The sequence below is a fragment of the Macrotis lagotis genome, chromosome X, assembly GCF_037893015.1.
Source record: "Macrotis lagotis isolate mMagLag1 chromosome X, bilby.v1.9.chrom.fasta, whole genome shotgun sequence".
Classification (NCBI taxonomy): Eukaryota; Metazoa; Chordata; class Mammalia; order Peramelemorphia; family Peramelidae; genus Macrotis; species Macrotis lagotis.
Window position 1 is genome coordinate 76,943,762 of NC_133666.1, and position 70,864 is coordinate 77,014,625.

At 48.4% G+C, this 70,864-nt stretch overlaps 1 protein-coding gene across 14 annotated transcripts; it reads right to left on the bottom strand.

The window, feature by feature from the left end:
• Positions 1-9,071: 9,071 nt before the first annotated feature.
• On the bottom strand, positions 9,072-56,227 carry KLF8 (KLF transcription factor 8). 14 transcript variants are annotated; one of them, XM_074208253.1, is made up of 9 exons: positions 56,174-56,200; positions 33,683-33,757; positions 33,455-33,584; positions 30,239-30,788; positions 27,061-27,169; positions 26,749-26,885; positions 15,931-16,108; positions 15,486-15,515; positions 13,148-15,143 (listed from the first exon to the last, which is right to left on the bottom strand). In XM_074208253.1, the coding sequence occupies exons 4-9, from the start codon at positions 30,747-30,749 to the stop codon at positions 15,011-15,013; spliced, it is 1,098 nt and encodes a 365-aa protein (XP_074064354.1). In that variant the 5' UTR covers positions 30,750-30,788; positions 33,455-33,584; positions 33,683-33,757; positions 56,174-56,200; the 3' UTR covers positions 13,148-15,010. The 14 variants fall into 14 exon arrangements, with proteins under 14 accessions (XP_074064364.1, XP_074064356.1, XP_074064358.1 ...); XM_074208256.1 differs by having other exon boundaries at positions 33,455-33,581; positions 56,174-56,199; XM_074208255.1 differs by lacking the exon at positions 33,683-33,757 and having other exon boundaries at positions 13,142-15,143; positions 33,455-33,581; positions 56,174-56,214.
• Between the last annotated feature and the right edge of the window lie 14,637 nt (positions 56,228-70,864).

Here is a 70,864-nt window from a genome sequence, read left to right on the forward strand (position 1 = left end):
AGAGAGAGAAAGAGAGACAGAAAGGGATAGAGAGAGGAGAGAATGGAAGAGAGAGAAAGGGAGAAAGAGAGAGAAGAGAATGTAAGAGAAAGAGAGGGAGAGGGAGAGAGAAGGAGAGAGAGTGAGAAAGGGAGACACAGAGAGAGAGGGAGAGACAAAGGGAGAGACAAATAGAGAGACAGCGATAGAGGGAATGAAAGAGAGAGACAAGACAGAATGAAAGGGAGAGAGAGAAAGAGAGTGAGAAAGCGAGAAAGAGACAGAGAGACACAGAGACAGAGAGAAAGGGAGAGAGAGAGGAGAGAATGAGAGTGAGAAAGGGGAGTGAAAGAGAGCAAGAGAGAGAGAGAGGAGAGAATGAGAGAGAGAGAGAGAGAGAGAGAGAGAGAGAGAGAGAGAGAGAGAATTCATGACAGAGAAGCCATGACAGAGAGAAGACAGAGAGAGTGCAAGAAAGACAGGCTGAGAGGAACATAGACATCTAGAGAGCCCGAGGCAAACACTCAAAGAGATAGAGCAGAGAGAGAGTTACATAGATAGACAGAGAGAGAGAGAGAGACCTAGAGAGAGAGAGAGAGAGAGAGAGAGAGAGAGAGAGAGAGAGAGAGAGAGAGAGAGAGAGAGTCAGGGAGAGAGAGGAGAGAACGAGAGTGGTTGAGAAAGGGGAGAGAGAGAAAAATCTAGAGAGGTCAGAGAGAGGGAGTGAGAAATGGGAGAGAGAGACAGAGCGAGAGAAATGGAGAGAGAAAAGGAGAGAAAAAGTAAGAGAGAGAAGACAGAAAGAAAGAGAGAGAGAATGATTGAGAGAGAGAAAAGTAGCGAGAGAGAAAGATAGAGAGGTCAGAGAGAGAAAGAGAGAGAAATGGGGAAAGAGAGAGAGGAGAGAATGAGAGTGAAAAGGGGGAGAGAAAGAGAGTGAGAGAGAAGAGAGAATCAGAGTGAGAAAAGGGAGAGAAAGAAAAAGAGAAAGAGAAACAAAGAGAGAGAAAGGGAGAGAGAAAGATAAGAGAAGGAAAGATAGAGAGAGAAAGAAGAGAATGAAAGAGAGAGAAAGAGAGGGAGAAAGGGAGAGAGAGAGGAGAGAATGTAAGAGGAGAGAGAGAGAGAGAAGGAGAGAAAAGGAGAGACAGAGAAAGGGAGAGAGAGGAGAGAACGAGAGAGGTTGAAAAAGGGGAGAGAGAGAGAAATGAAGAGAGTGAAAGGGAGAAAGAGAGAGGAGAGATTGTGAGAGAGAGAGAGGAGAGAATGAAAGAGAGAGAAAGGGAAAGAGATACAGGAGACAATGAGAGAGAGAGAGAGGAGAGAATGAAAGAAGGAGAAAGAGTGAGAAAGAGGGAGAGAGACAGGCAGACAGAAAGAGAGAGGAGAGAATGAGAGAGAGAGAGACACACAGAGAGAGAGAGAGAGAGAGAGAGAGAGAGAGAGAGAGAGAGAGAGAGAGAGAGAGAATTTCCAACAGAGAAGCCATGAAAGAGAAAAGACACAGAGAGTGCAAGAAAGACAGGCTGAGAGGAACATAGACATCTAGAGAGAATGAAAGGGAGAGAGAAAGAAAAGGAGAGACAGAGAGAAAGAGCGGGAGAGACAGAGAGAGAGGAGAGAATGAAAGAGATAGAAAGAGAGAGAAAGGGAGAGACAAAAAGAGAGAATGAAAGAGAGAGAGGAAGAAAGAGAAAGAGAGAGAGGAGAGAATGTAAGAGAGAGCGAAAGACAGAGAGAGAAAGGGAGAGAGAGAGAAGAGAATGAAAGAGAGGGAGAAAGGGAGAGACAGAGGGGTGAATGTAAGAGGGGGAGAGGAGAGAATGAGAGAGAGTGAGAAAGGGGAGAGAATGAGAGAGTGTGTGAGAGAGAGACAGAGAGGAGAGAATGAAAGAGGGAGAAAGAGTGAGAAAGGGAGAGAGAGACAGAGAGAGAGAAAGATAGAGGAGAGAATGAAAGAGAGAGAAAGAAAAGGAGAGACAAAGAGAAAGCGAGGGAGAGACAGAGAGAGAGGAGAGAATGAAAGAGATAGAAAGAGAGAAAGAAAGAGACAAAGAGAGAGAGAATGAAAGAGAGAGGAAGAAAAGGAGAGACAGAGAGAAAGCGAGGGAGACACAGAGAGAGGAGAGAATGAAAGAGATAGAAAGAGAGAGAGAAAGGGACATACAAAGAGAGAAAGAGGAAGAAAGAGAATGGAAGAGAGAGGAGAGAATGTAAGAGAGCGAAAGACAGAGAGAAAGGGAGCTAGAGGGAGAGAGAGAGAGAGAGAGAGAGAGAGAGAGAGAGAGAGAGAGAGAGAGAAGAGAGTGAAAGAGTAAGAGAGGGAGAAAGGGAGAGAGAGGGGTGAATGTAAGAGGGGGGAGAGACTGACAGAGAGAGAGAGAAGAGAATGAGAGCGAAAGGGAGAAAGAGAGAGGAGAGAATGAAGGGAGAAAGAAAGGGAGAGAGAGAGAGGAGAGAATGTAAGAGAAAGAGAAAGAAAGGGAGAGAGAGAGAGAGAGAGAGAGAGAGAGAGAGAGAGAGAGACATTGGGAGTGAAAGACAGAGACATAGATTGTCGGAGATGTAGACAGCTTGAGAGCAGAGAGAGAGAGACAGAGATAGAGGGCATGAGTTAGAGAGCAGTCAGAGAAAGAGTTAGAGGGACATGTGTAAATTGAGAGAGACAGAGAGCAGAGAGCCAGTGGCCGGGAGAGGCTTGTAGGTGGTGTCTGTGGATTGGGTGTGTGTGCGTGACCCTAGGTAGTGGCAGGACCTGGCGAAGGGGGTGGCAGTTGAGGTGGAGAGCTGGGAAGTCCTTTGCGACCTATACTGTTTTCCAAGGATGAGCAGCTTTTGCAGGACTTGTCCTGAGTTGGAGAGAAAAGAGACTTTTAGGAGCTTGGTGACAAGCAGACAGTTGGCTTGGCACTGAGTTTCTCCTTGACTGCTTCTGCGCCCAAGTACAGCCCTGCGCCGTTGGCTGTTTGTGCGCCCCCGGCCATGGCCCGTTCCCGTTAGCCCGTGCCCGTGCCCGCTGAGTGGCGCCCTTACCTCGGCAGCCCCCCACGTTTCGGCCCGGCTTGGTGTTGCGGCGGAGGCCCTCGCGGCCCGCTCACTTCATGTTCCCCCTCCTGGAGCGGCGCCGCGGCCTGGGACCTTGCTGGCCTGAGCCGTTTCCTGTTCCACGGGGAAGGGGAGGGGGGCGGGGCCGTGTTCTGCGCGGGTTCCGCCGTTGCCAAGGGCTTTGTGGGCACCATTCCGGGGAGGCTGGGCTTGTTGCCGGGCGACAGCGACTCTAGTGCCAGACCCCGACTGGTCGCGAACGCGAGCGGTCGGAGTCCGGAGGGAGGCGCGCTCGGCTGCTGCGACAGCGGTCCTTCCCGTTCGTTGGGGCCCTTGTCCGAGGGCACCTCCAAGGGTGTTCGCGTCGGGTAAAAGGGTCCTTTGCCCGCTCCCCGCTCCGGGTCCCCTTTGTCCCAGGGCCCCCTTTCGGGAAGGTCTCCCTCCGGAGGTGGCCCATCCCCCTCGGTCTTTTTGCGTGGGGCTCCCAGAGGGTCGCCCTCCGCTGTCTGCCCGCCCTGTCCCCGCCCCCAAGGTCTCGGTTTTCTATGTGCCCCGCAGAGGCTGGGGGGGGGGGGGGAAGCCGGGGCTCCCCAGCTGCTTCCCCGCCCCCGCCCCGCCCCCGCCCTGCCTCCGCCCTGCCTCCCCTCCGGCTCCAGCGGGCTCCCCGCCCCCCCCCCCCAAGCCCCGACCCTCCCTTGGGCCAGGCGGAGAGGGGAAGCAAAGCCCCCGGGGAGGGGAGGGGGGCAGCTCCGGGCCCCGGGCTCCGAGAGGGGCCCTAAGGGCGAGGGAAGGGGGAAAGGAGGCGCGGCAGGCACAGTGGGGGCGGGGGGCGGAGCCCTAGAGCCGGCTCCTCCGCCTGGTTCCGAGCCACAGAAGTGGGTCAACAGACACGGGGAGGGGGGAAGGAGGCTCCCCGGCTCCCCGGCCTCCTGCCGGCTGATCTGTGGTGGCCGCGGCTCCCCGCCTTGGCTGCTCCGGGGCCCCCGGGTCTGGCCCGCGGCCGCCGGCCTGGCCTGGCTGGCCTCCTCCTCCTCCCTGCGGCCTCTCTTCCCCAGGGGAAACGGAATCTAGGGGACGGGGCTGTGCAGGTTTGTCCGGCAGTGGAGGGGGGGAGGAACGATTCCGAGGAGCACCCTAGGGAAAGCGAGAGGTCAGGGCAACGCTTCTGCTGGGAGAGCCGGACCGCTGGCCCCGGCCGGCTGCTTGGCTTGGGCCGCTGCCTCATTCCCCTTTTCCTGCCCAAGTTTCCTGCTCTGTCCATCGAAAGCTAGGCTTGTCCTGGGGGGCTCTCCCAGCAGAAGCGTTGCCCTGACCTCTCGCTTTCCCTAGGGTGCCACCTTCCCCCCCCGGGAAGCCTCCTCCACGATGCCTGCCATAGGAGGAGAGAGGAGACAGCCTGCTGCGGTGGAGCTCGCCCCAGTAAGACTCCGCCCCCTGCCCCTGCCCCAGGGCAGCCCACTCCAAACCAGGAGCCACTGGAAGGGCCCCTGGGGCTTCTGGAGCCCCGAGCGGACCAGAGCTTCGAAGGAACTTAGCGGCCCCAGGATCCCTCAGCCCCCTGGCCGGCCCTTGGCCCAGAATCCCGTGGTGCAAGCCTCCCGGCTGCCTCCCTCAGCACCTGCCTCCCGCACCCAGAGGCCCTGAAGTCCAGGTCAAGGATGGCTGAAGGTCCCGGGAAATTCCCCCCGTATTGTCCAACCGTGTCCTCCCTTTCCCCCCACGCTGCTCCCCAGGGTCGGCCACACCAAAAGGCTGCCCGTTCGGACACGGTTCAAGCTGCTCCACGCGAGCACCGGGGAGACTCCCTGGGGCAGCCCTGGGTGCTGTGACTGTCTCTATGCACGTGTACATGTGTATCCATTCTTTCCTCCCATCATGCAGTTCTCGGGGATCAAGGGCTTCCTGCAGCCAGGAAGAGCCCAAGCAACAGAGAGAGCAGGCCAGAAGGGGCTCGTTGGCTGGCTCCTGACCTGGCTCCCGCGGCAGGTGGTGCTGTCCATGCTGGTGCTGCTGCTACTGTTTCTGCTCTTCCTGATGGCGATACTGTTGCTACTACTGATCATCCAAGTGGTGGTGTTGATCTTTATCTTCTTCCTGCAAATCCAGCCCTGGATCCTCCCCACCAGCTTCGGGCCGCAGGAAATGGCTCCCAACATGTGGTGCCTGACCCTTCACAAGGGCAACAACACCACTTTCTCCCCTACAACCTGTCCCATGTGGATCCAAAAAACCAGGTCACCCTTCAGCTTCCTGCCATTTGGCAAGAACAGGTAAGCAGCTCAACCCAATGCTATGGCAGGGCTACCCCTCCCCAGCATGGTGCAGGGGCATAAAAACCTGAGCTACCCCAGGCTAACTTCTTCCAAGATTGGCTGCCTGTCCACACCCTTTCTAACAAGCCCAAACACCCCCACAACTACAAAGAAAGGCTTCTTCCTCACAGCCATCTTCTAGGACAAGTCACTTCCAGGACCCAATCCCCTCTGTGACCTGCAGGGTACCATTTCCCACAAGCCCAGCCTCTCTCCTCCCTCCTTAACATCCAAAGGTTTTAACTAGAAAGTTCTTGCCAACAGGAACCATTCTTGACTGGACAATCACAATATGATACACCTGACCTATCTCTCTTCCTCTACAGGGAGCTATTAAAGATTCAACTGACAGAAGGGAACATTCTTCAAAAGGTTTTCAACTAAAATAAAAGGCCTTGGCTATCCCGGCAAACTCCCTCTTTCATTCATTGCCTTGAACACATAAGCATGGGAGATAACTTAAAGTCATTCCACAAGCATTCGCAAGCTCATCTGAACAGGGTTAAGCATTGGGGGAAATCCAGGGCTAAGTGAATTACCATCTGTGCCCTCCAGAAGCTAGCTTATGATGCAGGGACAGACAGAAGGAGGGGAAGAGAGGAGGAGAAAGGAAAAGACAAAAAGAGACAAAAAATGGGAGGAAACAGAGCAGATACAAGCAAACTTAGAGAGCACAGAAATAGGGACAGAAAGCAAAAGAGGGACAAATAAAGACAGAGGGAAGAAGGGGAGAAAAATAAGTACAAGCAGAGGAGACAGACACAGAGCAGCCATGGGCAAAGACAGAAGGGAAACCAAGACACACACAGGCAGGATAACTGCATGGAGAGCTCAAAAAAAAAGAGCTTTTGACAGTTCAAAAAAGACACACAAGGCTCTGGACACCCAAAGGAGTTCAGGGCATTTGCTCGAGACTCCCATTGCTCAGTCCTTAAAAACCAATCCAAAACAGGAGCCCTGGGAGGAAACTTCAGCCTTCATGCACAGCTGGTGACAAGCAGACCTGTTGGGAGACATCAGGCAAGTTCCACTGTCATGAAAGCAGAAGCCAAAGAAAAGGGCAAACTTCTCAAGCACAATGTGTGCCAAGGAGGTCTGGCTACACAACATGCTGTCTGAAAAAGACATTCCAAAGGTAATTAGGGCCAAGGCCATGACAATGGCAACCAGAAGTCAAATGAGATCAGTACCTGCATGGAGAGGAAAAGATGGAAAGCTAGAAGAGACCCTAGGGAACACGGAATCCAACCCTTCATTTTACAGAAAACTCAGACAAGGACAGGCTAACAAACTTGTCCCAAGAGCAAGAGAAGATTCAAACCCAAGCCTTCTTGCCTCCAAGCCCAGCACTCCTTACACATACATCATGCTGTCTTTGATCTCTACCCTGGCCAGACCCCATCAGCTCTAACTCCCACATTTTACAAAGACCTTTAAAAAACCAGGGAATTTCCTGTGGGGGTTAGGCAGGGTCAAGAAGGAGTTGGGAGAGGAAAAGCCTCAGGGTCTTCCAATATCTACAGGACAGGTCATGAGGCAGGGAGAGAAGAGAACTCTGGGGCCACTCAGTGGACAAACCTGGAATAGAGTTAACAGGCCTCTTTCCAGCCAACTTACTAGGTTGGGCCAGTGCTCATGCTAAGTCCTCCAGCAAGCGAATGGCTTTCTGTTCAGGCTAGGTGCTCTCTTGTCCTATCTGCTGTCCTTAAGGGACTACCTGTCTGACCCAGGCAGTCCTCAATGCCCACAAATGTCACCCCAAAGAGAAGGTTGCCAAGTGAGTCTGGGATTCAGTGACAAAACAACCAAAGGCCTGTAACAAGAGTTTATCAGGGGGAAGGGACCCTAAATTTTTCTCTTACCAAGTTCCAGGTAAGATGACTGATCATGCCTCGTACCTAATGGTAAAAAAATGGCCCATCCCACAGCCAACATGGTTCTAGTTATCTGCAGGAAATAGCTTGAAGGTTCCTTTCTCCTTAGACATTAGGACATAGTGACATTACTGGCTTGGGATTCTAGCTTGGGAATTTCCAACCAATAAGACTTTTCACTGTAAGGTTCCTCCCATTTCTCTAAATCAGAGCTTCTAAATAAGGTACCTTTTAGTGCTTTTTATCTGAGAACATTCCTCCATTGCCCACCATCTTGGTCAGGCTCTATGAACATCCTGCTCATCATGGAGCAGGCATATTGCTCACCATCTCCCCCCTGCAACTTCAGTTGCCTCTCCCCTTCCATTGGAGGGCTGAGAGGAAGTGATAAAGCCCTCCACAGAGGGCCCTTCAGAGAAGGCTCAGGATTGACCAGCTCTCTTCATTCCGCTGGTGATTCCCCTCAGTTTTCACTTGGTTTCTCACCTTTTCTGTATACTTTCTCCCATTCAATTGAAAGCTACTTGAGAGAGTGGCACATCAGAGGTATTCGATCATGTTTCTTGAATATTTGATCCTCACCACAGTACCTGGGAAGTGGGGTCTTTTTGGTCCATATTTTTAATTATTCCAGTCCCATTTTACAGTGTGGAAATTGAGAGAGTCGGTATCCAGGGTCACAGAGAATGAAGCCAGCCTTGAACTCAAGCTGGATTTGAACTTCAAATTCAGGTCTCACAGTCTGGGCACTGTGGTGTCCCTATTTCCACTCTCACTGCCAACACTTGGGTACTCCATTCCTGATTACAACCTAAAAAATACCAACTCCCACTTTAACGGGCACAGACCCCTGCTTACAATCTGGACCCTGCATCCAGCATCGTGGAATAGAACCACACACCAATACCCCTGCCAACACCAATCACTAATATTGGCTGCCCAGCCGTTATCCTCAGGGGAGTTTCATGGGGGCCCCCTGTGCTGAGCACCAGCAACACCAAGTGCCAACCAACTACTCCCCCTCAGGTAGCATTGGCCCAATTCTGTGTAGAACATTCTACAAGTCATTAAAAGGAAAAACTCTTTGGATGATGAGCTGGACAGTCCCACCAACTACTATCTGACAACAATGGGCAAATGTACCACAGGAATGACATTCCCCCTCTGCCACCAAAACCCAGACCTGCCTCCCCACCAACTGCTCAGATAAATATAAGAATGTCCTTTAGAAGACCAGCAGCTTTGCTTCCAAAAACCATCACTGAAGGGAGCAGGGCTTGGGGGGAGGGGAATGCACCATTCTTACCCTCACCAACACTAACTGCTGACCAGCTTCCAGTCACAGCAGGAAAGGAGTCCTGCTTCCATCTTATCCCATTAACCATCCAGCATTCCTGCCACTCATACTTGCCACTGTCCACCATCTCCAGAACTGACAACCCCCCCCCCAGACTACCACTCCTGCTTCCTTACTAGCACCAACTTACATAAAGGGGAGATTGCAGAAAAGGCCAGGCATCCCTACTATCTGCTGAGCAGCTGGCACTAGTGACAGGTACCACTTCCCAGTCCAGCCCCACATGCATTAGCAAAGTTAGTAACTGCTGGAGGGGAAGGGCAAAACCTCCTGGGACCAGGGGTTCCAGCCTAGACCACCAGTCCAGGTACTTGGAGTTCTTGTAGCCCATAGGCTCAGAATTTCTGAGAGTTTAACACCCTAGAAAAGCTCACACATGGTCATTTCATCTGTTCATTGTGGTTCTTTTGGTATCATTTTCCAATAACTATATACCCTCCCTCTCTCCCAGAACCCTAATCTTAATCTCGCCCTCTGCCACAGTCTGTCATCTCTGGTCCACCTCTCCTCAGACGCAGCTACTTTTGCCCTTAGAACTCTCCCAGGTGCTCCAACCTGTTCTGGCTTCCCTAACTTCTTTTTCTAATCCCCACCCAATGTAATAACTGGTCCAATTCTTCAATAGCCCCTACCCTTGCATTTCCTCCTTCCCATCCTCCCCTCATCTTCTCCTTGCCAAATCTCAGCCCTGGATTACTACCCCATTTGTTGTCTGCATTACAGGAAATCACCCCACCAAGCTGCACTCCTCTCACACCGGCCCCACTCTGCTGCAGACCCTTGTCACCTCCTGCCTGGACTATTGCAGTAGCTGCTGGGGTTCTGCCTGTCCTGGACCCCTTCTCTGTTACAGTCCATTTTCCATGCAGCCACCAGTCATTTTCCTAAAACCAAGGTCTGATCATATCAACCACACCCCTACTCAATAAACTCCAGTTTTAAAAGCTCCATTTGGCCTTCCTAACCTGTCATCACCTGGCCCCTTTCCTGCCTTCCACTTCCTCTTTCAATCTGTGGACACTACTCCCCCTCCTGACTGTTCCTCCAACAAGACCATCTCCCAGCTCCTCTAGGCCCCCATCTTAAACCCCACCTCCTCCAGGCAGCTTTCCCCACCCTTTCTTCATTCCAGGGTCTTCCCTCCATTTATCATTTCCTACCTAAGCTGCCTAGAGTCAGTTTTGTATGGATTTGTGTGCATTAGAGTGAAAGCTCTCTGATGACAGGGCCTGCCCCGTAGAAGGTGCTTAGCAAATGGTTATTGACTAGTTGGCATTACTCCTCCCCACACATTCCATGTGCTAGCCCCTGTCAGTGTCGCAGTTCCTCATTGGGTCACCTCTATGTTTCTCACTTCAGACTCAGGGAACTCTGACCTACCTCCTAGAAGAACCCTTTCCTGATTCTGCCTGCCCAAGTTGTTAATCATACACACACATCCCTTTCATGGATATTGAGGCATAACCTCAGACGGAGGAACCTGTTTACCAACACAACTCTACGGGAGCTATCCAAACACCATTTCATAGGTAGAAGGGAACCCCCCCCACACACACACACACACAAAACCTCACATCGAGTGAAGGTCATTATTTCCATGGACACAGACACAAACACAGGAAGATGGAATAATATAGTGTGTGGATGTATTGTAAGCATGTGTGTGGTGTGTAAGGATATATGTATGTGAGTATGTATCATGGTATGGGGGGAATGCTTCCCCTTTTAAGTCCTTATATCCCTCTCACAAGAGTCTTGCTGTTTCCCCATCTCCTCCTGTGAGTATGAAGTTCCTATCTCTTGGTAAAGCTTTGTATGGGTTTGTGGATATGGAGGGGCCATACTTACTCTTTGAGATGGGGATACTCACCCATACATCCAATCACCTTTCCAGGTGCAGTTTTCTGAAAAAAATATCTGGGAATCTGAGTAACCTGTAAGGTCAGTAAGAATCAGTGGTGGAAGGATGCCCATCCATTAGGGTAATGGCTGAACAAATTTGGGTATATGAATGTGATGACCACTATTGTTCTGTAAGAAAGCATGAGGGGCCAGATTTCAGAGTAGTCTAGAAAGACTTGCATGAACTCATGCTGAGTGAAGTGAACAGAACCAGGAAAACATTGTACATAGTAAGAGCAACACTGTGTGAAGATCAACTTTGAAGGACTTAGTTTCTCAACAGTTCAGTGACCAAGGACAATTCCAAAAGATTTGTGATGGAAAATAATCATCCACATCCAGAGAAAAAATTATGAAGACCAAAGCAGACTATTTTCATTTTTTTAACGTTTTTTGTTTTTTTTTCCTCTCATTTCTTTTCCTTTTGTTCTGTTTCTTCTTTCGCAATATGATTAATATGGAGATATGTTCTACATAGTTATAAATGTATAAGGGAGGGAGGGAAAAATGTGAAACTCAAAACCTTACCAAAAAACATGATTGTCGAAAACTATCTTTACAAAAGAGCGCATGAGCTCTTGGGCTGCCTCAGAATGGTTCAAGTTTCCAAGCACAGGGAAGTGAGAGGTAGGACACCTGTTCCAGTAGCCCCCAACATATACCTGGAATGCTGTATTCAGAAAGAAGCATCCCTCCTAGTCATCCAGGATAAAGGGATTGTGCTCCAAGGATGCTACAAAACCACTGAGGAGCTTATTAATGCCAGCTCCTCCAAAGTCCCAGAAAAAGACCCTGAACAAAACTTTGTTTCCATGGAGATCAGCACAACTGGGAGAGAAATGGAGGAATCTGTAGGAATCCATATAAGGCTGGAGCAAGGACCAGCTTAAAGGAGCCCAGTGAAAGACCAGAACTGTGGAGCTGATGACTCTGCTCTCCCCCTCCTCTTTCTATCTCTCTCCTCCTCCCTCTCCCCTTTTCCTTTTCTTATTTCTTTGCTCCTCTTCCTCCCCTCTCCTTCCATCCAAGATTATGAAATTTTATCACCATGTAAATATTATAACATTATTCTTCCTTAGATTCCCTAGTTATCACCACAAATATTCACTGAGGTTAGTGCTCAGGTTTTCAGTTTTACAAATAGGTTAATGGAAGCACAAAGAACCTGGTCAGTGAGAGATTTGCCCAAGGTGACCCAAGCAAAATACCCACAAAGACTAGGTGAGGGAGATTTCAGGAATTAGAGGAGCATTGATTTAAAGCTAGAAGGGACTAGAGAGAGTAACTTGTCCATCCAAAGGTGAACAGTTTGTAAATGAGAGGGCCCTATCGCTCTGACCCCACCCCCAGCTAGTATAACCTTCTGCTCTAGCTTAGCTGAGCTCATTGTCATATCTGCAATAAGATGAACCAGATAAGGGCAAAGGGCTTACTCACTCACAAAATCCTTCCAAGCATTTCTGGTAGTCCCCCCTTGGTAGTTTCTATCTGCTTTGCTTCGTTCCTCTAGCAATTCTGCATCCAAGACTCTGTCCAGTAGGTGGCACTGGAGCAACCTCCTGGTGGGCCCTTGTCAGGGCCCCATATCACCTCACACCGTTTCATCATGATGGAAAATGAGAAGCTACATCTTGACACCAGGGACATGGTATCCTGTGGGCATGGTGGCTTCCTATTGGTGCCTGTCTGATCTGAAAAGGCTGTCACCCGTCTCCCAAGGCCTACTGGCGTGGGACTAGTCAAGTTTTGAGGGAGAAGCCACAAGAGGCTAACGCCACTTCAGGTTTCTTCTTCCCAGAGTTCTTTCCTTCAGTGATCTCAAGTGGCATCATCTTCTTCCATCTTCTCTGTCAAAGCTGGAAGCCAGAAATAACTCAATGGGTGAGCAGTCCTTCCCAAAGGACTTCAATAGTATTAAATCCAACTCAGCAGTTTCAAAATACTGATTCCGTTTTGGGAGGGATGTGAAAAATGAGGGGCAGGAGAAAGGCAATGAAAGTGGATTTCTAGTGTCTCCAAATTTAAACAAATTGCATTTGCCCTCACCTACTCGAAGTGGAAAAGAGACAAGACAAGACAGGAGCCAGCAGGAAGCCAAGGCATCTGGAAAAGGGCAACAGATGCTCCTAGCCAAGATGGGTCCAGGTCCTCAGACCTGACAGCTTCCTCACTTGGAAGGGCTGGTGGGCACAGCTGCCTGGGTTGGCTCTATGCCAGCTGAAGGAAAAAAAGCCTCTGAGATGCTCCCCAGCTCAACTGGAAAGAGACAGAGACAGAGACAACAGGACAAAGAGATATGAGAGAAAGACAGAGACAGAGAAAAAGATGGTAAGGGGAAAATACAGAGAAGGAAAGGGAGAGGTTGGAGGCAGAGAAAGACAGTTAAAGAAAGGGGAGAGTGAAAGAGAGAGGGGAGAGGAGGGAGAGAGACAGAGAATTCAACATTGCCAAGAGCAGCTGTAGGGGAGCACCTGGGAAGACCCCCAATGTGCAGGCCCAAAGACAGAGCCCTAACTCCTCCCCCTGTGCCTTCACTAGCCCTCTAGCCTAGTCACCAGAAGGACCCCTTCCTCTGTGACCTGGAGTGTTCTGTGGTGAATGGATGGAGAGGACACTGGGAAGCTAGCTCCTCCCCCTCCCCCAGCCCTGCCTTGCCCAGAAGTGACCACACACACACCATATTTAATCAACTATTTAATCAGCTATAAACAATAGGCCTGTACACTATACAGTATAAAGTTTTCTAAAAGTCTATACAAATCAAACAGTAATCACAGAAAAAAAAACCTTAATTGTATGTCTTTCATTGAAGAGATCCCTGGGAAAAGGGTTGTGCCTGAGACCAGGAGGTGGAGAGAACTTGGGGAGAAGATCTGTGCAGAGTAGGGAGGGGGAGTGGCCGCCTCTGGAGGTAGTGAGCTCCCTGTCACTTCCAGTGTTTGAGCAGAGGCTGGAATAACCACCTTTCAGGGAAATTAAAGAGGGGCTTACCCCCCATTGGATTCCCTCCAAGAGCCTGCACCCACTTCTGAGATGCAGGAAAATTCTTCTGTCTCTGACCCCAGAAAAAAGACCTATACAGAGGATGCCCAAGGAAGCATCTGAAGGCCAGGAAGAATAAGAGCCTGCCTGGTGGGGAGCACAGGGGCAGGACTCCAATGGGCAGGGGGCACCTGGGCATCAATCATGGGCGAGTCGCTCAGTGCCTCTCAGCCGCACACACCCACCTTTCTGCAAGGCCAGGCCTAGCAAGATAAACCCTAACTCCAAGAGGCAGTGCTCAAAAGCAGCCAACATTTCCCTGTACCCATCTGCACTAACCAAGGCTCTGTAGAAACGAGTCAAAGCTGAAAACTCACAAGGAGAGTCAAAGCGACAATAGCCCGTGCCAACAACAGCCCATGAGTCCTGAGTTCAGATCATCCCCAGACATCTGAGGGGCTGGCTCTCATCCCCTACAACATCCCCCCACCCCCACCCAGCTCAATATTCACCCAGGACCCTTCTCCCAACCACCTGCCAAAATGTGCTTAGAAAATGTAAACTTGCTTTAACATCAAAACCAGAAAGGGAATGAGAGTGTTCATTCCAAATCCAAATCAGACCCTTGGCCCTTCAGGCATTCTCACGCCTCTCCAGGAATCACAAATTAAAGGGGGCTCATGAGGGAGCCTCCCCTCAAGGGGTCCCATCTGGGAACTGACATAACTAACTGGACTCCCAAGTTCCTGACCCTGAAATTTGCCAAAATTTCTGATGAAAAGTAGGGTAGGAGTTGCTCTAAGGAGGTCCAGCTTGTCTAGGAGCCATGCTAAAGAGCGGGCCCTTGATAGCCCTCAAACAGGGGCATTTCCCTGGAGGTTGGTGAGCAACTCCTATTCCTATGGAACCAAAAGCATTTGCTACAAATATAGTCCTTGTTCCCAACCCTAGGAATAGCAACCCCTTTGGGGGAAGCGGAAGACAAGGCGGGAAAATGGCAGACCTGCAAAGAGCACTGGGCGAGCCGGGGCCCAGCCAAGCCCCCAAGATTCCCATACCAACAAACACCAAGGCCAGAAGGCCCCTGGTAGGCAGGGGGTAAAGCACCCAACTAGAAAAAAGCAGGCAAAAGGTGGACAGAAAAGTGAAGTGGCCAGCAGGAACCTTCCAATGAGGATGGTTCCAGGTCAGGGCCCCTTAAGAAGGGAAAGGGGAAAGGTCAGTGGAAGAAAACAGGTCCTGCTGCTGCCCTCCTGCTTGGGAGGGCAAATGAGGCAGCACTTCCCAGTGGCAGAAAGGGCAGTGGCAGCAGCCAGGGGTCTGTGCATGAGAAGAGACAGAAGAGCCCCAGGAGTTGCTGCCACTTATCTCCTCCACCCTCCTTGGGAAGAAGACAAGGCCAGGGCATGGGGGCTGGTGCCACCCAATTTTCTCTATTTTCTTACATTTTGTAGGCTTTCCCTACTCAAATAATGTCCAAAATATGGTCTGCTGGTGTATTAGGAAACACTGTTTCTAAATGAGCCCTGCTGGCCTGCCAGGAAGGAGGCAGCAGAAGCTTATTCAGCATCCGAGTCCATTGGCAGGTAAGTGGGCAGCAGGAGGAACCCTGAAGGAGCTGCCAACTGGTCGTCTGGGTTCCACTGTTGGGGCTCAGTCTTGGAGAAAGATCCCAGGGAACTTGCCAGTTTCCTGGGAAGAAAAGTGCCTGATCACCCAGCATCCCCCAGCCCAGCTATCCCGGAACCAAGGCCCTACCTCCTGCTGGTGGCTTCTCTTGGCCAAGGGTTTCTATAGCTTCAACTAAGTCACTGTGAACAGCAACTCCCCAGGCTTAGCTTGAACCCAGCAACCTGCTACTTCTGGGCAATGGGCTTGGGACCTGGGCTAAGGAGTGGGTAAGGGGCTGGTGGGAAGGTGGGGGAAGCTCAGTCAGGAAAATGAAATCTGGGCAATGACTAAGTACTTTGCACTCATGTCCCTCAAGGGCCTACACAGAAAAAGGGAGAATCAGAAAGTTACCGGCCAACTCACTCCAAACACTGATCCGAAGCAGGGCAAGAGCTGGGTAGAAGTTGGTACAACATGAAGGAAAAGAAACAACAGGAAAGAAGAGAGAAAACAGGGTTAGCTCAGCCCAGTCATGAGCTTGCAGCTTCTGTTCACTTGTGGCTGTGTTCAAAGGCGCAGAGGTAGCCATGAGAGCTGCCCATTCTGGGCTGAATCCTCGTCTGGATGGCAACCAGACCAGGCCTGGGGCCTGAGAAGATCAACAGGAAACCACTCTGGCTCACCCTCCTCACTCTCCCCCTAGCAGAGGGTCTCATAGTAATGGTGGGGGTAGGGTAGGGGTGATTATGGCATGGGCTGGGAAGGGAGAAGAGGAAAATGGGACGGAAGAGGGAGAAGAGAGAGGAGGAGGAGGAAAAGGGTAAAAAGGAGAAGAGGGAGAAGAGGAGGTGGCGGCAGCCAGGCTCACATCATGATGTGGCGCCGCCGATGGAGAGCCAGATGGTCGGAGCGGGAGAAGCTTCGGTCACAGTCCGAGCAGTGGAAGGGTTTGATGCCCGTGTGCTTGCGGAAATGGCGGGTGAGCTCATCTGAGCGAGCAAACTTCCAGGTGCAGCCTTCCCAGGTGCACTTGTAGGGCTTCTCTCCTAGAAGGGGACACAGCAAACAAGCAGGTCTGAGCAAAGTCACATACAAATAACATGGGGAAGGGTAGCTACCCATGAAGCCTGTGCCACAGGTGATCAGTACATTGGGATTTGGACACTCAGCACTCCCAAGATCCTCTACCATCTCCTGTGTGAATCCATTTCAATAGAGTCACCTCTTTCTCTGGACTCCAAATGAGCTTACTCCCACTCAGTTGGGAAAAGGAATTCCCATCCAAAAAGGATGAGCTGAGTCAGACTGGCTAGCCCATCCTCCCTCCATAGCAGCTAGTCTGGTCCAATCACCAGGTAGCTCTCCACAGGTGACTCTGTCTGACGTCACGTTGCCAACTGTTAGGGAAAGAGTGTCTTTGCCAACTGTTAGGGAAAGAGTGTCGACAAGACCACCGACCACTCCCCAGATTCATTCTCTGTCAACAACAGTAGGGAGGTCGAGTCAAGATGACAGAGAGGATCAATAAAAAAGTGCAAAAGAAGGTGGCTTAGCCCTACCTGATCTAAAATTATATTACAAAGCAACAGTCATTAATACTGTCTGGGATTGGCTAAGAAATAGAGTCGTGGATCAGTGGAATAGACTAGGTGCAATAGCAGGAAACCATTATAGTAATCTGCTGTTTGATAAACCCAAAGAGTCCAGCTATTGGGATAAAAACTCTCTCTTTGATAAAACTGCTGGGAAAATTGGAAGTTAGTATGGGAGAAACTTAGATTAAACCAACACCTCACACCTTATACCAAGACAAGAGAAGATCCAAATGGATACAGCATTTAGACATAAAATACAATATTATAAGCAAACTAGGAGATCAAAGAGTAGTTTACCTGTCAGATGTATGGAAAGGGAAGCAGTTTATGACTAAGGAAGAGATGGAGAACATCATTAAAAACAAACTAGACAATTTTGATTACATTAACTTAAAAAGCTTTTGCACAGACAAAACCACTGTAACCAAGATCAAAAGAAATGTAGTAAATTGGGAAACAATCTTTACAACTAATGTTTCTGAGAAAGGACTCATTTCTAAAACGTACAGAGTACTGAGTCAAATTAAAAAAAAATTCATTCCCCAATTGACAAATGGTAAAAGGATATGCAAAAGCAATTTGCAGATGAGGAAATCAAAGCAATCCATAGTCATATGAAAAATTGCTCTAAATCATTACTTATTAGAGAAATACAAATTAAAGCTTTTCAGAGGTACCACCTTACACCTCTCAGACTGGCCAATATAACCAGAAAGGATAATGATCATTGTTGGAAGGATTGTGGGAAATCTGAGACACTATTACATTGTTGGTGGAGCTGTGAACTCATCCAGCCTTTCTGAAGAGCAATTTGGAACTACGCCCAAAGGGCAACAAAAATGTGCATACCCTTTGATCCATCAATACCACTACTGGGTATTACACTGAAGATATGATGAAAAAGGGTAAAAACATCACTTGTACAAAAATATTCATAGCAGCCCTGTTTATGGTGGCAAAGAATTGGAAATCAAGTAAATGTCCTTCATTTGGAGAATGGCTTAGCAAATTGTGGTCTATGTATGTCATGGAACACTATTGTTCTATTAGAAACCAGGAGGGATGGGAATTCAGGGAAGCCTGGAGGGATCTGCATGAACTGATGCTGAGTGAGATGAGCAGAACCAGAAAAACACTGTACACCCTAACAGCAATATGGGGGCGATGATCAACTCTGATGGACTTGCTCATTCCATCAGTGCAACAATCCGGGACAATTTGGGGCAGTCTGCAATGGAGAATACCATCTGTATCCAGATAAAGAGCCGTGGAGTTTGAACAAAGACCAAGGACCTTTAATTTAGATTAAAAAACTGCTATCTTATTGTCTGATCTTGCTATCTCTTATACTTTATGTTTCTTCCTTAAGGATCTGATTTCTCTCTCATCACATTCAATTTGGATCAATTTATACCATGGAAACAATGTCAAGACCAGCAAATTGCCTTCTGTGGGGGGTGAGGAGAGGGAAGTAAAATTAGGGGAAAAAACTGTAAAACTCAAAATAAATAAAATCTTTATAATTAAAAAATAAAATGAAATAACTTCAGGCAATATAAAAAATTACAGAGAGGAAGCTGTAGAATTGAGCTCCCATGAACCCTTCATGACAAGAAAAAAGGAGCACATTGAATTCACTGGTAGTTAGTAAACCATGAGATATAAAAAGAGGTACAATCCAGTCCCTACCCTTTAGGTACTCCCCATCTAATGGAGAAGAGAACAAGCAAACAAGTTCAAATAGCTTTGGACCAGAGCAGAAAAAATCATTAGAAGAGGAAAGACATTAAAATGAAGAGGGTTTTTGGAAAGGTTTCCTATAGAAGATGGGATTCTACCTGGGAAAGCCAAGCCAAAAGTAAGAGGGTGTCAAATTTCCAGCACATCCCTCCTGTAGTCTCTGAGGCCAGAGAACTAAGACTGGGCACCTGGGAAGAAAAGATCCCAGGGGATCCTTGAATTACTGCTATGTAGCAACTCTGCCTCCAGTATCCAATTCTGGACAGAGAGGACTGAGCCCTTGCTGTGGACTGAGTAGGGAGCGGATTCCAGAACCATAGCTGCAGGACCCTGAACCTGAGAGCAGAGTGGGGACTCTGTTCTAGACTTTAACCCAGCACAGAAGCCTACAATGGAGTAACCAGGGAAAGAGTCACAGACTAAATCCAAGAAAGCAGTTCAAAACAAGAATATTTTATTAATGTAAAAAAACATTTGTACAAAATGAGAATAAAAAATAAATTAAAAGTTAAAAAAAAAGAAAGCAGTTCAGTCACTCCACACCTATAGACCCCCCCCCGGGGGCTATCAGTAACTGAGTCCAGCTTCCAACCACAGAAACCGAGCCACAGATGAACCAGCAGACCCGAAGTATATCAGGAATGTGCAGAACTCTGGCCAGGAGGACAGGAAGCAGATCCCTCCCCAGATCATTCCATTTCAGAAGTACCAAAAACATGTGATGGGGGGAAGGGGCCCTCCTCCCCGACACCCCCAACACATTGAACTAGAAAAACAGCATAGAGACATAAAACAAGACAAGATCAGGCCAGATCTTTCTCCCAGAGGTGTGGCAGAGCCCAACCTTTACATCAAGTCTAAAGTTAGGACATGGTATGGAAGAATGAACAAACAAAAGAACCCAACCACGCAGAGCTTGTCCAAGGACAGGGACAGTCAAAGGAAAAAGGGGGGAAAAACTATTTAAATAGTGTTTACTATGTGCTTTTTAATTTTTCAAATTTGGTCTTATTTGATTCTTATAATAACCTTAGCAGGTAGTGTTATTATCTTCAATTTATAACTGAAGAAACTGAGATAAATAGAGGCAAAATGACCTGCTCAGGGTCACACATCTAGTAAGTGTCTGAGGCTGGATTTGAACTCCAAATTTTGTGACTCTAGAACTAGTGCTCTCTCTACTGCAGTGTCTCCTATTTCAAAACCCAGAAGAAGAGAATGACTTGAAAATATCTACAAGCAAAGCCTCAGAGAAAATATAGCTGGGACATAAAACCAACATGAATTTCCAGAAGAAAGTAAGAGTATGAGAAAGAGCAAAAAAGTTTGTTTCAAAATCAGAGTGTAGAACACAGGGAAGAATGGAAAAAGAAGTGAGAGCTGGGAAAGTTACGAAAAGAAAATTAACAGTTTGGAAAAGGAAATATGAAAACCTCAGTGAAGTAAATGACTCCTTGAAAATTAGAACTGGTAAAATGGAAGTGAAAAATTCATTTGGTCATCTAGAAATAATAAGAAGACAAATTCAAAAGATTGAAAAATAGAAGAAAATGGGAAAATTTGTCTTAAAAAATACAAATGAAGAGCAGCTAGGTGGCGCAGTAGATACAGCACCAATCCTGGAGTCAGGAGTACCTGAGTTCAAATTCTACCTCAGACACTTAATACTTACCTAATTGTGTGGACTTGCCTAAGGTCACAAAAGAAAGCAAGAAAAGAAAGCAAGAAAGAAAGCAAGAAAGAAAGCAAGAAAGAAAGCAAGAAAGAAAGCAAGAAAGAAAGCAAGAAAGAAAGAAAGAAAGCAAGAAAGAAAGAAAGAAAGAAAGAAAAGGAAAAAGAAAAGAAAAGAAAAGAAAAGAAAAGAAAAGAAAAGAAAAGAAAAGAAAAGAAAAGAAAAGAAAAGAAAAGAAAAGAAAAGAAAGACAGACAAATGACTTGGAAAATAAATCAAGGAGAGATGATTTAAGAACCATTAGTCTACATGAAAGCCATGAACAAAAATGGAGATTCTATTTTCAAACAAGACAGAAAAGAAAACTGCCCAGATATCTTAGAATCAGAGGACAAAATTTAGATTAAAAGATCTTCTTCCTGCAATAAAAATCAAAATGAAAACTCCCAAGAATGCTATAGCCAAAATCCAAAGTTTCCAGGTCAAGAAAACCAACCTTTTAAATGAAATGGATGAATATTCATAAAAATATAAATTGCACAAATAACAACAGGAAATAACTCTATCTTTAAAAATGAAAATGAAGAAGCCATAAATGAACTATCCCTCCAAAACTAAGACCAAATAGATTTACAAGTGACTTTTACCAAACAGTTAAGGAATGATTAACTCCAATACTGCAAAAATTGTTTGAAAAAAACCTTCTAAAATATGGTCTTGATATCTAAATCAAGGATAGTCAAAACAGAGAAAGAAAGGTATAAATTAATTTCCCTAATGAATATTGTTTGTTTTGTTTTTTTTTAGGTTTTTGCAAGGCAGATGGGGTTAAGTGGCTTGCCCAAGGCCACACAGCTAGGTAATTATTAAGTGTCTGAGACTGGATTTGAACCCAGGTACTCCTAACTCCAAGGCCGGTGCTTTATCCACTACGCCACCTAGCCGTCCCCCTAATGAATATTGATACAAAAATTTTAAATGAAATATCAGCAAGAAGATTACAGCAATATCTCACAAAGATCATACACAAAGACCAGGCTGGATTCCTACCAGGATGCAGGACTGGTTCAATATTAGTGCAATAAATTAATACAGTAATACAATAAAATTAATACAATAAAAAGTACAGGAATAAACAGAGCTTTCCTTCAAATGATAAGTAGTTTCTAAAACCAAGAGCCAGAATTATGGGACAAGCTAGAGGTCTTTCCAATAAGATCAGGGGTAAATCAAGGATGTTTATTATCACCATTATTATTCAATTTGGCCTTGAAATGTTAACTACAGCCATAAGACAAGAAAAATTAAAGGAATTAGCAAAAAGAAGAAACAAAACCATAACTTTTACAGATGATATGCTAAGTTACTTAGAGAAACCTAGAGAGTCAATATTGTGAGTGACACATGTCACTGGATGGCTGAGTGAGAGCAGCGCAGATGGGAATGTGACAGAGCACAAGGGCTGGAAGCAGGAAAACCTGAGTTCAAATGTAACCCTCAAACATTTACTACTTGTATGACCCTGAGTAAGTCATTTACCTCTGTAAAATGGGGATGATAATGGCATCTATTTCCCAGTATTGTTGAGAGGATCAAATGAGATACAATTTGTAAAGTACTTAGCACAGTGCTGGGCACAAAGTATGTCTTTTTTTTAGGTATTTTTGCAAGGCAGTGGGGTCAAGTGGCTTGCCCAAGGCCACACAACTAGGTAATTATTAAGTGTCTGAGGCTGGATTTGAACTCAGGTCCTCCTGACTCCAGGGCCAGTGCTCTATCCACTGTGCTACCTAGCCACCCCCCACAAAGTATGTCTTAATAAATGCTCAATCCATGGGCAGCTAGGTGGTGCAGTGCATAGACCACTGACCCTGAAATCAGGAGGACCTGAGTTCAAATCTAGCCTCAGATACTTAACACTTCTTAACTGTGTGACCCTGGGCAAGTCATTTAACCCCACTGCCTTAAAGTTTAAAAAAATAAATGCTTGAACCTTCCTTCCTTCCTGGGAGACAATAAATTCCAATCCTGCCCCGGCTATACCATGTGACTACACATAGCACATCTTCAAGAGAGAATACTACAGATATTATGATCCATGTTTGACAAACTTTTCAGACTTATCTGAAGCTCTTGTAAACCCCTGTGGAAATGTCCCACCTAATAAAAACATATCCCCAATAGTCACAACCATTTCTGCTCCCACACACACTGCCTGGGCCTTCATGTAGACACAGCAATCCTTTTACTCTTTCCTGATCCACTGTGCCATCCCATTCATTTGCCCCACAGAAGCTGTTCTGAGTCTCCTCTTCTCTTCTCAAGCCTTCTACATTATGCCTGAACCTTTCTTCAGCAGAAGATGCTGCTTTCTACTTCACCAGGAAAAGTTTATGGCTATTTCTCCCTCTCCTCCTTAATCTTACTTTTCAAACTATGCAAGTACTGTTCCCTGCCTCTTCTCCTCCCTTTCTCCAAGGTTCTGAGGATCATGTGGCCCTTTTCCTCCCCAATGGCAACCTTTCCACTTGGGCTTTTGATCCTTATCCCTTTCAATCTCCTATGGCAGCCGGTCCCATCAATCACCCCCCTTCTCTCTGTCTCTGTCTTGCTGTGTGTCTTTCTCTCTCTAACTCTGTCTCTCCCTCTGTTTCTCTGTCTCTCTCTCTGTCTCTATATCTTTCTGTCTCTGTCTCTCTTTGTCTCTCTCTCTCTCTGACATCCCTCCTCTCTCAGTCCAATTTTCATTTTCACTTGATCCAGCACCTGTCTTCATACATATCCAGATCCCACAATACACGAAATGGAAGAAAGAAAATTGTTAGAATCAACTTCAGTTTTGCTCAATGACATGCTGACCAAAATGAAACCCCAATGAAGTGGATGCACACTTCAAAAACCATAAGGTGAACAGAACAAGAAAATGAAAGCTTAAATTACCTGATCTAAGGGAAAAAACTGACCAAAACTCCCCACTCCACCTCAACAGGGTCATGACAGAATTGTACAGAACATGCAAAGGACATTGTTTGCAAAAATAAGGACAGAAAGGCCTTCTCTGAGCCAAATATGAGCCTGATATAGCAAAGAAACTACAGCAAGGAAAAGAACTGCAAGGGAGTAGAGTGAATTTTTAATTCACCAAGTCAGGCTTGATTTATTAGGAAAATGACAAATATAATAGATCATATTAATAACAAAAGCAGTAAGAACCAAACTTATAAAAAACATTGGCAAAAATACAACAGCCATTTCTGTAAAAGCATTACAAAAGGACAAACAAGGCAATGAACACCGTGATGGGGGCTACTGAGATAGCAGATCTCTTAAGTTGGGCAGTTCTGAGTTATTTCAATGGGGGACATTGCACAAAGTTAGACAGGAACATGGTGGAACCCTAAAAGCTAAGGAGGGGCAAACCAGTCTGTGCCAGTTAGAAATGGGATGATTGACTGTGAGCAGTCCCTGTACTGATAGCCTGGGCAAGCTAGGGAGACCTAGTCAATGCAAGAGAGACAGAAGCAGGGAGAGGAGAGGGAGAGGAGAGGGAGAGGAGAGGGAGAGGAGAGGGAGAGGAGAGGGAGAGGAGAGGGAGAGGAGAGGGAGAGGAGAGGGAGAGGAGAGGGAGAGGAGAGGGAGAGGAGAGGGAGAGGAGAGGGAGAGGAGAGGGAGAGGAGAGGGAGAGGAGAGGGAGAGGAGAGGGAGAGGAGAGGGAGAGGAGAGGGAGAGGAGAGGGAGAGGAGAGGGAGAGGAGAGGGAGAGGAGAGGAGAGGAGAGGAGAGGAGAGGAGAGGAGAGGAGAGGAGAGGAGAGGAGAGGAGAGGAGAGGAGAGGAGAGGAGAGGAGAGGAGAGGAGAGGAGAGGAGAGAAGGAGGGTTAGATGGATAGAAAAGCAGATGGATAGATAAACGATATAGACAGAAAGACAAATAGATAGAGACAGATACAGACAGATGGTCATATAGATGAATGGATGGATGGAGAGATGGATAGGTAGTTAGATAAACAGATAAATAGAATAAAATCTCACTAAAAAGCATAAGAATGGAGCATCCCCTTAATATGACAAACAGCAACTGTTCCAAACTCTAGATCTGACATTATCCTTATTGAAGAAATGCTGGCGACCTTTTTAATATGATCAAGGATAAGACTGTTTACTGTACATGGTCCAGCCCTGCCAATGCATACTAGTGGAACAAGAAAAGATAAACAGTTGAGAGCATCAGCCTGGGCAAAGAGGAACCACATCGTCATTCACAGATGCTAGGATGGTTTGTCTTTCGAGAACTCTGGAGATTCCAAATTAATCACTTCGTGGAGTACTCAGGACAAGGAGAGAAGAGAAAAAAGAGAAAAACACCACTAAAAGTCACGGTTTTTCTTCCTGTCCAAAGTCTAAGGACTAAGGCAAGTTCCTTTTGGCTGACTTATCCTCTTGTCTTTCCCAGCCCACCTCCTCCTCCCCTTTCCCTCTTTCTCAAAGCCTACCTGCCATTCAGAGGGAATAATGTGCTCATTGAGTCTCTGTGTCCCCCCACACACAAGGAAGTTGCTTTCTCAGAGACTCAGTTCACCCACCTGAACAAAGCTGATGGAGGAGGCAGGAAGAGCAGGTGAGATAGAAAGGATGAGCTGACTGCCATGAAATTTAAGGTTAGAGTGCCCAACAAGTTCATCTTAGGTACCTGCTAACAGGTGGCCCAGTGAAAAAAGCGCTAGGTTTGGAGTCAAGAAAACTCAGTTCCCTGGGTTCAACTCCTGGGTCAGACACTGACTAGCTGTTTGACTCTGGACAAGTCACTTCACCCTGTTTGCCTCTGTTTCCTCATCTGTAAAATGAGTTGGAGAAGAAAATGGCAAAGCGCACCAGCACCTTTGCCAAGAGAACCCTTGGGCTCAGACAGTGGAGCATGACTGAAAACACCTGAACAACAAAACCTAGTTCCCTCCTCTTTCTCAGTGGTCTCTCTTCTAGTTTTCTTCCTATCTTCTTAAATACAGCGTTCTCTTTAGACACCCAGTCTCCAATGTGACCAGGCACCAAAGTCCAGCTCCCTGAGCTCTCCCTTGTATGGACCAGTGCAGATTCGATCCTCCCCAGGCCTCCTTTCCATGATCTCAGAGATTTCTCTGAATGACTGAGTTCCATTTGATCATTTCTGAAGAGGTTGAAAATGTTACTCCTCTGGGTCTATCCCAGATAACTCCAGATTGACTTCCTAACACCTTCCCTCATTGCCCTTGAATGTTTGCTGAGTGACCAAATGAAATCATAGCCCACTCTAAAGGAAACCTCTGAGACAGACTGGATTGGAACTTGGGTCTTCTTGACTGACCTCTGTGTTCTATCTGAAGTATCCTAAAGCAGTGTAGCTGTTAGCAAGGAGACAGTGGAGGGGAGCAGTAGGCAACATTCCTACTAATGAACTAATGGACAAGTCAGAGGCACTATCCAGGGACAAGAAGGAAGCAAAGAAGGGAGGAAGAATTGGCAGTGTGAAAGGGTAAACTGCAGGTTTTTGTGGAGAGACTTTCCCTAGGTCCTCATATCTCAAGAGCCCTGGTCCTTTTTAGAACCAGTCTGTTGGCCCCGGGCCACTCCTTCCCACCTTAAAGATAGTCCTCTGCCCCAGGAGACAGCATGATGAAGTGGAAAGAGCCCCGGCTTGGAAGGAGGTCAGATGACCTCAGTTACTGGCTTAAGTCACTTTCCCCACTCCCCAGGCCTCAGTTTCATCAGTAAAATGAGTTATTGAACTAGATGAACTCTAAGCCTCTATCCATCTTCCGATCTAAGGCTCCTAGGGAGTAATTATTTCTGAAATGATGAAGTTCTTAGGGATTGGACCCAAATGGGGCCCAGGAGAACAAAAGTGGGAGAACTACAAATACTCTTTCACCTTAGGGCCCCAGTGACCTGATTTTTGAAGGAGCCACAGTTGCCACTCATGCAACAGGCCATATTTGATTTCACGTCTAGAAAGAGGAAGGGCAAGTCCAGGGAAAGCTTGGTGGGGGAAACTGCTCTCAGATGCCTCTCCCAGCCCACACTGATATTCTCTCGCGTAGGTCCTTGCCTAAGAGTAGGCAGCACCAGGTAGAGAACAGGTCTACTTTCCTGGGATATCTGCCCCCTCCCAATGCAATGGAGTCAACTTTGACAGAGGAGAAAACTGAGGCTCTTAGAGACAAGGTGAATTGCCCAAAGTCACACAGCAGTAAGTCCAAGACTGGGATTTGAATCCAAGTCTCTTGATACCAAGTGCAGCATTCTTGGCATCATGGTCATACTCTCTTCCAAGAACAACAAAGAAACTGAAGCCAAGAAGTTCATCCAGAAGTGTGGCTAGTGACTTTAGTGTTTCCTCTTTCACTTAAGTCTCACGCCACCATTCCTTCACCAGGGCCATTCTGGGGGCCTGAAGGGCATCATGACCAAGAGGCAGAGCTGGCTGGGGCCCCGGGAGGCAGAGTAAGGAAAGAGGAGAGAGGGGGAGGGAGAGAGAAAAAGGGAGGAGAAAAGAGAAATAAGGAAGTGGCCTGTCAGGAATGGCAGGTCATACTATCCTCATCCCTAGGCTTTGACCTAATGACTGGGGAGCAACTGGAGAAGGTCTTGGTCTGGTGGGGGGGGGGCGGGGAGAGGGGAAGATTGTGGGAGGGGTTGCCAGTCATACCAGTGTGTATCCGCCGATGGGCTTTCAGGTGGGAGCTCTTGGTATAGACCTTATTGCATCCTGCAAAGTCACACTGATGAATACGCCTCTTCTTCAGGTCAGGGGACTCAGTGTGATGTAACGGGGCCCCCATAGACCTAGGTGAGGGGAGAAAGAGAAAAAACAAGTTGGGAGACTCACACATGTACACACACTGGCACACATGTACAGGATCACACTTATGCATACAACTGCTTTCCCAGGAAGGCCTTAAATGGTATGGGTTCAGCAGCTCAAGTTCCTTTGGTGGCCAAGGGGCAGACAGATACTCACTCTCTCTGCAACTCCTGAAAGGCTGCAGACACAGACACAGTCTCTCCAACACTGTCTTCACTGTCACTTTGCACTTCCACTGGAGACATGGAGCTGGGGTCTAATTTCACTGAATGAAAAGGGAGAAAGAGGGTGAGAAGGAGCAAAATGCCTCTAACCACATTCCCAGCTCAACCCTTGTCAAGGGGGTGGAAAGGAGACAAGAGGCTAGAACCCATCAGTCCCAGGATGCATCTGTTACCAAGAAGCCAAGAGAACTGCATGCAGGAGGGCTTGGGTGTCTTCTGGATATCCTCAGCCCGCTCCACTGGGGAGAGTTCAAGGCAGGGGTGCTGTGATGCCTGCTTCCCAAGTTCAAAGAGTACCTGGAAATACTCTTTTGGGGCTGCCCCTGAAACTTCTGCTCATTGGCTCAAGGTTTCCATCTAGGAGGGAGAAGTCTGGTCTCTCCTCCAGGCAGCCCTGAAGCTGGGATCCCCATACATATAATCCAACCAGAATGGATCTCCATGCCAACTCTTATGTTGCAGCCCAAGCTTCCCAGTGGCTCCTGGCTCTTGGGAGCAGAGAGTTAGTGGCAGAGAGCCCCAGCCAAAGTGGGCTCTCTCCCAGGCCACCCCTCAGGAACTGGCTTTGTCCCAAATTCTCAGAGAAGCTAAGGTGAGTGGCCAATGCATCATCTGGTGATTCCTGTAGTCTATGAGCCAAGACTGACAAAGACGATGCCCAGAGCCGGGACAAGCAATGCCACCTCATCTCTGTGTGGGAAGTGAGGCTCATAAAAGGAAAGGAAACGGTGGCAGATCTCTCGCATCCAAAGACACAGTGGGGAGAAAAAGGAGGAGAGCAGGCTAAGGGTGGCCCTCAGTGCCCTACAGTTGGGCAATTACCACCTGAATTCCAAAGGAGGAGACTGAGTCCTCCCTCCCAAGCCAGGCCGGAGTCCTGGGACTCCCCTCGGACAAGAAGGGAATGGGATGTTGGAAGTTCTGGCCAAGGCAGCAGCAAGATCCAAAGAAGGGCCAGAGCTCAGGAGATGGAGATAGGGGACAAAAGAAGTAACCCTAACTGCATCAGTGACCTGCTACCTCATCCGTGAGGAGGCCCCCAAGAACCACTGACTCTGGAGTATCAAAATGCCCCAGAGATCCTCAACATCCACTGTCCCTGGAGCTAAGGCAGCCCCAGAAGCTCAGCCCTGAGGCTTAACACCAGTTCACTCAGTCAGCGTGACAGGGGCCAGCCAAGCTCTCTGTCTTCTTCATTGACTTCAGTCACTGTGAAAATCCACCCCTCGATATTCGGAGTCAACACTACCATTGGGCCTGAGCAGCCAATTGAGGATTTGCTACCCACCGTGCAGGCCGGGTTCTCAACTGGCTCTCTGCAGGTTGTCTGGATTAGAACCAGCATTGAAGACCTTGGGCCTGGATCCAGCACTCTTCATTCTCAGTGATTTGTGCAATGGGTAACCCTGGTTGTTTTCTTGGGTTGACATTCTTCAAGATTTTTAGGAAGTTGCAGTGAGTTGTCTGATCATTCACAGCCAATCACTAACTCGGGCATCTGAGGGTGTTTTCATCAAGAAGAACAAGCCAAAGGCTCCATCGTGTCTTTTGGAAGATGCTATCTGGGGCTTGCCATGGCCAGTACAGAGCAATCCCTTTGTTGATGTACAAGACTGAGATATCTGGGGAGCTGCTCAGCCTCTGGTATCTCCCAAGTCTTATTCCAGACATTTCTGCTGGGCTGGAGGCTCAGAGAGAGGCCTTCAAGGACCTTCCCAAGCACTTTGTTCTCAGCGACAGAAGCCACCATCATGAGCCCTGCGAGATGAGCTACCTCACTGGTTGCCATGAGCTGGGGTTCCTTGTGGCCCATTTCATTCTCTCCTCTCCTGGCCTCTCCAAGGCCAGCTCAGGAGCCAGTCTTCCAGGAATTTGTGGCTGTCTTCTTTCTTCGGCTTTCATTTACTGAGAACAGGTCAAGACCAAGCAACTAGCATTTCTAAAACCCCTACTAAAGGATGACAAGCAGGTGCCAGGTGCTAGGCTCCCCAGGCCAAAGAAGGAAACAGTGACTGCTCCCAGGAAACTCTTAAAGGTGAGAATGGGAGAGCCACAGCTTCAGAAAGGCTCCAAGCAGCAGGCAGTGCCTGAGTGGTCTTGAAGGAAGGCTAGAAGGTAACTCTTGCTATGAGGTGCAGCCAGAGCAAATGTCCAGATGGGGAGTGGGGGCAGGGAGGGAGGAGTGTTCAGGTAACAGATTCACAAAATAAGGGCCAAGATGGATGGGATTCAGTTCTTCCAGCAATATGTCATTGCATAAGGGTCCCTTCCAGATCCCACCAGCCAAATCCCAACACATCCCATGGGCCATTGAAGAGTTGTAGATTTGACCTGAGACTCCCCTGAGGACAACCAATGGTGAGGTCCTATTCTCTCCACAGTCTGCTCACAGCAGGACTCCATTGGCAGAGCCTATAGGAGCCCAAGATCATAAGCGGTCACTAAGCAAGGCAAATGAAACGAGAGCCAGTTCACTGCAACAGAGACTGTGACAAGAACTGGAGACACATGGACAAAGGTGGCATGGCTGGTGACCTAAAGTAGTCAGTGACCGATCAAGCTGGATCTAGACAAAGCGATGGATGGATAAACAGAAGTATGAAAGGAGAGGCGGACAGATGATAGAGCCAGATAGACAAATGGATAGATAGATGCATGGACGATAGATTGATGGAGAGAGAGAAGTGGGTGGGTAGATAGACAGATGATAAAGACAGAGAGACAGATAGATGGATATAGACAGGCAGAGAGAGAGAGAGAGAGAGAGAGAGAGAGAGAGAGAGAGAGAGAGAGAGAGAGAGAGGACAGAGAGGACATTTGCCAAGTTCTTCCAAACTGTCCTGTATGGCCTGAATGCTTAGGCTACAAATCCAAGGAAACAAGCCAGCCCCTGCCCTCATGGAGCTTCCATGTAATGGGGAAAGCAGGGGAGCCCAAATGGTGAGGATGAGCAAAGGTACCTCCCTTCAAGCTGCTGCCATTCCACGTGGCCTCCCAGACTGTTCAGGGAAGGATAGGAAGATAGGAGGAGAAAGGAGAAGCAAGAGACAGAGTGGGGCAAGTAGACCTGCGGGGTGGGGGAGGGGCTGGGGGTGGTCAGCCACACTTACCAGAACCTGCATTTTTGCCGTCTCCTCCAATTAGTGGGACCGTGATGGCTGCTGTCACACTGTCAGCCGCCATGGTGGTGTAGACCACAGGCAGAGACTGAACCACCACAGGGATGGTCTGCAGACTGCCCATCTTGCTGGGCAGATTGACTGAGGGGATGGTGTGGATCAGGTGCAGGATCTGCTGGCCACTGCTGCCCTGGGTGGAGGCCAGGATGGAGCCGGGAGACAAGACAGCCGGGATGGCAGAGGTGGAGGATGAGCCTAGGCCTGAAGAGGAGACTGACACCACAGGGGACTGGACCGAAGGAGCCACCAACATGGCCGAGGGCAAGAGGGGGGTTGGCTGTGGTGGTGAGGCTTTGGCTTTGTGCAGGGAGAGGTCCACAGGCTCGGCCTGGGGCACACTGCACTCCGGCTCCAGTAGCTCTTCAGGAGGCTCTGTCTTGATCTCACTGAGCAGTGTGGGCGTCTCTATGGAGCTGAGCTCCAGAAGGGAAGAAGACGTCATCTTCCCCCTCTCTGTCAATCCAGAGTCTGCGACTGCGGCCTGAAAAACATGAGATGAGGGGGTGGGAGGGCATTCATTAGGTGGGCAGAAGTGTAGGCCGGGCAAGACCAGGCCTGAGCCTCTGACATGAGCCTAAGGAGCCGCCCAGAGAGGGAGAGGTCAGTTGGTACCCAGTCCCACAGGGCCCACAGGAATCCCAAGGCACTTAAGATACAGGACAGGGATTGAGCACAGAGGACAGGGGCACCAATAAGTCTGCTTCTTCCCCCTTCTGGAGCTGAACACCAGAGAGTCAAGGGAAGTCCAATTATTCTGGCCCAAGAAATATATGGAGGGGGTACCCACCTGCCCCATGGGTCAGGGCTCAGAAAACAGAGGCTTCCTGGCCTAGGACCTTTGAGCAAACCTTGGGGTTCTTAGTTCCCAGAGGTCTGGCATGAACAGCTCCCAAAGGGACTGTGTGGTCACTAGTTCATTCAACAAACACCCCAGAGTGACTTTCCCTCACTGTAAAAAGAAGGGCTTGGTCTCTAAGGTCTCCAGACCCAGCTCAAACCTCCTCTGGTCAAAATGCCCCTGAATCTGTTTGCCCCCAAATCTCTCACACACTTGCCTTATTTTGGATCCTTGGGGAAAATAGGAGGGGAAGAAGAGCCAGTACTGACACTGGAATTGCAATAACCACCTTGCCTTGGAGCCCGATGCTAGTGCTTATTTTGTCTCTCTGTCTCTTATTCTGTCTGTCTCTGTCAGTCACACACACACACACACATACACACACACACATTATCTGTGTCTCTCTCTTCCCTCTCCTTCTGCCTCCCTCTTTCTTTCTATTGCTTTCTCTGTCTCTCTCCTCCCTCTCCTCTCTCCCTCCATATCCCTCTTGTCTTTTTTCCTCCCTCCCCTTCTTCTTCTCTTCCTCTCTCCCCTTATATATATATTTCTATATAATATGTTCTATAATTATAAATAAGATACAATAATCCTCCGATTCTCACCTCCCAGCTTCCCAGTTTGCAAAGAACTTGCTTTCTACTTCCACCTCCCCCCAAGACCTGACCTGGGAGAAGGGAGAGGGACAAACAGCACCTCTGACTCATAGAAAAAGAACCAAGAACTTGGAGCACCAAGGCTGTCAGGCCTGGATTCCGATCCCACCTGTCACTATCTCTGGGGCCTTGTGCAAATCTGTTAAACACTTGGCATGTTATCTCATTGGAAACCTTCCAATAAATGTGGGAAGGAGAGGCTGTTATTATCCCCATTTTACAGATAAGGAAACTGAGGCATGGAGAAATAAAGTGGTTTGCTGAGAGCTACCCAGCAAAGAAGTATCTGAGGCAAGATTTGATCTTAGATTTTCCTAACTCTAGGTCCTGAGCTCTGTCCACTGTGCCTAGCTGTCTAGGACTCTTACACTTTCAGTGTCTCAGTTTCCTCCTCTGTCAAATATGGAGAGTAGACAAAACAAACTTTCTTTCTAGCTCCAGATCAATGAATGAATGAAAAAACATTTATGAGGTGTCTGCTATGAGCAGAGCCCTGTGCTGAGGCCTTGGGACACAATTGGGAAAGTAGACATTGCCCCTTTGGGAGGGTAGGTCCCACTGATGACAGTAGAGCAGCTTCTAGAAGTAAGCCATTTGCCAGGAGTGGGGGGGGGGGGGGGCTGGCTTTTGTCTTGTCTTTTTCCTCCCACAGAGCCAAGTGCATCATGGGTGTGGAATACAGGCCTGCTGACTCAATGAATGAACAGCAATTCCTTCCTGAAAACATTTTTTATAAAAAGCTTTCCTGATGCATTTTGCTTTTGTAAGAAACATGCCCCCACCAAGTGAGCCTTTCCTTGTAATAAAGAAGCTTTCAAAGGGCACAGTTTGGCAAAAGCAGCTGCCATGTAGGCCATATCTGCCAGCAAATGGACAACTGGCCTCCCCGGGTCCCCCATAGGATTTTCCATTTTCTCCTCTGTTTTCTGAGGCCCAGCTTGGTCCAGATTAGGACCCAGGACTGTACTCTCTCCATTGCTGTTCCTTCCTGCTTCCCCTTCCCTCACTCTACATCTGACCACGCCCAGCTCCTTAGCTTTTCTGAGGCACAATCCCAGCCCATTACAGCCACAGCTACCACAGTGCCCACTTTCCTTCCAGTTCTTTGCTACCCTGGTGAGATGGATGGGTGCTGGGGGCTCTTTCCCTGTGGTTTCACTTCCTTGGAACATAAACCGAGCTAGATGGAGACTAAAATGAAGGACATGCATATTTTAGTCAACCTTTCCTGTACAGTTAGACCAATCCCCAGCCAAGATGTCTTTCTACTGTATCAGTGGATGGGGGTCCAGCAAGCCTCTACTATTATAGCTTCAGTGATGGGGAAGTCTGCCTTAGACTCTAGCTGTGTAAATCTGAGAAAGCCACTTTATTTCTCTTGGCCTTGATTTTCCCAAGTGTAAAATGGGGCCAATCACAGTCTCCTCCTCTTCCAAAGGTTGTTGTGAGGATGAACTGAGTTCAGGGCTGAGTGATTACTTGGCCATAGCATAACTCAAACCAAATTTCTTGTGATGATTCCAAGGCACCAAAGATTTGGACAATTCTGTTCAAAACCTTTGGCTTAATGGGAACCAATAGCAAGAGAAGGAGGCAAGATTGGACCAATACCCACCCAACAAAGGAAATGGAGTTAGTGTCAACTAAATGAACCTGGATGCCCTGCAATGGTCCTGGCACAGTGGGGAGAGTCAAGCTAGCAGAGCAGCAAGAGGTGGGGCAGCAGAGCTCTGGTCCACAGCTTCGCCAAACAGCTCTAGAACAGGTACCAACTTGAATCCTGCTGGGAAAGAAGTTCAGCAAAAGTCACAGGGAGCTCTTTGGGTGGCCCAGGTCTATGCCTGGGAGATAGGCCTGCAGTCATTGCAGGGGAGTACTCACCCAGGGAAAGATTGGCAGGCTATGTCAATTGGGAAAGTTGTGTCTCACAGATCCAAACGGTTCCGAGAAGGGAACCTATGACAGGAGGGAAGGTGGGGGAAGGGGGAGGTGAAAAGCTGCACTGGGATGGGAGGGAGAGGGGGACCTGGACTGGGTCTGAGAGTGAGAGGAGCAGACAGTTCTGTGGAGCTGGGACCTGGGGCCAAAAGCATCATCTGTTGCTCAGACCAAAGCTAGACCTGGAAATACACGGTTCAGCTCAGCTCAGCTCAGCTCGAGGGAAACCCATGGCTGGGATACCTGTGCCATGGCTGGAATGCTTGCGAGCTATGCTCTGAACAAGTGAATTAAAACCCTCTCCATGAGCAAAGCCTCCAAGAATTTCACAGCTCAGGCACGAACTACAACGGGATTCCTCCAAGTGATGAAATGAGCCAAAATTACTATTCAATTTTTCTAAAAATGAATTCCGAGCACTAGAGGACAATCTGGATGAGCAATCTATGGCAGAAAGAATCAGAAAGAAAATCAATCATGTGGTCCAAGAGGCCCCAGAACCCACCCAGATAATAAGTGCTCTGAAACTCTGAATGGTCCAAACAGAAGCCAAAGGCTCCAGAAGACACAAGAAATATTAAAAAAAAAAAAAAGGTCAAAAGCCTGAAAAGAAAAAAGAGAAGAAAATAGCAGTTACCTCCTTGGAAAGCCAACCAACCTGGCCAATAGGTTGAGCGGAAGTTAAAGTTGACTCACTGAACTAGCTGAAAACCCTGCCTTGAATTGAGTCTGGGCCTTGTGCTTCTCCCAGTAAACTGCAGCTACAGGAAAGGTCCCCCAGGTCAGTTTTACAGAGGCCGAGCACTCAGCACAACCTGAGCAGCTGTGGCCCCTGTCATCACACAAGGACTAAAGAGGAGAGAAGGAATACACTGAGGGAAAGGGAAGGGAGGTAAGGCCAGTTCTCGTAGACATAACCTTCATTCCTCAGTGATACTGCCTTCTTGGTGGGGCCAGAAGTGACTTTGAGCACACCCTAAAGGGCAACTTTTTCTGCAGAGCTTTCTGAACAATTCTGGGTCTTTCTGTTCCCAAGAATCCAGTGGCTCTCCCTGGGAGGTATGTAGGTCCTACTCCCACCTCAGACACACTTGCCTTAATTTCTTCATTTATCTGCTTCTTCACAAAGGCCACAGAAAAATTGAATTCAAGTATCCCCCTCCTCCCACAAGGCAGTCAACTTCTCACCAGTCACAGACCCTCATCTCATGCCCTCTACCTGCCCAGTCTGCCAGCAGTTGTTCTTGTTCTTGCTTCCCTCAAGTTTCTCCCTGAGTATCATGGGAATCTCCAACCTCCTGCTGCCATATCCCCAGTGGCATATTTTAGTTCAAGGTAAGAGTGTGGAACCTAGTCTAATGACCCTGGAGCTAAGGCTCATCTCAGCCATGTTGTGCAAGCACCCCCACAGATCACCTCTGCTGACTGCCCCAATACCATCAATGCCCCTGGCTCTCCAGGGGATTCCATATGGCCCAACCCTTGGGTTCAGCTGGGAGGAAACAAGGCCTCTTGAGTGACAGGTGCTCATTGGAGTTATATGCTCCATTTACTCACAGGAACCCCAACTCAAAACAGGCTAGGCTGACCATTTCAAGAGAACTCAGTTTGCCTCCTAAATGCCCACATCCTCTCTGTGGTCTCTGAGAGCCCAGCAACAGTCACAAGCTGCGCCCCCCACCCCTACCACTATGACACACCTGCCCCTGACTTAAGGAGACTCTCACTTCTCTTCCCAGCTCCCCACAGCCCTCAAGGCAGTTTGGATTCTCTGAGGTTACCTAGGCAGCCCATCCTCAGGGCTCTAGCTCAGCGGTTGTCTGCACCCCCAGTGCCCCACTGCCAAGACAGGAGACCAGCCATCGATAGGCGTGGGACTGGGACTTGCTCTTTGACATTTTCAGTCTGCTCCTTTCTTTGAGTCTTGGAAGCTAACTTACAAATAAATCCCCTGCATCTGGCTCTGGGTAGGGTAGGCTAGGACTCCCAGACACTCATGCAGTGGAACTCTGGGAAAGATGGAAAACACTAGACAGCAAAAGCCAAAGTCAAATGTCACCCTCCATAAGACTTGTTTGGTTGGTTGTTGTTTATACTGAAACCATTTTGGGGAGGAAAGTAGATCTTAAAGGTGCTGGGCCTAAGAGCCAGCCCCTCTCAGTCCATCAAACAAGACTGGGCCCAACCGGCTGACGACAAAGATGTTGCAAAAAGCACCAACACAACTGATAATCTGCCAAATGAACAAATACCTAAGTCAGGAACTGTGGGGAGAGGGGTGCCAAGGCCAAGCCACCCAGTCTCATGTATAGCCTCCCAGTCCTTTCTCTTTCCCCCCATCCTCCCCCAGCCCCAGCTGCCCCCCTCCACCAACCAGCTCACTTCTGGGAGTTGCTCCTGCAGGCTGAGCAATAGGCAAGTCTCTCCCCCCTTCCTCTAGGACCTAGGGATAAAAACGTCCTAGATGTGGACCTTCAAATTCTTCTTGGGACAGAGAGGAACAGCCCCCACCTGCTATAGGAAGGACCATTTCTAAAGACCTGGGGGTCAGATTTGCCTCAGGTCAGGCCTTCAAACTCTGGCCTTTGTTACAAACCTTTCTGGAGACTTCTGGGGCTCCTCACAGGGAGGAGAACAAACCAGAGGCTTGGTTAACTCCACCGTGTGTGTGTGTGTGTGTGTGTGTGTGTGTGTGTGTGTGTGTGTGGTGTGTATGTGTGTGGCCTAGCCTAGGGCTTTGGAGGGAGTCTAACAGACAAAGGCCGCACTCCCTTCTCAGCCCCAGATGAATCTGGTTCAGGGTTTAAAAATGGGCTGGAGGGACAGAATGAGAGGAAAAACCAAGAACAAAAAAAGGGGAAAAAAAAACCTCCCCCACAGCCCAGTGGGTGGAAAGGGCCCAGGGTTGCTATGGCAATGAGATAAAGCCCAGGCATCTCCCAGAGTGAGAGAAGAGTAACCTTTGCACACGGTCCTTACTCCAGAGCTGCAAAGGATGAAGGGATATGGCCCCTACCTACTCACACACACCAAATTTGTTTCCTTGGCAAGGCCTGTGTCCAATGGGCTCCTCCCAACCCCTCCCCCTGCCCTGGGACAGCGGAAGGTGGGAGGGCACCCCTCCTCCCAGTCCCCCAGACTCAGTGTCACCCTGGATGCCTCACTCTCTTTCTCTCACAGTCCCCTCCCCATCTCCAAGCTGTTGCCAAGCTCTGGGGCTTCAGTCTCCACTAGGCCCCCTCCCCTATTCTGCCATGGCCACCTCCTGCTGCTGCAGGCCTGTATTACCTCCCGCCTGTCTCAGGTCTCCCCTCGCTCCAGGCCAGCCCCCATTCAGCCACCAAAGCAAAGATCCAATCAGAGCAGCCCCCCCTGCCCCCCCACACACAGTGTGAACCCCTAGTACCCCAGAAACAAAATACTCCATCTGGCATTCAAAGTCCTGGACAATCTACTTGATAAAAGCCTAGTGAATGAATGAAAGCCCAGCAGTAGGCCATGCAGATCTCACAAGGAAAGAGGCCATCTTCTAAAGCCAGTTCCTACTGAGGCAGGGGCAGAGGCGGGAAGCCCAGGCCAAGAGCTCAGAGCCAGAAACCCCCAGCTCCTGAAGAAGCTCCCATTTCCTTCAGCGAAACAATGGTTGGCCCCAGTGGTGGAAGGCAAAGACTCATTCAAGGTGTGCACCACAGATCTGAGCCATGCCCAACCCTAAGTGCCCTTTCAAGGCCCTGCTGGGTCTCAGGTTCCAGTTTTGTCCATCACTCACTGGCCCACCAAGACCAAACACAAGCATCCCTGCCAGACTTAGTTTTCAAATGTAAAGTTATAGAAGTTCAACTGTATTTTTTTATTTTGTTAAATATTTTCCAATTCCATTTGAATCTACTTGGTCACACTGTCTGAATGAATGACAGCACATTGGACCAAATATACCCCCACCTAAGCTCAGAGCTGATAGAAAATAAGGGACTTACCAAGGGTCTGCGTGATCCTGGATGCCTCACTCCCTTTTCTCACCCTCTATACCCAAGCCGTTGTTACTTCTACCATCACATCTCTCTCCAATATGCCCCAGACTTTTGCAGTGGCTGCTGGGGTCAGGAAGTGGAGGGTCTACCTAGCTCAAGAATCTCCCCACTCCACGTCAACGTCCATTTAGACATCAGCAATTTTTCTTAAACACCAATCCCAGGTCATTAAATTCCAAAGACTTTCAGTGTGACCTCCAAGATTCTTTTTCACTTCCAAAATCAAAATACAAAATGCACTGTTTGGCATTCAAGGGCGAAGGACAGAAATAGGATTTGAACCTGCACCTTTGAACACCAAAGCCAGGACTTTTCCAGCTCCATTCCACATTTGGACACTGATTCTGTTATTCAGCTGCACCTCAAACAACTCACAACTGACCCCAGTCACCAATCCCTTCTTTCTAGAAAGGTCAGACTCTGTCACAGCAGTGCAGGATGGAGTGGAGATTGGAACCCACATCCTGAGCCTCCATCTAAGCCACACTGAGGCACAGGAAATAGAAAAATCAGCCCATTCCTTGTCTACAAATACAATTAAAGCAACAGGAAAATGAATTGGGGGGAGGGGGGACCCAGACTCAGTTCATTGTTCCAGCTCATCAGTGGTATTTCAGCCAGACCTTCCTGTCTGCTAAGGTCATGGGGAAATGCATATAGCACCAGAGATCATGCTCAGCAGAACTGAAAAAGATTTCACTTAGTCCTCATAAGTACTGATGGGAGGGAAATGAGTATGATTTGACAGATAAGAAAATCAAAGTTGAAAAAGGCTGGGGGGGGGGGGGGAGGCTAGGTGGTGCAGTGGATAAAGCACTGGCTCTGGAGTCAGGAGTACCTGAGTTCAAATCCGGTCTCAGACACTTAATAATTACCTAGCTGTGTGGCCTTGGCAAGCCACTTAACCCCATTTGCCTTGAAAAAAAAAACCTAAAAAAAGAAAGAAAGAAAGAAAGAAAGAAAGAAAGAAAGAAAGAAAGAAAGAAAGAAAAGGTGAGAGTCCACAGCTAATAAGTGCCCAAGGTCTTCCAGATTCTAAAGTTCCCTCTGCTTACCAGTTCTCATTACCTGTTCAATCAAAACTTGATAATATCTACTATTAATATAGAACCTACTACATACACTTTACGATTACTATCTCATTTGATTCTCATTTTACAGTTGAGGAAACTGAGGCAAATAGAGTGAAGTGACTTGCCCCAGGGTCATACAGCTGGAAAGTAGCTGAGTTCGGTCCCACTAGTCTTTCAGTCTTAAAACTGTTCAATTCTCCATTTTTCAGGAAAGGGAGGAAGAAAGATCAAGTGACTTTCCCCAACATCTACTAGACTAGATCATCTCTGTCACCTCAAGCCACTAGGGGATGCTACAGTACATACAGCAAGTTCAAATCAGGTCTCAGACATGGAATAGGTATGAGATCATGGGCAAACTAACATTTCTGTCAGCCTCAGTTTCCTTGACTGTAAAATGAGAACAGTGGCAGCTAGGTGGCAGAGTGGATAGAACACCAGCCCTGGAGTGAGGAGGACCTGAGTTCAAATCCTGCCTCAGACCCTTAATAATTTGCCTAGCTGTGTGACCCTGGGCAAGTCATTTAACCCCATTGCCTTGCAACTCCCCCCCCAAAAAAAGTATAACAGGGACCATTTTACATTATCTTACACCACAGGTAGTTATAAGGATCATATGAGCCTAGCATAGTACAGAGTTTAATAAAGATTATTCCCTCCCTCTCTTCAACCTCTGACATTACATGGTTTTAGGTTCTAATCATTCCTGTAGCCCCAGAAAAAAATATACTTTGGGAATTGCTAAAGGTCACTTCCCTAAGAGGCCACAGACTTGAGCAAAAAATGCAAGGTATTGCCATTCCTAAGTGCTTTCCCATCCACTGTCACAATTTGATCTTCCCTATTGTTCAATGGGGAGTTTTGTGCTTTTTCAGTTGGCATTACCTTGGCCCACAGCCACATTAGGCATTTTCATATTGTCCCTGACTATGACAGAGATTGTACAGAGTACTCTCTTCACTTTATAAACCACAGTAATGCAGCTGGAGCTCACCAGGGTCACACATCTATCTAGGATTCTATGGAGACAACTTCTTTTTTCTTATTTCCAGTGCATACCCATCACGCAAACACAAGAAAAGGTTTTCTTCTGATTTCCTGAGATTCGGACTGAAATAGACACCTGAATGAGAAGTGCCAGCAACTGCCATTATCCAACTGATCAGTCAGCTTGGGAAATGAGCCTTTGCTGCCAACTTGAAAATAGTTCTTAATGAAGTCAACCTAAAATGACCAGGCCAAATAGCCCTTCCATGTGAAACATACCCCAACACAGCCAATCAGACAATTAGCGTTGTTTGAATCACCAACCGATTTATCTGCTTCCTGTGCTGTTAAAAGAGAAAACAAGAGGTGAGATGTCCACTCCCAAAGGAATTCCCAGTAGAAATGTTTTCTGAGCTAAGTATAGCTCCAGCAGCATCTTTCAGACCCTGCAAAAGAAATGTCTGACTGAAAATCCATTTCCCTGTTCAGTTGAGGAGCTTCCACCAAAACTCTGATTGGGAACAATCACGATGCAACGCAACACTGTGCTCAAAGGCAAAGGTCAAGAGGAGAATCCTCCAAACTTCACTGAATACCTCATATCTAGCTGTGAAGAATTTGGCTCTGCTGCTGATAACTCCCTGCACAGTCCTAAGCCTGGGCATCCTGCCCAATGCCTTTCGAGGTCCTCAGTAATATAGTTAGGAGGGTGGTGAGGACCAAAAGTACCTTTGCCCAGAGTGCTACTCCATTTGACTTATTTATCCACTAATTCAAGTGCCAGTGACTGCTGGCCTCTCTCCACAGCCATGTTAATGGAGCCTTCCTTTGCTTCAAAGAAGAATGATCAAGCAAAAGAAATTGACACTTCAGTGTCCAAAGATGTTCAACCCTCTCTCCTGGGAGGCAGGAAATGTACCTCCTCAGTCCTCTTGAAACCCCTAGGTCGAATCAAAGGTGTAGCAAATGCATGCCTTCACCATGGCTCATGTCTGCTGACTACAAGAAAGCTTAGGATGCTCTAAAACAATTATCATCGAGATGCTTTAAGATTGGTTTAAAAAAGTTAGAAAAGTACAGCAGTAGCACTAGATCAGAAACAAACAGTAACAAAGGGCTTAAGAAGCCCAAAAACATAAGTTACTTGGGGAAGAACAAACTCCCCAATGGAAAAGAATGGGCAGGAAAAAAGGAAAAGCAATTGGGGGGGGGGGGGGGGAGTTAGACCAGTATCCTCTACCGTAGATCACTTTAAGTTTCAAAGGTCAGCTCATTTTTAAAAAGAAGAGGAAATGGATGTAAGAATTCTTTATAAGTCTTAATAGGGATATGTTTCTTAACAAAACAAGGGATACAGAAAATTACAAAAGGTAAAGTAGATCATTTCACTGGCATGAAGTTAGCAAGTTTTTAGCAGCTCAGATGAAGGGAACTTAATTGGGGGAAAACACCTTTGATGCAAAGATCTCTGATAAGGTTGGGATAGTTAAGGGAATTAACACTCCTATTGACACAGAGCCATGGTCCGAAGGATGAGGAGTCAAAGATGGGAAGAAACAGTTCTAAAGAGCAGAATGGCAAACTAGTCCCCCAACAACATGAAAACATGCCCCAAATCCCAAGGAAAAATTCCAGGCAGAACAAGCCTGAGATCTCATCTCCTATCCTACAAATCAGACAAGATGACAAGGTGCAAGAAGACAACCACATACACTCACACACTGGTAAACTGATTCAACCACTTAGGAAGCATCAGCACTTCAAAGAATGGGGCTTCATCCAGTCAATGCTATCTGTAAGGTTCTCCTCCAACATGACAGCAAAACTATGACTTAACAAGACCAGGAAGACACCTGGGCTACAAATTTGTACTGAGGCCAAATGCCAGAGGGAGTCTTTAAGTAGATGGGGAGGGCTTCCTGCTACTCCTCTTTGGAGATGACACTACAGACAGCATGAAGCCCCCAAAGCTAGCAAATGAGATCATAATCACTCCAAAATTTGGCCTTACTATGCAGGTAAGAAAATCCAAGTAGATGAAGAAGGAAAGAGAGGTTAAGTGAATTGTCTTTGATCATTTGGTGGTGCAGTGGGTAGAGTGTTAGGCCTGTTTTCAGGAAGAGTCATCTTCCTGAGTTCAAATCTAGCTTCAGGAACTGACTAGCTATGTGACCTTGGAAAGTCACTTCACCTTGTTTGTCTCAGTTTCCTCATCTGTCAAATGAGCTAGAGAAGGAAATGGCAAACCACAACAGATCCTTGTCAGAAAAACCCCAAATGGGGTCATAAAGAGTCATACATGACTAAAAAACAACTCAACACATGATAAACAGGATTTCAGTCTAGCTCCTCTTGATGCCAAGACTATGTTGCTTCTAAGATACCACAAAAGTTAGGAAGAAAAGTTAGTCACAGTAGTGAAAGATACAGTTGGGATTCAAAAAGATCTTGGCAGGTTAAATAAGCTAAAATCATAACAAGAAAGGATATTAGGAAGAACTGTCAAATCTTACTCTTGGGTTCAAAAAAAGTTTTATAAGGATAAGAAAAATCACCATGAAGTAGGGGGAAGATTAGAAGCCTAAGAAACTAGGTTCAAATCCAAACTCTAACACTGACTAGCTCTGAGCATCTGGCTAAGTGAGCTTACCTCTCCAGGCTGAGGGGGAGGTGGGAGCATATAACCTCCTACACCCCTCTGCCTCAACACTTCTGCTCTTATAATCCCAAGGTCTGGGAGGCTCAGCTAGACACCTTTTCATCTGGGGGTTACAATGACCCGCAATGAGATTTTGAAGCTTCCAAGGTTTGGCTGGTGTGTCCTCTGCCCTGCCCAGGCCTCTGTTCTGGACACCTACCCCACTGACAAACAGTCAGAAAAAGTGCAGCTGAAGGAATTGCCAAGTTCAGGTTGCCATGGGGAAGAAGAAGTTAGGGTTATCCTTTCTAGGTCCTAAGGGCAGGATCAGGATCAATGGAGGAGTTGACTGAGACTGTAGGTCCAGGGCAAATTTCCCCCCAGTGAGGACTGGACCCTCCTTCACTACAATTCTTTAAGCAGACACTGGATGGTCACTTTGGAGATCTTACAATCAGCATGAGGTGGGTGGGGGGTCTAGGATTCCCAGATCTCCAGAGGCCAAGGATGGATGGTAGCAGAGAAATACAGAATCAGTGCCCTTTGATACACCACTCCCCTCCATCCTACTCCTCACCCCTCCTTCACCATCCCCCCCATCCCTCTTCTATATCCTGCTCCCTCTCCCCAACCACCCTTCACCCCCATCACCGAATACCTCTGGGTATGAGCCCAGAAAGGTCAAGGCAGGCTTGAGAGGGAAGGCAGAAAAGCTCAGCCCAGGCAGGGGGAGGGCTTCACAGGACTAGCAGAACTAGCAGGGAGGGTCCCTGCCTGGGGCCTCTTTCTGCCACAATCTCTCACTATGTGTTGTTTTTTTTAATATAGCATGTATTGCTCTTTTTTTTACATTGTCTACATTTCTCCCTGTTTCCTTCCCCTCCCAGAGGGCCAGCCAAGCTAACAAAACTTTTTTAGGTAGAAGGGGAAGGGAAAAACATCCAAGAAAACCAATCAATGTATTGAGAAATGTCTGATATTCTGGACCATGTTCCACACTTGGGGACCTTTGCCTTTGCAAAGGGGGGGGGGGGTTCTCCTAGCTCTTCTCTGGGATCCAATTTGCTCCTAATTCCTTGGAAGTGGGGGGGGGTCAATATGGCAGGGATGCTCCTTTGTATGGTAGACTAATCACGGCAGGGATCCTGATGAAGAAGGTTGAAGAAACTAAGGCTTAGAGAGGTCACAAGGTTAGTGAGCGGCAAGGCCAGGAGCAGAACCTTGGAGCCAAAAGAAAAACTAAGTCCAATGTGCATCCAATAACAGGAGCCTAGCACTGAGAACAGCTGTGGGGCTCTCCTCAGTCCCAGATGTGCAGAAGGACCTTGGAACTCATGGACAGGGGAGAACAGATGTGCAAGTTATCAGTCAAAAAAGCATTTCTGGGAATGCAGACCCAAATCAAAAGCTTCATGAGCTCAGGACCCAAGTTTTAGGCCTCAGCCTCCCTGACACACAGAAACACTTCTATCTATTCCACAACATTTCCTTCCCAAGTGACTTTCCATGGAGTTTGGCAGGCCTCACAGTGATGGCTGGAGGGCCTGGTCACTCCTGCCCAATTCAAGGCACTGTTTTCCCAAAGGATTCTCTCTGAAGTGCTTCAGATTGCTAAGATCAGAGCAAGGGCTGTGTGGGGAGTGGAAGGCATTCCAAAGGCCCCACCCAACATGAACTGAGTTGGAAGCAAAGGAACGTGAGTAAGGACACAATAACCTGGGATCCAATAACTACTAGCTGGCCAGTATCTGCTACTAATTGCCAACTGACTGATGAAGTTCCCAGAACTGAAGCTGATTTCCACAAACCAGAAACAGTAGGGGTCCAGGGTTGTGGTCTGCCCACCAAAAACTTCCACTCTGTTGGACACAAAAAAAGGCCACAGTAGACAGAGAGAATACTAGCAAAGGATGGTCTCTATAGGGATGGGCCCTGCAGGAAATTGGGGGGGGGGGGTGTTAAACAGCGTTCGAGACTGAGTCAGAGTAGTGGCCACTCCTGAGTCTATGCTGGGAGGGGAGTTGAGAGGTCATGGAGTCAATCCAGTACACTCATCCTACATGTACATGTGTGAGATCATCTAACACTATTGTATCATACAACTCTCTCAGATCCATGTGGGCAGCCCCAGAGATGAGCTTAGGGCAGTTAAATGGTACAGTGGATACATGCTAGGCCTTGAGAGAGAGGAGGACCCGAGTTCAAATCCAATGTCAGGCACTTTCTAGCTGTGTCTCCACATTTGCCTCAGTCTCTTCATCTGTAAAATGAGCTAGAGAAGGAAATGGCCAACCACTCCAGGATCTCTGCCAAGAAAATAACAAACTGAACTACAAGAGGTGAACCCAGTGTATGCCATGCCAGTCTCACATAGCTGGCTACTATCCCACCCAGCCTGACTGGGAAGAGGTAGAAAAGGTTGCTCTCTGCAAATAAGAAATAACACCCACATGCAAAGGATCCCTTTGGGATCTACAGCAGGAAAAATTCAAGGACCATCAGCCGAGCTGGAAGGGAAGCCAGCAGGTTCAAGTCTTTTTATTTGCCAGAGGCTCTGGGGGACAGGTGGCAACCTGGGCAAGATCAAGCAGTTGATAAGCAGCAGAGGCAGGATGAGAGCCCAACACTTTCCAGCTCCCAGGCTGAAGTGAGAGTAGAGACTTGGGTAATTCCACTTAAGAGTGAGACAGAAATGGGTAAGATTAGGCCTCGGGTATGTCTCTGGGGATATGGGGTCAGAATGTGGATCCTTTTCTTTCCTTTTTTCAAGGGAAAGAGGTCAGAGAAAACACTCATGGGTTGGATACCAAGTTTGTGGAGACAGGGACAGAGCCAAAAACAAGAGCAGAGGATGGGTTGGGCCACAGAACTGTGACAGGACATTGAGGTGCCAGCAAAGAATCAGGCCAGACTAAAACACTAGAATGCCATGAACAGAGGAAAAAGTTGAAAAGCAAACAGCCCCTCCGCCCTCACCTGCAAAGGGTTGGTATGCCTGCCACTCGGCAAGGCCTAAGTCACAGGCTTCCCAGCTTCTTCCTCTGCAATGCCCAGTGAACCCTTCAGAACACCAAGGGCAGAAGAGTTTAGAAGCCAGAAAAGAGAGTCCAAGGCAAGGGTAACAGTGAAGAAGAGAGCCTGGCCCAGCCTTGTGTTCAAGCAAGCATGGAGCAGCAGAGACAGCAAGGAAGAGAAGAAAAGTGAAAAGAGGAGAAGGAGGAGGAGGAGGAGGAGGAGGAGGAGGAGGAGGAGGAGGAGGAGGAGGAGAGGAACAGGATGGTGAAAAGGGAAAGGAGAATGGACTTGGAACAGCAACTGAGGATTTTGGCTGTGAGGGTGATGGAAGACACCCCCAAGGAACCAAGCTCCAGAACCCCTCATCCCCCACCCTCAAATAAGCAGACAAAACCAACTGTGAGAAATGATTCCAAGAAGATTACAATGTATGCAACGGAGCAACAGCTAAGAGAAGCTTGAGCTGGATCTAGTCCAGGTCTATCTAGAGGGTCAAAGAAGTCACCCTGAGAAGAACCCAAGGAGACAAAGTCTGAAAAACTGCCACCCAAACAGCCCTTGAAAGTACTCCAAGGTTCCACACAGCTCGAGAAGGAAGAAATGGGAACTCCACTGCTTTTGTACCAACTTCAAAAAAATGATGGCCCAAAAGAACTGGGGGGGGGGAACACTTTCTAGTCATGAAGACCATCCACCGAGATGGACTCCAATGATTTAGCCACAAAACTAGAAGCTACCAGAGGACTTGGAAACAGAACAGATCTAAAATGTGAATGCAACCCAGAGAATAGGCTCCCATTCAGTTTTAATAGAGAAGACAAACAATCACAAATCAAAAGAACCTCAAGCATTCCCACCTGCCCTGTGACAAAGACCCTGGGTTCAAATCTGGACTCGGTTACTTACTATTCAAGTGACCTTAAAACAGGCTCATCTTTACAGTGGATAGGGGACTGCAAGATTGAGCTCCAAATTCACTCACAAGAAGAAAGAACCACTATGAAAGAAGAGTCAGCAGACAAGTTCACAAGAATCTCATTATCCATGGGCACAGACTACTAAAATGGGACCTAACCTGGACTTGACAAACAGTAATAGCAATGACAGCCCATTGCCCAGTAGACAAGTAATCAAAAGACTGAAACAAGCAATTCACAAAAGAACTGTAAATGGTAAACTATCGTGGAAACAATGACCAAATCACAAATAGTAAGAGAAAGGCAAATCCAAATGACCCAGAGGTTTGACCACCCCTCACATATGCGAGTGAAGATGGAGATGATTCAGGATGGAGAGGCTGTGGGCAGCTAAATGAACCCAATGTAGGGGAAACTGGGAAGCAATACATTTGAAAATCGAGGCTAGCATCCTTAGCTACTAGATGTCATTCTCTCCTCTTGGATTCACTCTTCTCTTCCCTGGTTCTCCTTCTTCCTCTCTGAGGGCTCCTTCTCAGACTCCTACACTGGATTCTCTTTCAAGTCATACATACTTTCTAAACACGGACAACATGCCAAGGTTGTGGTATGAGCCTTTTTCTCTTTTCCCTCTAGCCTCCTTTGTTTGGTCAGCACCCGTGAATTTAATGATCATCCCTAGGCTGAAGATTCTCACATCTCCCTTTCCTGCTCCAAACTCTCTGCTGCCCTCTAATCTTAAATCTCCAAAGGCCTTTCAGACATCAAACTGAATGTCCAGTAGGCATCTTAAATTCAATGCGTCCAAAACAGAATTCGTTCTTTCTTCCCACAACCTTCTGTATCACAGGGGTCTCCCCATCATCCCAGTCCCTCAGACTGAATTCTTCACTCTCTCTCACCTCACTCCACCCCCTCATATCCAATCTGGTGCCAAGACATGTGGATTTCACCTTTGCAGAATCACTTCTCTGACATTGCAATTCCCTCACCACCAACCCCATAGTGCTCATCTGAATTATTGGAATAATCTAAGGGGTCTCTCCTGGTTCCAAGCCATCCTCCATTCTGCCACCAAAGTGATTTTCCTAAAGCCCAGGTCTGATGGTATCACTCCCTTCTCAAAAAATTCCAATAGGTTCCTCTCACCTTCAGGATCAAACCCAAAATGCTCCCTCTTTGATGTTCAAAGCCCCTCATTACCTCTTATCTTTCCAGTCTTCTTAAACTTGCTCCCCAACTCATCCTCTTTAATCCAGTGAGACCCTGGTCTTCTTCCTGGCTGTTCACTAAGAAGGTTCATCTGTCAGATCTGGGCATTCTCTCAGGCTGTCAGCCTAGAACACTTTCTCTTCTTGGCTCCACCTACAAACCTCCGTGGCATCCTTTATGTTTTTGTTTGTCCTTAATTTTTGAAGAAGATCATGACATCAGGAAGGTGATGCCATGACAAGTACATGAATTGGATGGGGGAGGGAGGCTGGGCTAAGTCACCAGCCTCACTTTCTTTTTTTGTTTTGTTTTTGTTTGTTTGGTTGGATTTTTAGGTTTTTGCAAGGCCAATGGGGTTAAAAAGTGGCTTGCCCAAGGCCACACATCTAGGTAATTATTAAGTGTCTGGGGCCAGATTTGAACTCAGATACTCCTGACTCCAGGGTCAGTGCTCTATCCACTGTGCCACCTAGCTGCATGGCTTCCTTTAAGTTCAAACTCAAATCCCTCCTTCTCCAGGAAGCCTATCCCAACTCTCCTCATTCCAGTGCTTTCCCTCAGTTAATCATTTCCTATTTATCTTGTTGAGGGCTTGCCTTGTGTATTTATTTGCATGTTATCCCTTCTATTAGACTGTAAGCTCCTCTATGGCAGGGACTCTCTTTTGCATTACTTTGTATCCTCAGAACTTAGTCAAGAGGTGGACACACAGATGCTTATTGACTAAAACTGAAAATAATTTGGAAATTTGCAAAAGGTGATTGAAAAAAAAAGTCCATGCCCATTTGACTCAGAGTTTACTTATTACTTAAGTAGACTATTGAGAAGATAAAAGTCACCAGTAACAGCAAAATATTCATAGCAGCACTTTTTGTGATAGCGAAGAATTAGAAGCAAAGTCTATGCCCATCAGTTGGGGAATAGAAAACCAAATAGTGGCTCATGAAGTTAATGGAATATTACTGTGCTATAAGAAATGATGTGGGTGAGGAATACAGAGAAACATGAGAAGATTTACATGAATTGATACAGAGGGAAGAAGCAGAGCCCAGAAAACAATGTATACAACTATAACACATTCAATGGAAAGAACAAACCGTACCCCACCACACATACAGAGAGAAAACACCCTAAAGTGAATGTTGAAACATTACAAAAGATGAGCATGGCTCTAAAGAGGAGACATGAGAAAAAGTCCCCACCCCACTCCTCTCCATGAGAGGGATATATAGGTTTTCACACAGATGTATAAGTCAGTTGTGCTAATAGTTTCCTTCTTTTTCTTTTTCTTTTTTTTTAAAAAAATACTATTTGATGTACAGATGAGGAAATCAAAGCGATCCATAGCCATATGAAAAATTGCTCTAAATCATTACTTATTAGAGAAATGCAAATTAAAGCATCTCTGAGGTAAGACCTCACGCCTCTCAGACTGGCCAATATGACCAGAAAGGACAATGATCAATGTTGGAAGAGATGTGGGAAATCTGGGACACTAATACATTGTCGGTGGAACTTTTAAGTCATCTAACCTTTCTGGAGAGCAATCTGGAATTATGCCCAAAGGGCAACAAAAATGTGCATACCCTTTGACCCAGCAATACCACTACTGGGTCTACACCCTGAAGAGATGATGAAAAAGGGTGAAAACATCCCACGTACAAAAATATTTATAGCAGCCCTGTTTGTGGTGGCAAAGAATTGGAAATCAAGTAAATGTCCTTCAATTGGGGAATGGCTTAGCAAACTGTGGTCTATGTATGTCATGGAACACTATTGTTCTATTAGAAACCAGGAGGGATGGGAATTCAGGGAAGCCTGGAGGGATGTGCATGAACTGATGCTGAGTGAGATGAGCAGAACCAGAAAAACACTGTACACCCTAACAGCAACATGGGGGCGATGATCAACCTTGATGGACTTGCTCCTTCAATCAGTGCAACAACCAGGGACAATTTGGGGCTGTCTGCAATGGAGAATATCATCTGTATCCAGAGAAAGAGCCATGGAGTTTGAACAAAGTTCAAGTACTATTCCCTTTAATTTAGAAAAAACTGATAGCTTATTGTCTGATCTTGTTATTTCTTACACTTTGTATTTCTTCCTTAAGGATCTGATTTCTCTCTCATCACACTCAATTTAGATCAATGTACAACATAGAAACAAAATAAAGACTGACAGACTGCTTTCTGTGGGGGTGGGGGTGGGGGAGGGAAGTAAAATTGGGAGAAAAATTGTAAAACTCAAAACTCAAGTAAAATCTTTAAAATAAAATACTATTTGTAGGGGTGGCTAGGTGGCGCAATGGATAGAGCACCAGCCCTGGAATCAAGAGTACCTGAGTTCAAATCCGGCCTCAGACAATTATCTAGCTGTGTGGCCTTGGGAAAGCCACTTAACCCCATTTGCCATGCAAAAAAAAAACCTAAAAAAAATACTATTCGTCATATGGAATGACTCTGGGAAGGAATATGGAAAGATGTTGGAGAAATTTATGGTGAAATAAAAGAAAAACACCAAGAAAACCTTTTTTTAAAAACTGTTCAAAGAATCATAGGAACTCTTCCTTGGACTATGTCTGGATTTGTGAAGCACATTGCATTCATGATCCTGAGTAAGGGGGAAATTATAACTATGATCTCCTCAAGTGGATGCAAGGTTCTAGAGGAGGCAGCAACTGAGCTGAGAAGACTGAGAAAGGTCTCCACCAGTGGAGACGTACAAGGGGGAGGATAGGCCAAAGACAGGGACTGACCAGTTCAAAACTGGAAAAGTGGGGAAGGGAATAGTAAAAAGCACCCGGAGGTAGAAGGGAGCACTCAGGAAAAAGAGAGTAAAATCTGGCTGCCACGGCAGATTCAGTCACACTGGGGGGAATTAAGTTCTTCTGCCATGTCCAACATGAAGCTATGGATGGCATCTGAACAAGCAAGGGTGTGACATTCAGAACATGACTTGGCATACAAATTAGTAGTGGAGAGGGGCACAGCCATCAGAACAAGTAGGTTCTAAGGTGATGAGAATGTGAGGGGGTAATTCAAGAGGTGATCCAGAGGGGGACAAGAGCAAAAGAACATGGACGGATTGGAGAGAGGGGGAAATTCAAGAGATAGGGCCACCTGGGAAAAGGTTCTGAAGTTCTGAGCCTGGATTGATGAGGGGAGGGGCTGCATGGTTAGGGTTAGGAAAAAGGAAGATTTGGAGGTGAAGACAGCAAGGACTGGATCCAATTACCCCAGGAAGGGTAAGAAAACAGTAAAGGCAGGGGTGGGAGATATGGATGTACATACAGAGTCAGCATTTCAAGAGAGAGGAACTGAGGTAAACCATAGGAGGAGATGAACTCAATAGAGAAGGACACTAGGGCGAAGCAGGTCAGAGCCTGAAGATGTACACAGCCACCTTGAGTGTTGGGACCAGCAATGACAACTGAGAAGAAGCAGTCCAATAGATCTGAGGGAATTCAAGAGAAAGCACTGTCTTTAAAACTTAGGAGAGGGGTGGTTAGGTGGTTCAGTGGATACAGCACTGGCCCTGGAGTCACCTAGCTGTGTGGCCTTGGACAAGTCACTTAACCCCATTTGCCTTGCAAAAACCTAAAAAAAAAAAACCTAGGAGAAAAGATATAGGAGGATGGGTGGGCATCACCAGCAATTACCATAGAGCTCGGGGGTAGATGAGAAAAGGCCATTGGATTTGGCAACTAAGAATGAGCAGACAGGCTTAAGTGAGTGGTTCTTAGGGAAAGAAGCCCAGCTCAGGAAGAAAGGACAGATTGTGGATGAGGAAACAAGGATAACAGTAGCAAGTCAACACTCCCCTTTCTGGACATTTAGCAGCAAAGGGGTCATGAAAGAGTCAGGGCCATGGAGGAGGTAGAGGTAGGTGGAATGGGAAGTTGCAACTTGGTCAGTGGGAAGGAAAGAGCCAGGAAAGTGAGAGAAAGAAGGCTGGGATCACTCATGGAGATGGGAGGGACAGGGTCAGAGGACCAAGCAAGGAGGCCCTGGAAGGGGTAGACCGAGAGACTGACACCAAATATATTCAGAAGTAAGTTTGCCCAACTGTCAGAGAATAAGTAATCAAGCCCTTGATGACAAAGATTGTTTCTAAATATGGAAAATGATCATATGGGGCCCATGTTTTAAAAAAAATAAATATAGCTTTGATCGCCAACCAAGTATAGATAAAGTTAAAAAAGAAAAGTACACAGTGATATGGTTAAAGAAGAGATTAAAGGAGTGATCAGAGCATTCACCCATAACTTGAAGGCCTCTTCGGCACTAAGGAAGGAGCATAACTGGTTGTGCTTTGAGAACAATCTGTGAGGCAGCAGTGAAGGAATTCCAGACATAATGAGTTTAGGAAGGCAGCAGCAGACTCCAAGACGAGCTGGAGAGAAGCTACGCACATGTAATACTCCTCGTTCCTCTCTCCTGCCTGTGTCTGCTCAAGTTCCTATTCCTTTTGGTTTTCAAAAGTGTAAATGGCTGAGATATGGCACAGGGGATAGGGCACCGGGTTTGGAGCAGGAGAATTCACCTTCCTGAGTTCAAATCTGACCTCAGAACCTTCCTAGTGTTGTGACCTTCACCCTGTTTGCCTCAGTTTCCTCATGTAGAAAATGAACTGGATTTTTGCCAAGAAAACCCTACATGAGGATGTGAAGAGGTGAATATGACTGAAATCCCTGAACAGCATGAAGTTTTATGGAGAGAAGGGTGATTTCCATATTTCACTAATTTGGGCGGCTAGGTGGTACAGTGGATAAAGCACCGGCCCTGGAGTCAGGAGTCCCTGAGTTCAAATCCAGCCTCAGACAATTAATAATTACCTAGCTGTGTGACCTTGGGCAAGCCACTTAACCCCATTTGCCTTGCAAAAAAAAAAACTAAAAAAAACACATACATATTTCACTAATTTGATTTTTTTGATTCGTGTTACAATCAAATTATTTGGGGAAAAACTCTTCAATTACCCAAATGAAAGCTATAAATAGGCTACTGAAAGCATGAGATAAAACACAGATTCCAGCTCTACAGAAGTGTGCTACCTGGCAAACTCAATATGAAACAGAGGCCATGGCTGACTAATGGTACTTGGTATCAGGGAGCACACAAATGGCCTATCAGAGGAGCTTTGGTAGATAGAAGGGAGCAGGCCCTGGCCTGGTCTAGCATTTCATGAGGGGATCCACTTGCCAACACAAAAAAGTCTAGAAGTAACTTCCAGGGACTGACTATACCAACTGCAATTTGCTTTCTACTGTAAACACTATATGGTTTCTTTGGGTATGATTGCTGGACTAAAGAGTATACACAGTTTTACTGCCCTTTGGCAGTTTCAGATTGCACTCCAGAAAGGTTGGATCAGTTCACAACTCCAACCAAAGTGCATTAGTGCCCCAGTTTTCCCATGTTCTCTCTGTCATGGATCATTTTCCTTTTTTGACATTTTAGCCAATATGATAGGTATGAGTTATTTTAAAGCAGAGACATCACCTTACTGACTGGTTACCATGGTCAAAGCTATGGTTTTTTTCCAATATCAATGAAGGACTGTGAGAGTTGAACTACAAGGAAAACTGAGCACTGCAGAATCACCAATATTGAATCATGGTGCTGGAAAAGACCTTGGAGAGTCTCTTGAACAGCAAGAAGATCAAATCAGACTATTTACTGGAAGGTCAAATCCTGAAGCTGAAGCTTCAAACCTCTGATCACATAATGAGAAAGTGGACTCATTGGAATAGACTGGCAAAGGTGGCAAAAGTGGGAAAGACTGCAAGCAGAAGGAGGAGAGTCAGAGGATGAGATGGATAGAGTCATGGAAGTAAGAACTATGAGCTTGGACAGACTTGGGGACACAGGGGAGGAAAGAAGGGCTTGGTGCATTGTGGCCTGCGGGTCACCGAGAGTCGGTTATGACTGAACCACAGTGCATGCAGCAGGCCCAGGACCAAGTCCCACTCCTGCCCCATGGTTCAGCCTGAAGGCAGCCCTGGTTCTGGTGAGGAAGAGGACAGTGTCAAAGCTCAAGACTGTCTCTGAGCAGTGACATGTGCTAGTCTTTTTTGAAAATAGCTATCCTGCAATTAGTAATGTCCAGGTCTGCCTGGATTCCTCCTCCGCTCAAAAACTTCCCTAGCTCCCCAGTACTTGGAGGCTTAAACCTGGAAATGTCTTAGTGCAGCAGTGAAAGTCCTTTACCCTCAGCTTCCAAGTTTTTTCCCAACTGAGTGTTGGTCCACCCCCAACTGGGCTGCTTCCTGCTTCCCACATCAGCAAAGCCTTCCCTCAAGGTGGTCTGTGATCTGGGACCTTGGTGAAGATGTTCCTGGAAGCCAGAGCTTTTCTCTTTGGTGACTTTTATAGCAAATCACAAGACTTTAAGAGACATTTGCTGAACTAAACTGCCCTGGCCCAGCCTGGCACCACCTGGCACCTGCACCAGCAGGATGGTTCCACTTGCTTTCCCTGTGGGACCAAAGTACCAGCTCCAGCTCCCATTTACCAGTCAGTGACTTAGAGCAAAGTGAGAGTTGGACCGATACTGGTAGAGTTCTTGAAGCTACTGAATTTTCTAGTCTGGAATCCAAACAAGACTGTGTCTACTGGTAACTGCAATCGTGTGCTCTTAAGACTGAATGCAAGAGAGGTCACAGGGGAAGGGAGGGGGAAAGATGCCAGTCCCAGCCTCAAGAAAGTGCACCTTGGCCACTTGGGTGTTCAAGTGTGTTAAAGTTCTCTGATCTCCCAGATGCTGACATGGGCAACAAGTAAGGCAGCCCCTGAGAACGGTGTTCTAGGGAAGAGAAGGTGTGGAATTGGGGAACCCTAACGGCCCGGCAAAGTGCTAACAGTTACGATTGTGATGACAGGGAGAGCTGGTTATAAAGTTGGATTCTTGGCTTTCTTAAGTTGAGATTTTACAAGGATGAAGTTCTAGATCTGAAGCAGCCAAGGTGGGGGGGGGGGGCCCTTTTCAGTGTTCGTGACAGAGGGAGGCCCTCCGGCCTAGATGGAGCCACCTGGTCAGATTGGGAGGGAAAGAGGCCTCAAGGGGACTAAGGGACCACATGACAAGTCATTGAACAGAAACTGCCAAAAGCTTAGATCTTCCAAGGGCTTGGCTTTGGAAAAGCAGGCTTCCCTAGGCTAAGTGTTCCCAGTCTAACTCATCTGCCCAAATGCCAGTGGAACCTTGTGTACCTTTTGCATCAGCATCTTTTTAAAGTGGCTCTAATGGGGGGGGGGGGGGAAGCTGGTAAGGCCTCAGGCCCCAACATAGACTTTTACCTGCTAGGGGGTGAAAATGGACTGCAGATTCCCACCAGAAATCACTTGCCACTCTGGAGCCTGGAATCCTGAAGTCTTCCTATTGGTGCCCATGCCCCCTCCACCCACAAGCAAACACACCCTGTTCCTTCCAGTCTAAGCCAGTAAGAGGAGATAGATAGTCCCAGTAGGTTTTCCTCTTTGAAAACAGCAGAGCTGGCCTTGGCCTAGCTGGCTGAGCACTGGATCAGAGGGTGGCCAGGAGGTTACCGTGGTGGCTGAAATTGGGCCCTTTGCTAGAGAGTGGGCCCACTGCCCTGTGACCTTCTGGATGGGGAGGGCTCAGTCTGGGCCATGGAAGGTAAGTAGCTGGTGACTCCCAAGATGGTCCTGCTGTGCTGGGCAAGGGAATAAGTAAGCATGCCAAGGGCTGTACCCCGTACCCCACAAAAACTCTGGGAGACAGGGAGTTGGGATGTGGAAACTGAGGCAGGCAGAAGTCACCTCGAGTGTGTGCACTCAGTCTGGCCTGCCAGGCTCAGGTTTCTGTCCACCAGGGTGCTGCCCAGCGGCTACCTAGGCCCCCTAGAAGGTCCGGGATGCTTAACTCCAAAGGGGAAGAAGACAGAGCACACTTCAGGTAAAGATGGGCAATGAGGTCCAGCGCTACCTCAGTTGGCCTGAGGGAGAGCCGTGCTAGCAGGTGCGCCGGCCTGTCCAACTGCCCTGCCCCCCTCGCCCCGCCCCACGCCAGGACTGGGCTGAGCCCTGGAAGGATGCTAAGCAGCGTGGAGGGGGGCGGGGGAAAGCATTCCATCCCATTCCCAGAGGTCCCCCGGCCCCCTCCGCCCCCCGTGGCTCTCGGCTCCCCGCGGCCCAGGCCCCCCCGCCGTCCCGGCCGCAGAAGCGGGGTCCTCTTCCCCCTCCCTGCCCCCCCCTCCGCGCCGGCCCCACTTCTCCTCACCTCGGAGGAGCCCTTGTGTTCTGGCAGAGCTGTGGCCCCAAGCCCGGATCGGCCGCCCCGCCCCGGCCCGGCCCGCCCCGCCCCCAGCTGCCCCGCCTGGGGCGGGGCCAGCAGCCACTTTCCCCCTTCCCCCCCGTCCTGGACCCACAGTCTGCCCCCTCCCACGTGCCCGAGGGGAGGGGGGGGCGGAGTAAGGGAAGACAGGAAGGAGGGGGGAGACGGGGAGGGGGAGGGGCGGCGGGGGGAGGGGGCGAGGACCGCTCCAGGAGAGATCCAGGGAGAGTGGGGAAGGGGGAGGGGCCAGGCCCGGGGCCACTCACTCTGGGGTTCCGGGGCCCGGGCGCTGGGGCCGCCGCCGCCGCCTCCGCCTCCGCCGCCGCTGCCGCCGCCTCCGCCGCCGCCGCCGCCGCCTCCGCCGCCACCGCCGCCCTCGCCGCCCTCTGCTCGGGCCTCCCGCCGCGGGGCCTGGCCGCGCTGCTCCTGCCGTCCACCGGGAGGATCATGCTGGGGGGCGGCGGGGCCGGGTGGGCGGCGGCGCACAATCCCCCCCCCTAGCACGCAGAGCCCTGGGGGCGGCCATCCGGCGGGGGGGGGGGGGGGGGGCTGTGGCTAGCGGCCCCCTCCCCGGGTGCGGCCCCCTCGGCTTCCGTCCATCCGGCCCCCGGGCCGCTCTCCAGCCCCAGAAGGCGCCCCGGCGGGGCCTGCACCCAGGGGCTTCGGCGGCGAGCCCGGAGGGGGGGGCTCGGGAGGGCTCTCCACCCGCGGGCCGCTGAGGTGTGAACAGGCTGCCGGGCCCCGCCCTGGGCAGCCCCCGGGTGGAGCTCCTTCACAGGGAGTGGTGGCGGCGGCCCGGAGAGGGGGGAGGGGGCCCCGAGAGGGTGGGGCCCGCGGGAGGGAGTGGGGAGGGCGGGCCGGGAGGCGGGGTCCGGCCCGGGCCTGGGCCCCCGCGGCCAGCCCTCCCAGCCCCGGCCAGGTAGGGCTCTCCCGGAGGCCGGGCTGAGGGGGCGGGAGCGCGGGCCACTGGGGGGGAGGTGCCAGCGTCTGCCACCGCCCCAGCTGGGCGGGGGCGCGAGGCTGGGCTGCGGGGGGCGGGGGGGGGGCGGGGCGGCGAGTGAGCGCCCTGACAGCTGGGCGCGAGGGCTCGGCGCGCGGCGCTCGCCATGGCAACGGGGGAGGGGGGCAGAAAAGGGAGGGAGAAGGCGAAGGGGAGGGGGACGGGGGGGCGCCACTTGCTCTCCGAGTGCGGCCCACCGCGGAGCGGGGGACGGAAAGCCTCCCCCCCAGCCATTCTCCCGGCAGGTCCACGCGGACCCCCCCCCTCCCTGGCGGGGCGGCCCCTCCTCCTCCAGAGGAGGCGGGAAGTGGCGGGGCCCCTGGCGCAGGGAGCGGGGCAGCGCTCGGCCCCCGGGCAGCTGCCAAGTGCCACTTGCTAGCGGGGCGGCCCCTCCCGGAGCCTCCGCGCCCTCCTGCGCCCCTCCCCGAGGACGCCGCCCCTCCAGGCCCCGCTCCGGAGAGCGGGAGCCAGCGGGGAGGGGGGCCGGAGCACCTGGGAGCCCGAGCCCCGGGGGGAGGGGGGCTTGGACCTGGCTGAGCCTCACCGCTCTTACCTGCAAAAGGAGGGCTTTGCCTAGCGGTCTCTAAGGTGCCTTTCAGCGCTAGGTCTGAGTCGGAATCCGGGTTCGCCCGGCTAGGTGTGGGGAGAGGGGGGAGGGCGCAGGCTGCAACGTCACTCTGCTCCGATCCCCGGGAATGTCGCCTATTACCGGAGCAGGCAGCATCATGGACCCTCCCCTTCATTAACTCCCGGGGCCCGGGGGCCCAGCCAGAGAGGCTGCGGGCGCCAACGGTAGCTCTTAGACCCATTTTACAGAAGAGGCCACTGAGGCCTGGAGAGCAGGACGGCCTTGCTCAGGGCTCTCTAGCTGCTGTCACATTCGGTTGAGATTGGAACTCAAGCCTCAGCTAGCTTCGACTGCGAGACAACTCTGACTTCAGCGCCCCCGTCCGGGGGACCACAGCTGCCTGCCCACCATCTGGACCCAGAACAAGGCCCAGGATTCGGCCCTCTCCCTTAGACGGGACGGCCCCAGGCTGGGCCCAGGCCTTCCCCATCGGGCTCCACCATGGGCTAGCTCCAGAGGAGGGGAGAGGCAGCGGGGGGTAAGGTTCGCAGGTTGCAGCCTCGGGCAAGCCTGTCTGCCCAAGGGAGAAGAGCATCCCAAGGCAGGCATTTGCAGGGCTCGTGTTCTCTGCACCCAGAGTTGAGAAAAGTAACGGGGGGAGGGGGATCTGCTTTTCCTCCTCCCTTCTGCACCCTGGGAAATTTGGAGCCTGGAAGGAGAAGTAACTTAGGAGAGAAGCAAGCGGACAGGAGCGGCCACGGCCCGGAGCTGCAGAGGCTGAGGGCCGTCGGGGCTGAGTGGAGCCTGTGTTGTCAGACGCACCCACTGGCTTGGCTTCTTGAGTTACACTGGGGGGGGGGGGGGGGGGGGGGTAGCAGCGATGAAAGGAGCCATGCAAACTCCGAGCCAAGCGAACACGGCTCAGGAAAGGCGCCGGGGTCCGGGGGACCTCTTGCAATGCGCCCCCCGCCCCGTCCCTCGCCTTCCACTATCACCAATGTGGAAGGAGAAGCTGGCCGGCTAGCCCCCCCCCCACCAGCCCCCTGGCCCAGCTCGAGGCCTCCGACGCCTCCGTCGGTGTTCTGGTTCGCTGCTGCCAACCCAAGAAGGGGCTCGCCTGTCTCCCCCCTCCCCAGGAGTCAGGGTTGGAGGGGAAATAAGGGGGGCCACCAGCCAATGGAGAGATGAAATCGGCTCTAATGAACAACAGCTGAGAGGTATGCGGGCACTCCCCCCCGGCCCTCCCCCCAACCCCTGCCCTGCCCTGCCCTTCCCCCCAGGCCAGCTGCAGAGCTGCGGCCGGGGTGGGGCCCTGGCGGAGGGCTGCTGGGAGGGGAGCCGAAGAAGTCTCCTCCCAAGCTGAACAAACAAAATCTGTGCTGGGCAGCCCCGGGGAGGAAAGAGGGGGGCGGGGGGCTGCCGGGAGCAAGCTTGCGCCCCGAAGTCGCGGCTATCAAGCAGCTGGCCGGCCTCCCTCCTGCACCCCGCCAGCAAGCTTCCCAGGGCCCTTGAGCGAAGAGGGGTGACAGAGAAATCGGGGCCTCGAGGCGGTTAGAGGGGCTCTTCCTCGGAGCCCCAGAGCTGAGAGTGGCTTGGCAGGTGAGGAGGGGGGCGGGGCAGGGGCCAAGGACCATGACCGGCAGCACCGAGGGGACGGTGGGTAGGCGCCAGAAAGGCCTGCAGGAGCGGGGCTTGAACTTTCCTGGGCATGTCCCAAGTGGGCAGGACCTCCCCGATTGGCAGCTGCGGGAAGGCGGGGCGGGGCTTAGCGGTGGCCCAGCCTGGCTCCAGCTCCCCAGGATGGGCAGCCAGTGGGCCCCCAGCTGCACTGCCACCTCGGCCACAGCTTCCTCAGCTGCAAAGCAGAGACGCGACAAGGAGGGCGCCATCCAAGCAAATAGTTCCCGCCCCCCCACAGGCCCCCCAGCCCTCACAGCACCCAGGCGCCCCTCTCCACAGCCCCCACGAGCCACGTGCAGGCGCAGGGCCCACAGAATGGACACACTCGCCCCTGGCCGGGCACGCGGCCACGCCACGCTCACAAGTACACAGGCCACACAAAGGCCACAGGCCTCTCAGAAATGCGCACCTCCCTACTTAAGCCAGACAGGCAACATGCTTAAACATCGCACCAGCAACACAGGGGCACACCTGCTCCAAAAGCCCTCAGGCACTACCATCTCCTCCACACCCACTGGGCCTCCATTCCTTCCTTCCTTCACTGCCTTCCCCTCCCCGCTTTGTTGTCCTCCCTCCTTGCCCCTTCTCTGTTATTCTCCCTCCCTCTTTTCCTTCCTCCCCTCTCTTTCCCCCCCTTTCCCCCCCTTCAACGTTGTCCTCCCTCCCTCTGTCTCTTCCTCTCCTTCCTGTCCCCCTCCCTGCCCCATACTGTGGCTGCTTCGATCACGGTCCACAATGGCATCCCTTCCCCCAAGTAGGAGTCCCTACCCCCTGGGCTAGTCCTCAAGGTTAGCAATCAATCAGAAACCAGTCCTCTGGAGCCAAACAGGACCAAGCTAATCACGCCCCCACCACCACCACATCTACACACGCCCCCCAGGTCCCCTGCTGGCACAGAGCGGGCTAACACTAGCCCCACATTTGCCAGCTCACCAAGCCCCTCAAGTAAGAGAGGAAGATAGAGACCAAGGCAAGCCAAAATAGGGAAAGGGACTTGCCAAAGGCGCCACAGGGCTGGGAGGGGGGGCAGATGACGTGTAGGCTACCCATTTGGGTAAAGTCATCTCATCTTTTCCTCATGGTGACCCCCCTCCCAAGGCCTTTTGTGCCATCATCAACTTTGAGAAGGCCCCAGTTGGTCTGGCCTGGCCCATGGTATAGGTGGGAAGGGGGAGCCAATCACATTTCTGATTGGTATCCTAAGGCCCAGCTTCCACCAGGAGAATCTCAAGAACACCCCCTACTGCAGACTCCCAGCACTCCGCTGCAGACAACAGCTCAGCTTCCTGAAGGGTGCCAGTGTCTGGTGGAGTTCTAGCTCAAAGACTGATGGTCAAGCAGTCCAAAACAACTTTCCATCATACACACAAGGCCTGGGAGGGAGGGACTAGAGACATCATCATCCTCACCTTAAACATGGGTAAACTGAGGCTCAGACAGAGTTCAGGCAACTGGGAAGGGAGGGATAGAAGAAACCTCTCCACATCTTCCTGTCTCCAAAGCTAGTACTGCCTTCTCTCTCCCATCCTGCTTCTGACTAGACCAAACTGTCCAGGGAGGCAAGAAGAGACTGTCAATGAACCACACTCAGGCTATGGGACTGGTGTCACATGTTTCAGAAAACCATTGCTCAATGGATCCAATGTGCCCATTTCATAAAAGAGATGGAGACCTAGAGAGGTTGAGAGAAGGGAGACCATTGTTAAATCATTCAGCCAAAGACCCAACTTGGAGCTGACATATTATAGGAGCTTCATGACAAAAAAGAAAAAACTAAGGCTCAAATGACATGAGTAGGATAGGGAGTAAGGAGGCTGATTCAGATCACTCCCCTTTTAGCCTCAAGCTTTCTTCCTTCTCTCAGATCAGTCCTACTGCCATAAAACATGGGTCTGGCCCTCTAGCACAGCTAGGCGGCGCTGCAGTGGTTAGACTGCCTGGTCTGGAGTCAGAAGAAACTGAGTTCAAATCAACCCTAGGACACTGACTAGCCATGTGACCCTGGGCCACTCATTTCACCCTATTTTACACATCTGTAAGATGAGTTGGAGAAGGAAATAGAAACAACAATAAAACTAATTCTCAAAAAACCTACCATCTATGAGAGTGGGGAGAGCAAGGCCTTGGGGAAGGGTCTGGAGCAGGGAAGAACTAGCAAACACAAAACATCATTGTGATATTAGACTTAGAAACCAACCCGGTAGAACTGTGAAGGGTCTTGAAAAAGTAAGACTTGCTTGAGAAGGAAACTCCAAGTTATGAGGCCCTGGAGGCAGGGAAGTCCCCAGAAGTGAGGCCCTGCAGGCAATGAGGGCCCTAACTACCCCTATCTAAGCCTCTTGCCTCCCAGGTCAAGCCCTTTTCCATTGACATTCTATTGGCCTTCTTTAGGAGAAGTTTGAGGGAAAGCAATTATCTACATCCTGTGCCTTTCCTTATGTGGGAGCTGAAAGCACCTGCCACCTTAGACCAAACCCTTCCAGACAAATGACTAAAAAAACTACACCTGAGATGCAGGGACAAACCAGCCTCTCATGGGTCAACTACTGCCCCTGACTCTGCCTTCCAGGACCCAGGGTCAAGTTAACTACTAGAGGCTAGGGACAGTGAGGGGGCTGATCCATTTGGCAGCTAGGATTCACTGCCCCCTTCCCACCCCATTGCCCCCATTGCCCACTGGGAAGAGGGAGAAGACCAAGTCTGTCAGACCCAGAAGAACCAAACAGAAACTGAAAAAAAAAGGCAGCAGAACTGATAAAAAAAATAATAATAAAACAATCTACTGTGACTTATTAGGATGCTGTCATCACTAATAGAGAAAGTGTTTTATATACATTTTCTGCAAAATATCTTCTTTATAACACATTATATTCTCTCAAGCTGTGGGAGGGATTGAAGACCAAATTACAACCCTGCTCCAAGATGAGGATTCTATTTAAGTGAAATAGGGAACAAGAAATCCATATTTTCTTAGATGTTATCAAAGAACATGTTATTGACAGGTCCTGGTGCCTCCAGCCAGTCTGCTAAGGATAGCCCAGACCAGGTGGGGTAGAGTCAGAGGGGAGGGGCCAGAACATTCAATGGCGATGGTTTGGAAAAGGCAGGGAAGAAACCTCATGAGGAATAACCAAATGAAAGTGACCCAGAGCCAGCCTCACCCCTAGCACCCGCTGTCTTTCTGCAGGGATCCCATTGTTGGCAGGCAGAGTCCAAGGAGGTGTGCCTTGGGACTGGAGCAGCTCTGGTGGAATGAGGGGGCCCCTTCCCCTATTCATACCCCTTTGGCATAGGGAGGGAGGGACTGGGTGGTGGGAGCCCCTTGTCTGCTCAGACCTGAGCTGGGTGGCCCCTTCTCCAGGACAGAGAATACTTTTCCTTCCCCCTTCCCTGGGACTCCAACCCTGCTGCTCCTTCCTGCTATCTCTCAGGAGCCTGTGATTGGAACTCTGGGAAATAGCCACAGTCTTGTCTTGCCTTGTTTGGAATGGAAACTTCTTGGTGTCTGAAACAGACTATGGGGTGGGGAGGGTGGATAGAGCACCTGCTATTCAAGACCCTGGACTTCCTTAGGGAGTCACTTTGCCTTTGGAGGCCTTGAGTTCTCATCTCTAAAGTGATGATTCCTGTGCTGATATTCCCCCACCCCATGAGGAAGAACAAGGCTGCCAAAGATAACTATTCTCATGTCTGGACAACTAATCATCATAGTGGATGAGTAGGGCTCCTTCTATCTCCTTGATTAGATCCCAATTATAATAGATGTCATTTTTTGAGGCATTTCAAGACATGAGCCTTTGAGGGAGGGTTTATTATTAGCCCTTGTGGAGAGGTTAAGGGACTTGCCCAGGTAACCCAGCTAGTACAGAAATATATTCATCAGAGGCCACATTTGAGTTTCAGCCTTCTAAACTCCAGTCCACAGACCCCAAGGCATTTGTCCCTTTGGAGCAAACAATCAGCAGGTAATTGTTAAGCATCAACTACTCTGGGTTTGGAGGGGGCAGCTGGGGGTGCCGCAGTGGATAGAGTCTGGAGTCAGTTCAATTTCTACCTTGGGCACTTTTCTACCTGTGTGACTCTGGGCTTGCCTCAGTTTCCTCATCTATAAAATGAGATGGAGAAGGAAATGACAAACTACTCCAGGATCTCTGCCAGGAAAACCCCTATTGGGGTCACGGAGAGTGGAACATGATTGAACAACATATACTCTGGACCAACACTATGCTCAGGCCCTGGGGATCTGGAGACCCAACTTCAATACTCAGGGAACTTCCATTCCATTCAGAGAGAATAAGAGGTTTATATTTAAGGCTAGGGGATTTCCTCAGTGGGGGGAACTTCCAGTGAGATCATCCAGGGGATACCTCCCACATGATAGCAAATCATCCCAAGGAGCAGAGTTAAATGACTTGCCCAAGGTCACAGAGTCAGTGTTTTTCATTGACAGGACTCGAATCCCAGGGCTTCCTGGCTCTACTTAGCTCACTCCCCACTATTCCTCACTGTCTATACATGCAAATTAAATACAAAATAAACATAAAGCACTTTGGGAATAAAGTACTAGCAACTGAAGGGTTCAAGAAAGGCTTCATGCAAAAGTTAGTACCTGAAGGTAGTGAGGAGGAGTGGTCCAAGTGCAAAGGTACGGAGGTAGGCAATAAATGACAGAAGGAAAGGGAAATGAGGCTATGAAGAGAGGTCAGAGATGACACAGCAAGAGTTTCTAGTTCATCTAAGGTAATAGAAAACCCATGGAGTTTGGTATGTGACTCAAACCTGAGTTAGTCATTCAGAGGATGGGTTAAAAAATGGAATAGGCACTTTTGATGGCACTTGCCTCAAGGACTGGAGACAAGACCAGTGGGGACCATTACCATAATCCAGGTCAAGACCAGTGATGGAGTAAAGAGGAGGGGACAGATGAGAGGGATGTGAAAGTAAACAGCAATGACCACAAGCACAATGACACACAACATTTAGATATGGGGGTCAAGAACAAACCTGAGGTTATGAAACTAACTGCCTGAGAAGATGATGGTGCACTCAAAGTAAGTGAAGTTTGGTGGGGGGAGAATTTGCACAATGATCTTTGGGACATTCAATTTAGAATGTCCAATTATCACATGTTGATGTGGGACTGGAAGTCAGGAGAGATGTTAGGTCTAGATAGAAATAGATATCTAGGCATCATCTGCATAAAGTGATTAGTAAACTCATGGTGGCTGATGAGATCATCAAGATAGAGGAGAGAAATAGAAGAGGGTCAGAACAGAGTCTTGGGAAAGGAATACCCTCAGTTATGCTAGTAGTTATGAGATGATAGAACTAGAACAGAGAATAGAGTGTCCAGGAAGAAGAGTGGTCAGCAACATCAAATGTCACAGAGACCATGAAGGACGAAATAGGTAAGTAGGATAGCCGAGAGAGAGATAGATAGACATAGAGATGGAGGCATAGTTGAGATATATATATATATATATATATATATATATATATATGGGGATAATTTATAGATAGATTGATATAGACAAATGAGAAAGAAAGAGAAAGCAAGTAGGTAGATAGAAAGGTAGGATAGTAGGTAGGAAGGAAGGAATAGATAGGTAGGTGGGTAAATGGATATAAACGTATGGATGAATGGGTGGATGGATGGATAGGATGGAAGACAGATGACTGGATAGATGAATATAGACAGAGAGAGGAATGGATATAGACAGAAAATAGATGAATAGACAAATATAGAAAGATAGACATAGATGGATATATGTAGATATAGAGATATAAAGACAGAAATACATAGATTATGAATAGATGAATAGAAGAATAGATATAGACAGATAGATGGATATAAACAGACATACAAAGACAGGTAGATAGATAACAGACAGACAGACAAACAAACAGATGATAGATAGATAAATAGATGGATGGACAGATGAACAGATGAATGGATGATGGAAGGATGGATGAATGGATGGAGGGATGGATGGATAGAGACATATACGTAGATAGATGAATGGATATAAGCAGATGTATAGAAGGATGGATATATAGATATAGACAGAGATACAGAGACAGATGGACATAGACCAAAGATAGATGGATTGATAGAGATAGATATAGACAGACAGACAGATAGATGGATAGATAAGATAAATAGATCTATTACTACACATATATCTCTCTACATTTAGCTTTTACAGAGGACCAGTTGCTGGGGAACTGCCAGTATTCAGGGGGAGGACTAGGGTCAATGGGTCCTGCATAACAATTAGTGCCATAGATTCCCCTGGTGAGATGGCAGCCTGAAAGCAGATCTCTTCTCCTTGCCACTTCCATCACTTGTGATTTCCTGTCATGATGGAATCACTAAAAAGATCATGGGGTAGATCTGGAAGAGAGAGACCTTAGAAGTCACTGAGGTCAACTACATAATTTTTCAGATGAGGAAACTGAGGCCCAGGAGAATTCTATGACCTGCTCAAAGCCTGCAGGTAAGTGATAGAGTCTAGGTTTGAATTCAAATCTTCTGACTCCAATTCACTGACACACAAATCTAAACCACAACCTCTGCCTTGGGTGACTAAGAGACCAGAGAAGGGTCATCCATCATGCTAGCCCTCCTGAGGGTCAGCCCATTCAAGAGTGAGTCAAAAGAAAACCCAAGATATCAAAGTGAAGAAGGAAATCTGGGTTGATACTTAAAATGTGGGCACATGGGCCTCAGTTTTTCATTTGCAAAATGAGGAGAATACTATTTGTACTATGTGCCAATCAAAGTGGTTATGAGTGAAGCAAGGGCTTCTTCCGAGGGTGGGACTAATTCTCCTTGCAGAGCTCAGAGGCCAGCAGATATTCCAAGAAGTTGATTTTAGGGCTGCCCAAAGTATCTTTGACTGGACAAGGAGGTGGGTCAGTGATGCTGCAGGGAAGGTAGCCATGATCTGCCACAAGGACTCCAGGAAGGATGCAGAGGTATTTGTGGAATACCACAAACAGGCCTCTCCTGGGCTCTGAAGGCTCCAAAGAGAGGATTCACAGATCCAGGATGTTCCCAGGTCCCAAGATATCTGATGGTATCACGGTCCTCTTTTCCTTTTGGCATTTGTATGTTTCTCTCACCAAAAAATAGCAAGACTTATTGACTTGGCACCAAGAGATGGGACCCAAAAGGGATTTTGGCCATACTATGATGGTACTTTTGAGGCAGCTGAGAGACACCAAAGTACACAGAATGCTGAGCCTAGAGTCAGGAACACGAGTTCCAATTCAGTCTCACTTATGAGGTGGGTGATCCTGGACAAGTCACTTAATCTCCATTTGCCTCAATTCCCTCATCTATAAAATGGAGGTAATGATAACAGCATCTGCCTTCCATGGTTGCTATGAGGATCATATTTGTAAAGTAGTTAGCACAGTGTCTGTCCCCTTCCATCCTTGTTCCCTCAGGGTGATTGTAAGGTCCAACAGAGACCCTGCAGCATCTAGAGGTAGGTGGGTCTGTGTTACCTTCCCAGCACTAGAGGAATATGAACCCTTATTTATGATCATTATCCCATGGTGTTACTGAGACTATCAGCTGCCAGGGGGAGTTATAAGGGAGAAGCCTCTCCTGAAGCTCTTAGCTATATAAAGGTAATGAGGATATTCACCTGCTTCAATGTTGCAAGCCAAGCCCCCTTCCTGCCAGCCTATAAAGGTCCTAGAAGATAGCAGGCTTGTTTCCATTGATTCTTTGTACCCCAAGTCCTGGGAACTGAGGCCTTAGGGGAATGACTGAATGACCGAATGAAGCATTTGCTGTGCCAAGCACCTATGCTAAGTGCTGGGGTTACAAATAGAAAAGTCATAGGGAAGGTGTCCGTCCCTCCTTCCCTCCCTCATGTAGGTTATAGATCCAAGAGTCTGAACTCCCCTGTTCGTGATTGGGTCCAGAGTCTTCATTTGTTCTCCTGAGAGATGGGTTGGAACTCACTGGGGCATCCTTAGCCCAGACTGCCTGCTGTTGATAGCAATTGCCCATGATGAAGGGTTGGACCAAATCCTGAAACAAACCAAAAAGCCATCTGCAGAATTCAGAGAACTGTGAGAAGATTTGTGTGAACTGATGTAGAGTCAAATCTGGAGATCCAGGAGGTCAAGACAAACAATGACTGCAGTGGCTAAAACCTTCCCTATGACTTTTCTGTTTGTAACCCCAGCACTTAGTATAGGTGCTTGGCACAGCAAATGCTTCATTCATCCTTCAGTCATTCCCCCAGGGTCCCAGTTCCCAGCAAAACCCAGTTTTCCTTTTAACTGGCTACAGTTTTATATACAGCAAGTGATTTTAATGTCCAGAACATTTCCTTTTACAACAATGGAAGACTCTCATCCCAAGCTGGTCAGTTTCCAAATGCAGTTTAAAAAGAAGAAAGCATTTTGTTCCAGAGACTGTTTGAAGTGCTTCCTCTGAAAAAACATACCAAGAGAAGCTTGAGGTTCATGGGAAGAAGGGTTCAGGCTTTGCCCTAGAATGCTGACTTTTGAGTTAGGGGGCCTCCGTGCTAGGTGGCCTTAGGTAAAACACTCAACCAACCTCTCTGGACCTCTTCCTCAGTCACCTTCTCTGTCAAATAAGGCCCTGGACAATCTCAAGGACCCATATGGAAGTCCAAATGTTGTCATCTTACAGAAGACTGAGAAGGTTTGATGCAGGGTTTGGAGACCATTTCATGTTTTCAGTAAGGCCTAAGGTCTGTTTCTGCAGGAGGTTTGTGGTGCCACCATGTATTTGAGTTGCCCTAGTCTTTGCTAACACTTCCTCTGGGTTTGTTGGTCGTTTGCTAGTTTCTGCTAAGAAAAGGCTACTAAGTGCCATCCCACTGGATGGCAAAGGGATAGACAAAACCTGTGCAGCTCAAGCATGGAAGACTCAACCAAATCCTTAGAAATCATTGGCAGATGAGTCTCAGAGGTCTCAAGGATCACTCATGTCCAATTGATTGAGACTCACCATAGATCTTGTCCTTGGTAGAAAGAAGATGGTCCCATCCTCTTCCTCCAGAAGCTTAGGAAGTACAGGTGAGCCAGGGCTGAGTTCTGACTCATCTCTCAGCAAAGAGGTTTGGCAGGAAAACCTTATGATTTCATGTAGGACGTAGACCCAGAGAGACAGAGAAAGAGAAGACACTGAACCTAGAATGAGGGAGATTTGAATTTGAACCCTGCCTCTGACACATTTCCTAGCTGTGTGACCCATGTTAAGTTATTTGATCTTTCTGTGCCTCAGTTTCTTCATCTGTAAAAGAAAGAGGCTCCTCTTGATGACTTCCTAAGATCCTTGTAGTTTGAGATCTCTGACCCTCATATCCCTCTGGAAAAGACTTGCTGCCAAAGCTCCTTCTCCCCCTATTGGTTGCTTAATTAATAGATGAAGCCCTTAACTCACTCTGTTCAGTTCAGGACAGAAGATGAGAATGGAGGATTGACTCTATCTACCCTTCAAGACAAGCCTCTCTCCAAAGGCATTTCTGTTTTGTCTCAGAGCAATTCTCCCCTCACTTTGCTCCTCTCTTCTGCAGTATACAGGGAGTGGATGAGGTGAGACTCCAGGGGGAGTTGGGGAATGTCCAATGGGCTCTGCTTTCATCTTGGGAAGATTCCTGGAACCCAGAGGGAGGGGCTATCACAGGGACATCCCAGAGGGAGTTCAGCAGGACCTGATCTGTCTTATTCTCCATCTCTGAACTTCCAAAGCCCCTAGCCCTCTGGACAACCTCCAAGCAACTGAAGGCCCCCCTCCTCAGTGCACAGCCCACACCTAGATTTCTCCCCAACTTTTTCCCTTTCCTTTCTGTGAGGACTTGACCAGTCTCCTTTCTCTTACTGGAGCCCAGCTGCCCTAGATCTAAAATGATGCTTGCTAGGGACAGCTAGGTGGTACAGTGGATAGAGCACTGGCCCTGGAGTCAGGAGGATCTGAGTTCAAATCCGACCTCCGAAAGACTTAATAATTGCCTAGCTGTGTGACCTTGGACAAGTCAATTAATTCCATTGCCTTAAATAAATAAATAAAATGTTGAATAAAAATAAAATGATGCTTGCTGAAGCCTCTTTCAACTCCCAAACCCTGAAAGTCTGTGACTCTATAATTTCTCTTAGTTAGCCTTCCATTTCTCAAAGAAGCATTTGGTTTTCTTTGGTCTAAGCAGGCTCCCTGTTAAGAAAGGTCAGATGAGGATGACCCATCAGCCACTCAGCTAGATCCTCGGTGCCCCAAGAAGGGGAGCTGTTTCAGGTCCAATAACCTTTCTATCCACCTATTACATGGATATAACCCAGAAGCACCCACACAACAGGGACCTCCCTCCACAAATAGCTCTCTCTGACCATGGCCTTTACTTCTCCAGAATAATGAGTGAATGGGGCAGAGAAACAAGACTGAGGGGAAAGACAATAATGACATCATGACAATATGTCTAGGATGGGGCTCCAAGCTGTCTCTTTGAAGAACTACATGAAAAAAAACATAGGATGGATGAACAGCATTTCCAATTGTTTTTTAAAACTAGAAAATTGATCAATATAAATCTAGAATAAGCAGCAAAAAACCCTTGAAAATTAGAGCACTTGATAAAATGGACAGCAAAAGACAACAGAAATGATAAAACTAAAAGTTGTTTCTTTGAAATGACTAACACAAACCAATGAGCAAGTTTTCAGTCAACCTGATCAAGAGCAAGGGAAATCAAGTTAATTGCAAAGTCATCAAGGCAAAATCCCAGGAGAGAGAGGGAAGGAAAAAGAGATCTCCTATCCCACTGCAATATATTCTTTTCCTGGCCTTTTCCTCTTTTTTTTTTCCTCCTCCTGATGTTGGACCTGGCTTTGGGGCTCCACTCTCCCCATTCTGCGTAACCTACCAGACCTCTGTAGATTTCTGTCTCTGACCTTCCTACTTTGACATTTGGCTTAAATCACTCCTTCCACTCTACCGAGGGTTTGCTTGCTCCTTTGAAGTAAATTCTCCTCCAAGAGGTGGAGGAAGGCTTATAAGACTTTACATTCTTCCCTAGGTGAAAATTGAGATAATATTGGCCCCGAATGCTTTTCTCTCATTTGCCAAGATCTACCATAGTGGATCTATGGTGGGTCCTATTTCTTTCAGCATCAACTTGTTTCTTTGAACTCCTTGAGAGCAACTTCTCACCCTGAACTTTCCCCCTCTTTCTTTGACTTTGAATTCCCTCTTCATTGTTAATTCACTATCCAGGCAGAGAAAAGATGCAGTCTCTTTCTGGTCATTGGTTTCTTCCCCTCCACACTCATGTCTGCCTTAACCAAAAAAGATATCAAAAAGCTTTTTCTTTAGTCTCTAACTCTCTTAAGTTGTTGTTCCATTTCTCTCCTTCCTTCCTTACTCAGTGCTCACACCCTCCCTTCTTTCCTTTTACTATAATAGGTCATCTGTAAAAGAAAGAGGCTCCTCTTGATGACTTCCTCTTGCCTTTTTCCTCTAACATTTTCTTTTCCCAGTATAATTCTTTTTCATGCCTTGTTTCTTTCATACTTGTCTTGCACCCACACCTCTCTCAAAGTATAGTCCTTTCAACTGTCCTGATAGAAGTACAATTCTCAAGAGATATAAGCAACCTTACATCATAAACAATTTAAACTCAAACCCTCTTTTCAAGAACAATTCCTTCAACTGTCCCAATATACATA

Coding starts and splice junctions, on each gene's coding strand:
- KLF8 (XM_074208255.1), bottom strand. CDS start 30,749: ATGACGTCTTCTTCCCTTCTGGAGCTCAGCTCCATAGAGACGCCCACA. Junction 26,886..27,060: donor TTTCAGGAGTTGCAGAGAGA/GTGAGTATCTGT, acceptor CCCCTCACCTAG/GTCTATGGGGGCCCCGTTAC. Junction 16,109..26,748: donor CCATCGGCGGATACACACTG/GTATGACTGGCA, acceptor GTCCCCTTCTAG/GAGAGAAGCCCTACAAGTGC.